Source organism: Manihot esculenta, chromosome 7 (genome assembly GCF_001659605.2).
Source record: "Manihot esculenta cultivar AM560-2 chromosome 7, M.esculenta_v8, whole genome shotgun sequence".
In the NCBI taxonomy this organism is placed as follows: domain Eukaryota; kingdom Viridiplantae; phylum Streptophyta; class Magnoliopsida; order Malpighiales; family Euphorbiaceae; genus Manihot; species Manihot esculenta.
In genome coordinates, this window is record NC_035167.2 from 34,542,335 (window position 1) to 34,614,423 (window position 72,089).

The 72,089-nt window shown below is 40.6% G+C and overlaps 2 protein-coding genes across 3 annotated transcripts; both read left to right on the forward strand.

The window, feature by feature from the left end:
- Window positions 1–7,298: 7,298 nt before the first annotated feature.
- LOC110618712 (methylesterase 17) lies at window positions 7,299–9,581 on the forward strand. Its single transcript, XM_021761927.2, has 4 exons — window positions 7,299–7,740; window positions 7,827–7,967; window positions 8,634–8,768; window positions 9,182–9,581. Exons 1-4 carry the CDS (start codon window positions 7,474–7,476, stop codon window positions 9,464–9,466), a joined length of 828 nt encoding a protein of 275 aa, XP_021617619.1. The 5' UTR covers window positions 7,299–7,473; the 3' UTR covers window positions 9,467–9,581.
- A 9,940-nt stretch (window positions 9,582–19,521) lies between these two features.
- Window positions 19,522–29,747, forward strand: LOC110619204 (hydroxyacylglutathione hydrolase cytoplasmic). 2 transcript variants are annotated; one of them, XM_021762485.2, is made up of 7 exons: window positions 19,522–19,684; window positions 19,755–19,877; window positions 19,955–20,116; window positions 20,650–20,728; window positions 21,232–21,345; window positions 29,070–29,246; window positions 29,465–29,747. In XM_021762485.2, the coding sequence occupies exons 1-7, from the start codon at window positions 19,638–19,640 to the stop codon at window positions 29,537–29,539; spliced, it is 777 nt and encodes a 258-aa protein (XP_021618177.1). In that variant the 5' UTR covers window positions 19,522–19,637; the 3' UTR covers window positions 29,540–29,747. The 2 variants fall into 2 exon arrangements, with proteins under 2 accessions (XP_021618177.1, XP_021618179.1); XM_021762487.2 differs by having other exon boundaries at window positions 19,755–19,850.
- Window positions 29,748–72,089: the final 42,342 nt, after the last annotated feature.

Here is a 72,089-nt window from a genome sequence, read left to right on the forward strand (position 1 = left end):
TTGGTTATTTTGTTACTTGGTCGAGTATTGAACATAAAAAACACAAACAAATAGATAACAACAATGAACTTTTTATTATGAAAAGGAAATTACAAAGAAGGAGGAACATCTTCAGTCTCCTCCTTTCGAGCCTCTATTACATTTATATTGTCTACGTCTATTGTATTTTCAGTAGAGACCTGGTCGGTGGTGTTGTCTTTAGTCTGCTCCTCCTTTTGCTCATCTTCCTCCTCCTCTAGAAAGTTGTCATCAATCCAAGCAAAATTCTCAATAGGAAAGTGCTTTACCAACTCTTTTTTTATCGAGTCTTGGCCTTCAATGAACATTGCCCCTCCCCGGGCCACCGTCTCTTGAAGTTCGGCTTCCAACTCAGCAATCCTGTCGGAGGTGGCCTGATTCTCCTGTGCTTGAGCCTGAAGCTCCTGGACTTGGCGCTAAAGTATGACCACTTGGTTTTTAACGATTTTGGCTCAATTTTCAAGGGCGAACTTTGAAGTACTAGCCTTGTCCAGGTTCGCTTGGAGTTTATCGATGGACTCTAGCGTCTCCTTCATGGTGTTCTCTATCTCTTCAACCCGAGCACTCAACCTTGAGCACTCCTCTTGTAGGAGATTTTTGTTTGTCTCTTATGCCTCGAACTCTCATCTCAAGGTTTTGTTATGCTCATTGGCCATGAAAGCATAGAGGGCACTCTTCATCGTGGAATGGATGATGTTGTTGTAGAGGTCGTCTATCTTGATCTCATTCAAGAGGTGGCGGTCCTTGGGGCTCAAAGCGTTCTTTGTGACAAGAACCGACAGACGGGGCTCCTCAAGAAGGGAGGTCATCCGAGTCAGCGCCAATGCCATACATTGAATGCTCCAAGGCCATGCGGCTCTAGCACCAACCTCTTCTTGTGAAGGATCAGCTTGAATAGGAACTACTGCAGGAGTGCCCCTAAAAAAAGACTCAGGCTGAGTAGGATTGTTTCCTCGGTAATAGGTGGAGGAGAAGGAGGAAGCACAATGATCTCCTCTGCCCAGCGAGCCCGTTTAGTAATAGGGTCGGTTGTTTCAGCAGTAGCTTTGCTTTTACAGTAGTGTGAGCCGCCTCAGCGAACTTGTTCTTCTTTCTTGCCATATCTACACAGAATAAAACGTGAGTAAGTGAGGCAGCTCTAAAAACAGAAAAAAGTTGGAAAGAAAAATATTATGCTCTATGCTTTCCCTAGGGTTTTGAGGACAAAGGTGAGAAGATCGAGCCTGTTCTGCCTGGTAATTGCTCTACTAGGACAAAATGGTGCTCCTCACCGCCACGTTCATGTCTACCCTCTGAGTTGAGATCATCCTCTAGAGGAAGTCTAGAGACCCTTCCTTGTCCCGCCGTGGCTGGACCCCATCCTTGCTTAGCTCTATATATAGGTTTCAGTTAGTTTGGAGTCGCCTAAAACCCCCAGATACCCTGTGGCACAATAAAAAGAACTTGTTCTTTTAGCGCTTCAGGGAAGAGGGTATTTGGTCGAAGAGAGTCTGGCGCTTCTTCCTATTGAAGAACCAAAATTCTTCATTCTTTCTAGTACCCAGTTGGTACGTTTGGGAGAAAAGCGCTACACTCGGCTTAATATTATTGTTGAAGTAGAGAAACTGGAAGGCCACCAGGATTCTCCAACTATTCGGATGTAGTTGGGTGACTGCAAGCCTGTGAAACCGCAAGACTTCAGTGAAGAATGGATTTATAGAAAATCGAAGCCCCGCCTTTAGTTGTTTTTCATAGACCATGATTTTTTCCTCAGCAGGAGTTTGTTCGTCCATATGAATGTTTAAGTTGGAGCATAAACCCCAAAAAGGTCTCTAGGGATTTGGTAGAGGTTGTACAGGCGATCCACATCCTTTTCAGTCAGCACGGACGAGATGTCATTCATTAGAAGACCCTCATTTTCATGAACCGCCCTTAATGGGGCGATGGGAGCAGGAGCATGGATGGGGCCACCAGAGGAAGAACTCGAGGTGGAACTTCTACTGGAAGAAGACGACGAAGGAGACATATTCATTTTTCTTTCAGAAAAGTGAAAAAGGAAACAAAATTTACCTTTAGAAAAGGGGGAGCTTTGAGACTGATAGGTCAAGTATTTTTAGAGAATTAGAAAGCAGATGTGAGTAAAAGTGAAAATCGGAGAAGAAGAAAGGTTTATATACAGCGGTTGGCATGAATGCGGTTTGAGAAGTAAGGCAATTAACATTTATTCGCAGAGCAAGCAAAAGGATATGAGTATGGAGAGCCAATGCATGCGTGCCACGTATATCGGAACATAGAAACAACTGTAAACTTCAAATCTAAAAAATAAAAAATCAGCGGGAGACCTCTAATGCGACATAATACTTGCTCAAATTAAGCCATGAGCTGTCACCACAAGATAGGATCACGTAATAAGGGTCTAATAAGTTGATACATGGTGCTACCCATAAAAAAAAAAATCTGAATACCGTAGCGCTTGGTTCTTCACCATGACTCGCCCTCTCCTAAACAGGTCAAGTGTTTATAGAAAGTTACCATTAGTGGATGTAATCTAGCAACTCTCTAGTATACCTACAAATGCAGTATCTCTTATCTATTAGTCGGTATTACTTGGATTTCCAGGAGATTCGATAACTAACTCCATCTTATTACAGTATAAAAGTAAATGTGCACAGAGATCAAAGTACACATTCTTACACACTTATTTTGAGCTCAAAACAATTCATTACATTTGCACATTCTATCAGTTTATTGACTTGATTATCGCTGTGGCTGTCTATAGACGTCAACCACCTCACATATTCTCTCTTGCGGATTAACTAATCGCAGTTTAACTACCCTATCACATATATTTGACGTCACTTGTTCGATATATTTTAATAAAATAATATCTATCTTATATGTAATTAAACTATATATAGATATAAGACTTAATTTGTCTTTCAATATGCAATTTAACATTATTTTTTATTTTTCTACTTTTAAATAATTTCAGTTGTAAATATATTAAATTACCTACTATGCTTGATTATATGATTGAATTACATTTAGTTATGAAATATACATTTTAAAAGTTAAATATGCATGTATTTTTTAAGTAAAAATATGTAGAAGATATAATAATATTTTTAGTGAAAATCATATATAACATATTTTTATATTGATATTATTACTTTAGTATTAATTTTATTAATTCTATTATTAATTTAATGTTATAAATTTAAAATAATTTGTTACTTCAAAATGAATATAAGAATGTTATAATTTTATATTTTAAAAACTAAAATTAAGGACAAAAATATAAACTCGTGAGATTTGGTAGACACAACAAGATGTGTATGCGTGGATCAAATGTTTGATTCATGGGAGAAGTTAATAGATCTAATTGAATGGTTGAGAGTTAATAAGGCTGAATTTTAGTTCGTGGATATTGAGATTTGGAGAGGAATCAGTGTGCTTAGTGTATTGATGAGGCCGAAGAATTTGTCCTTTGATGTGGTTTATTCAAGGGTATTTATACTCGATCATATTGGTATGTTTCTGGCTGACTTATATTGGACTTTAACATGTCGTGACAGATGTGTCAGGCGGCTCATTAATGGTGGGCAATCGGCTAATAAATATTGAATCGCTTGACCTATACCCTATCCATCACTCGCGTCATATCTGTCAGTTCCACTACACGCGTAATAATGACCTTAACGCGGTTCCGTGTGCCAAAAAGAAGTCTGCTCGTTGATTTCGGACTTTGGAGAGATCAGTCTGCTCATTTCGAACATTGGTAAACTCAGCGGTGTTCGAGGACAGATTTTCACATCTTATTATTTTTATGTTAACATAAACAAAATAAGAATTGGAATTGCGTGGAAATTGTTTACAAAGCAAGGTTGAAACAAAATCTAGGTATGGTTTGAAGTAGTATGTTTCTTAAAAGTGAAAAAACCAAATTTTGGTTTGATTCCGATATTATCTAGAATCACATTCAATGTCCTCATAATGTAATTCTTGAAAAAAATTAGCATAGCGATCAGCCAATGTATATCAATCTATAGTTATTTTAACTTTAAAAAATAAGTTTATTAACGTTTTTTAATATAAAAACTAAAAGTTTGATTTGACTAAATATTTAGACATTTTAATGAAATGATTTAAAAATAAAAATTAAATAGTTAAAGTTTAATAAATTATATATAGGATTAATAATAGTAATTCACTCTTTTTTCAAAATTACTACGTACTTCTCAAAATGCAAGCACTTTATGTTGCATTTGCTCTTTGTTTTTTTTTTTTTTAGCGGGTATTAGTATACATATAGATGCCAATAATACCATTCAGAGACGAGCATGGTAACATGTTCATATAAAACAAATTACATATTTACTTATGTTTCGTACATATCTTTAATTTTAAAAATTGTTTATTCTTATAAAACCAATTTTAAGACTTGAATATTAAGATATGATAACGAATAGGGAAATTAAAAATATGAACTTTTTATGTGTTTAGTGCCTTTTCTAAGTAATTTAATTTGTTAAAAAAAAAAAAGTGTTATGTAAAACTACACCTTTAGTGATATTAGACTTTCACATTTAACTCCAGTAGATTGAAAGCTCCAACGCTCCCTACTTTTTGACTTAATTTATAAGTAAATTTTATATCTTTTAATATGAATAAGTTTTTTATTATTGAAATAATTTGTAAAAATATATTTTATAAATTTAAAGCTAATCTATCATTAAATATTTCTCATATTATTATCTCTTTCTTTAAATATGTCGTTACTATATTTATTTATTTTTTAGATACTATTGTTTTCTCTGGGAAAAAACTTTACAGTTATTGCTTGGTGAGATTTGATTATATAGTCCTAACTATTAACAGGTTAAATATATTATTAAATTTGGGACATTTATGACCTATTTATTTGAATGGGTCAAACAGATTATATCATATAAAGATGTGTGTTTTAGGACAGGATTAATACTTTGATACAATTTGTTTATGACCCACAAACATGAATTGTATCAGCTGGCTCTAATTACTTGAAAAAAGGCACTGAATTATGGACTACCCTTAACTTAATTAGTTTGATTTATAACTAAATGCACTTTATATTTTACTTGTATATCATAATATACAGTGAGCGAGAATGGGTGATTAATTAGATAACTATATATGTGATCACAACTTAATACTTTTAGAAAATGATTTTCTGGAGCATGTATATATATGCTTGATCATTATTTAAAGCTAACATAAATAAAGGCTTCTTTTATATATGGTCTGAAGATTTTTTTTTATTTATTTTTTTTTTTTGAACATGAAAGGTGACAAGTAATGTCTGAATTTTACACGAGCATCAAGATGATCCACATATATATCCTTTTTGGGGTATTGCTTGTTAGTGGCCAAAGTTAGCAAAAAGTTGGCCAACTAGGGACTATATTGGATTAACCACTTTAAAGGATATCCACAAACACACACATGTATACATTTAAAAAGCAACTTAAATAATTCTGTAAATCACTATGATCTCTCCCTCTTGACTTGTTGTGAATGGAAGCCTTCCATTTAACCTTTTGTGCAAGGTTGGCTTCCATTTATGTGTGGCCTACCAATACGTACCTAGCTTCTCTTATTCATACCAACTTCAACTATACAGCCCATTTTTCTTGCTTTTCCTGAAAAATTTATCACTACTCAAATCTTTCTAAATTAAAATAATACATGTATATTGTGTTTGACCTGGAAAACCCAAATCAGTATATAATAATGGAAGTTACATTGCTGGAGAGCATTGGACATTCTACTATTGATTAAGGAATTGACTATGCCCTTTCAAATGTATCCCTCCACTTTTATTATATGTGAGTGGATTAACCAAATATAACCATTAATTTAGCATAAACTAACAAGTCATTTACCCATTATTGAGTTTGAAAATCAAAATGTCTATAATTGCTTTGGCTTTTAGTGCTTATTAGTTTCTTAATTGAAAGAGACATTTCCCAGACAAACATAACCCTACTTGAAATGGACATATATATATATATATTCACATCTAAATTTAAATTCATATCTACAACCAATAATAAGAATGGAGATTATTCATCTTCCACATATAATAAAACACCAATCTTTTATGATATAAATATTGATGAAAATCAGATGTAATACGGTAAATGTGATAAATTAAATTTAAATTATTGTATTGATGATTTGTTAGATAATGTATTTTAAAATTTTAAGTTGATATTATTTAAATACGATTACGTTTCTTCTTAATTTTTCCCCCTCTAAAACAAACCCTAACATGCACATAGTTGACAAGTATATTATTAAAATGAAGAATATATAAAACCCAGCTCAGTTGAGTGGAATGCTTAAAGTCTTCACAAAGTGAAAAACAACACACCTCACCGCACTTTTGGTGGCCTTAATGCATATATACACATACCCTGATTTATTTAATTACCACAGCTTGCTATTGTCAATTACTCATCCTTCAAGATTTTGACATATTCAAGGGCTCATTTTTATAGTTACTACCAGTGCCACTTGTTCTTTTTTTTTTTAAGTTCCAATTGACTCTGACCACAACTTAAACTCATTAATAATGCCAGTTATATTTTTACTATCAACTGTACCCGCGCAGAAGTTTTATCTTTAGGGGAGTCTATATATGCATCACAAGTACATAGGTTTTTGTAGCTGTTTCTCAATCATGTCCAGAGCAAAATGTTAACAACCTATGTTCTTGGAGGCTTAAACAAGCAATTTTGAATACCCATTATGTTAATTTTAACTACAACTGGATGAATTTTATGCCTTATGACGTATGACCTTTTTAATAATTAATAAAATGAGGATACTGTCGGCCTGCAATGCAATGAAATTGTGAAATACCCGACAAATGCACTCGTCATATCATTATCTTTTCTAACCCACCAAAATAAAATAAAATAAAATGACCAAGTAATTGTGTTGAATGACAAATCCCTATTTCCAAAGATACGCACACGTACATGATCTCTTTTTAATTAATTAACAGCAGGTGTGAATGCTATAGGATATATACAAATAGAGTACATCACATGCAATGCTCCCTCAAATTGAGATCATGTAAAGATGACGGAAACATGTGAACCATTGATATTAATAGTAACATATACAAGTACATATCATGTGAAAAAAAGGAAACATCTCCGCGATTGTACTGTATGTACCTTAATATTCTTAAGGTGGAGTTTAGCCTATACAGACATAACTCAATCTCTCCTTCCTTTAAACTTCCAATAATGATTACATAAAGGCAATCATCATTACTCTCTTTGATCACTATAAATACAAATACACAAACTCTCTCCATTAACTGTGTCTATCTATATATATTCCAACTTGAATTTCCAAGAGCACAGTGATTGATTTTCAGTAGCAAAAAATAAAGATCAATTGATCAATCAGAACTCAGAAGGGCAGATGGGCGAGGAGGCAATTCACATGAGGGAAGACACAACCTTTTCATCAAACCCAAAGCCACACTTTGTACTGGTGCATGGAGTCAGTGGAGGGGGTTGGTGCTGGTACAAAATCCGGTGTCTCATGGAGAACTCAGGCTATAAAGTCTCTTGTGTTGACCTCAAAGGTGCAGGAATCGATCAAGCAGATGCCAATTCTGTCCTCTCTTTTGATGAATATAATAAGCCTCTCATGGACTTCTTATCTTCCTTGCCTGATCATGAGCAGGTCCTTGTCCTTCAATTATTGATGTATTAAAGTGTCTACTCTTTTGGAATAGATGATTATTAATCGATCCCTCTTCATCTTTACAGGTGATATTGGTGGGGCATAGCGCTGGGGGGCTAAGCATAACACAGGCGACTCACAAGTTGGCAAAGAAGATCCGTTTAGCTGTGTATGTAGCTGCCACCATGCTCAAGTTGGGTTTTTGGACGGATCAAGATATACAAGATGTAATTTTCTTGTAGCTCTTTCGATGGAATTTTCCTTTCTCATGAGTTAATTTTGTTTTTAATCTTGTTTAATTATTGAACTACTCATATATATGCTGATACATATATATTAACTCTATCCTTTCTCTTATAGTGCTAGAGAAACAGAGGGTCTTTCTTTTCTCGGGGCATTTTTGTTGTGAGCTGGGGATGAGAGAGAGTTATATGGCATCCAACTGTCTTCATTAAGTATTTTGAAGGGTTGTTAGGCATTAACCATTGGAGTTGACTGTGTATATACGTTACCTTTCCACATTAAAACAAAATCAGAATAGTTAGTGGGTGGTTTGATGTAATGACAAAGTAACTCGTCTAGATCCCAGGTTACGGATTTGAGCCCCACATCAATCTCCCGTGTGTGTGTGTATATATATATATATATATGCTTGTTAGATGTAAAATATACATCAACACCACCATTTGGTTTGATTCCATGCCAAGATTAGATAGCAGATGAAGCTAAAAATTTATTTATTGATCGCAACTTCATTATTTGAATTCATATCATGCATATCCATTATACTCCCTATGATTGATCGAGAGCAGCAAAGGAAATGACGTATCAAGGTCAATTAATGTATAAGATAAAGTTGATGCTTAATTAGGCCTGTATGTGGAAATTGACAGGGAGTTCCTGACCTATCCTCATTTGGTGACGTGTATGAGCTGGGATTTGGATTGGGATGCGATCAGCCTCCTACCAGTGCCATCATCAAGAAAGAATTCCAACGCCAAATCATCTATCAAATGAGCCCACAAGAGGTTTGCCTACATATATGCATTTATATATATAAAATCTTAGGCTCATTATGGATTCAAGATATATATATATATATATATATATATATATATATATATATATATATATATATAGGTGAGATTTATATATTAATTTGTTTGTTTATTTATTTTTTGTATTTGAACTTGTAGAGAATCAGGACTATATATATATGTCATGCTTAATAATTGTAGCTGGCTAGTGTACAATGATATGATGTGTATGCTTCCCCACAAGCCTCCGCTCCCTTTTTTATGGGGAAAAAAAGATTTGCCACTGTCGACTTTATGCCTTTGCTGGGAATCAGACAGTAACTCTTTAATTATATAGTCCTTCTTCCATTCCTTTAGTTGCTGCTGCTTTTATTGTTGATGGCTCCTTCATCTTTATTATATAGGATTCGACCCTAGCTTCGATGCTTTTGAGGCCAGGACCAATCCTAGCATTACAATCAGCCCAGTTCAAAGAAGAGGATGATAATGGGATAGATAAGGTGAAGCGTGTGTACATAAAGACAATGCACGATCATGTCATCAAACCTCAGCAACAAGAGGCAATGATAAACAGGTGGCCACCATCTCAAGTTTATGTTTTGGATACTGATCACAGTCCATTTTTTTCATCCCCATTTGTGCTCTTTGGGTTGCTTGTAAAGGCATCAGCTTCTGTCGGATACGTATAGGATATAACAGAACCAGAATCCGGTTCTTCTCTTTAATATAATTTATTTGAGTTTGAATAAAACTATATATACTTCTGCCTATGTAACATTATCAAATATTTACTCTTTCTACCAATTTTACTCTATATGTTTTTATTTTTAATTGGGCTTGTTGATCCTGCATTTCATGTTAAATTAACTAATGAACACTTTTTTTTATCATTTTTAATTAGAAAAAGCCAAGTCATGTTATCTTAACTGATCATGCCTCAAGTAAGCCTCATGCACGCTAACTCCCAATCTCTCAACAATTTTTTAATGCTGATGCAATCAATTGTTAGACCATACTCGGCCTCTTCCCCTGCCACAAGCAACAGGTTCTTGTGGTACCGAATATTCCATAAAATAGTGGACATCTTTCCCATCATCTCTGCATCTGCAGAAAGGAAGGGGCTATGGGACCAGTCCCTTAACGCAGAACAATTTTGAGAGCTTGGGACCGAAAACAAAGCAACTCCACCAATCCAGGGCAAATGGACAATTGAAAAAACACGTGTAGCTAATCTTAATCACACAACTTGAATGGCTTCGCAAAAAAACCTCTCTCTGCTTGGGTCCGTTTTTCTTTGATGGAGTCCGTACTCTTTCAGTATTGTTTAGCGGCTTCCCCACCTCTCTTGATTGCCCTTTCCCTGTGACACAGGAAGAGATAGGAGTGCAGGGTGCACGACTACACCGATTTCAGTAATACATATACATATATACTTAATAAAAATTAAATTTTTGCAATTATGTTTTGGCTACGGTCTAAAAATTTTTTTCATACACTTAAGTTCTTCATAGCTTGCAATAGTTAGCATTTTTTTTTATAAAATTTCCGCACACTTAATTCTCCTCCTAATTGGTAGTGGCATATTTATTTTTTATTTTAAACCATTTTTATTTTATATTGTTCATCCAACTTTTTTTATAACAATTTATTATTATCACTAAGGATATATATTTTTATTTTTTTAGTTACAAGTTCACTGCTCTTTGGGTGGGGGGTTTGTAGTTTGTTTTCTTTGTTTTGTTTTCTTGTGTTTTCTTTTTGCTTTTTTTTTTCTTTCTTTTTTTTTTTTTTAGTTCTGATTGCAAGTGAGCTTCAAGATAAGGGCTGCTTTTGTTGTTCCTCTAATGTTTTCTCTAATACAATAATAGATCGGTGAGGAGATTAGTTTTTAGTAGTGGCTACATATAGTCAATACCGACATGCTTACCATAGGTGAATCTTAACACAATTAGTGGTAGAAGCTTTAGTTACCGTCCCCTTAGGTGGCAGAATAATGATTTTTATCCATGGCTGACTCGATCTTCTCTGTAATGCCCGGCTAGACTCCGGCATCGGAATTTCTGCCTTTCGGCGGAATCTCGGATATTGGAACTCTCTAAAAGGGTAAAATAGGTTTTTCTAAAATATGTTTTATAAAATGTTTTTACATGTTTTCATGGTTTTAACAAAGAAAGAAATTGAGTTTTTGAAAGAGAAGCACCAAGGAAGGAAAGGCAGGTTCGGCCGCCGAACCTCATGTTCGGCCGCCGAACCTCATGTTCGGCCGCCGAACCTCATGTTCGGCCGCCGAACCTCATGTTCGGCCACCGAACATGGTAAAGTTTAGGGAGCACATTTGGCCTCCGAAGGTGGTCTGGCCAGCCACCTATAAAAGGCCCCATGTCCGAAAATGGGAGAGTTTTCTTCTCCATTTTCGGGCAAAGGTGAGTCCATGCCCTTCCATGGTTAGTTTTGATGTTTTCCTTCAAATCTCTTCAAGTTTTGACAAGCTTTCATCTTGTTTTGAAGTTTTTAAGCTCAAAACTGAAGTTTTGAAGCTTGGAGATCCCATAGCTCGATTTCCCCCCATCTCCGAGTTTGGATCGCCTCCCCTCTCGATTTTCAAGAGGTAATAGTAGATCCTACCCTTCTTATATGTTTTTAGTAAGTTTTGAGGGGTTTGAAGGATATTGGATGCATGATTAGAGTAGTTGTAAAATGTTAGGGTTTAGGTGAGTTAAATGATGAAATGTGTGCTAAATGTGTTGCTATGTTGATGTTGTTGGGGTATAGGTTAGTTTTAAGCCCCTAAATGCTTAAGAATGTGTGTATGCATGTTTTTGCATGTTTTGGTTTGAGTTGAGAGGTTTGGTTGGCTGAATGTGTGAGAGAGGCTTGAGTTCTGCCATTCTGGAATAACTCAGGTTCGGCTGCCGAAGCCATGTTCGGCCGCGAACCCGCCTATGGTGGTGGTTTGGCCGCCTAAACTTGCCCCCGAAAGTTGGACTTTCGGCTCTGGAGGAAAGTTTCGGCCGCCGAAGGTTGGTGACTTTCGGCTCTGGATAGACTTTCGGCCGCCAAACCCTGCCCCCGAAAGTGCCCTGTTCAGCCTTCCTTTGCATATTTTCTATGAATTTTTTATGATGTTTTAGGGAGTTTTTGGAGAGATGTTTAGAGTCATGTTAGTGTATGTTTGGTTCCTCATTTGAGTCCACCCGTGTAGGTTCGGATCCGAGGAACCGAGGACCCCAGCAGTGAGATAGCTGCTTCAGAGTCTTTTCAGAGCCAGCCTGAGGTGAGTAGAATGGATCTTTATGTTTCAAAGTAAATAAATTTTGAGCATGTTCATGCATCACGAATGCCATGTGATATATGTATACTAGGTTGTTTGCATTAGAATTCACGAATATGATGCATTGCATTAATTATTGTTGATGTGGATGGTTATTGGATGATCCATTAGCCCTCGATATGATATGATATGATATGGTATGGTACGAAAGTCCAGGTCGAGGCCCATTCTACGCCCCTGGCACATTGGAATGTTATGTTATGGTTATGTTATGTTAAGAGAAAGTCCAGGTCGAGGCCCATTCTACGCCCCTGGCACTAATGGATACGTAGAGGGTTATTGGTGACAAGTCCATCCTTGATGTGATTTGTTTGTGATGTGATGCATTTCATGGAAGCATGGATTTTAATATATTGTTTTCCTATTCTGCTCACTGGGCTCTAGTAGCTCACCCTTTTCCCTTAACCCCAGGTTTGCAGGTTCGGGATAGACCAGGAAGTCAGCAAGAGTAAAAGTTTGTGTATGTAATAGTTAGTTGTGAACATGAAAGAATAATGTAATGTAAGATATTGTACAGAATTGTATTGAGGATTAGTATTGTGCTTGACCCTAGAGTTTATGGTTAATCCCTTTTGTTCATGATCATTATGAAATATTTTTATTAATGTGTTGAGATGTAAACCAAGCTTGATTAATGTAATGTTGACCCAACTAGAGCATTTGATGAGGGCTCTAGTGTGGGGTTTTCTATTTATAGTTATGGTGCATGCACAAGTCAAGTTTGGTAGATGGAAAGTTTAAAATTTTTTATGTAAATGTATGATCATGTATGAGATTTATCAAGTATGACAGGTTGTATGTTAGGCTTGCTACGGGTCCCGGCGACCTTAAGTCGATCTGGATCCTAGCGCCGGTGGCGGTCCGAATTCGAGTCGTTACAGATTGGTATCAAAGCTTAATTTACACTTAAGAAGAGATTGGTTATGAGGAGCATCTTCCATAACTATAACTAATTTATTGTAATGAACAAAAGTATTTTTGTTTCTATGATTAATTTCCAAAACTGAATGGGATCCTAATCTTCAACTAGAATTTACTTGCATTAATTTTATTCTCTTTTGATCATCACTTTCTTTATTTGCTTTGATTTTTATTCTAACTCATCATCAAAAACCTCCCTTTTTTACTTTTATTGTTTATTTTCCTAGTTCATTGTTTAGAAATTCTTAGTGTCAATTCCCTATAGATTCGACCATATTCACTCTATACACAATTCATATTTATTGGTTTTTTAATAGGTTATTTTTGTGATTTCGACACCCATTAAAATCATATTTGCTCCCTGACAAAATTGCATTGGACTATCTTTTCTTTTGGTATTTGACTAGATATTTATAGGTTGGCACCAATTCATGTGGCACCTACAACGTTATTTGGAACCAAAGTTGGGATAACAATGATAGTCACTATAAATTTTCCTAACATGTAATGATTTTACATTACTAAGAGGATCATCTTTGATGGGAGATTAATTAATAAGCTCTTGGGAACTGTTAAAATAAAGATTTTTATCTATTATTTCTTCTAGAAGGTTTGAGTATTTAATGTTTATTAAATATCTAAAATTCTTATTGGATATATGAAAGTTATTTTTATTTCCTAAGTATGTTATTCATTTTTTGTGTTTGTTATTAATGTTATACTTTTTCATGAAGTTTCCTAGATATATAAATAGGGAAATTTACTTTTTAGTCCCTGAGGTTTAACGTAATTAACACTTCTGTCCCTCTATTTTAGCGACCCAACACTTAAGTCCCTCACTTTCTCTTCCGTCCAAATTCGTAGTCCTTCCGTCCATTTAAACCGTTTGGTCAAAGAGTCAAAGGTGAGATGTGATAATTTTTTCCAAAAATACCCTTCTTTCAATGTGAAATTCCAGAAGAAGAAGAAGAAGAAGAAGAAGAAGAAGAAGAAGCTGCTGCAGAAAGAGTAGGAAGAAGAAGAAGAAGAAGAAGAAAGAAGAAGAAAGAAGAAGAAGAAGAAGAAGAAGAAAGAAGAAGAAAGAAGAAGAAGAAGAAGAAGAAGAAGAAGAAGAAGAAGAAGAAAGAAGAAGAAAGAAGAAGAAGAAGAAGAAGAAGTTGCAGAAAAGGGAAGAAGAAGAAGAAGAAGAAGAAGAAGAAGAAGAAGAAGAAGAAGAAGAAGAAGAAGAGGGTTAATTTTGTCAATTCACGTGTCCCAAATGGCTATTTTGGACGGAAGAACTACGAAGTTGGATAGAAAAGAAAGTGAGGGACTTAAGTGTTGGGTTGCCAAAATAGAGGGACAGAAGTGTTAATTACATTAAACCTCAGGGACTACAAAGTAATTTTCCCTATATAAATATGATTTCTATCAATGAAAGTTTATGAGATTTTCTAGCAAATTTTATTATTCTCTTCATCTTTTATCTATTCCCTATCTATTTTTTTTATCTATTAAACTCTATCAATTAGTAGCGGAGCTTTATTCTTAAGGGATCTGTGAAGATTATTCAATTAAGGATTAAAAGTTTTGAAGGTTAAAAGAATACAAGATATCTTCAAGAAATATACTCGGTTCAGGTCCTCCACAATTTCCTAGGGAAAATTTCTTAGTGTATATATCCTAAATCATTATCTTGTACCTTTTTGTATGTCGTTTTGGTTATTAATAAAAGAGGTTTTTATCATTATTATTTGTTTGCATGTTACATAATAATGATTATCATCCCTGGTTACTTATTATTATATTGATAATAATAAAATATAACTGATATGATTATTGATTGATAATCATGAGATGATTATGTATATGTTGATATAATTCAATAATCATAAATACTTGTTAGAGAACAAAGTATTGGATGGACCCGTATTGAGATCACTACATGGGTCATTGTCATAAGTGAATCTCAAAGTAGTTATGTCTTAATCCTTTGACTTGAGATTGTCATAGTTTCAAACATAAGGACTATTATGTTTTGACATAACCAAACGTTGTCTTTAATCGGACAATCATAAAGGTTATGATTGAGCATAATAGAAATTATGTAGAGGATAATGAACAATCAAGATAGGATTTGTTCCTCTCTATGAGAGAGATATCTTCTGGGCCCCTCGATAAGTGAGACTGAGAAATGCATAACCGTGCTCAAATGAATTGATAATGTGATCAATATCATTTGAATTTATCAGTCTACTTAGAGATCGAGAAATCATCAGTTTGAACTTTATAAGTTTGACATTGACCATGACTTATGTTCAAACTAGATATCGTGTGACAAAGGGATTAATTCATGTTCTATTAGGTTTTATCGGACTATTGATCCTCATAATTAGTTGGGTAGTCATAATGTCTTACTAGAGGCCACTTATGACTTATGGGCCTTGTGGGACTGGATCACACACAAAAGAACGTTGTTGATGTGCTATGTCATATTAATGGGCTTAGCCCAAAGCCCATTAATATAATTAATAATAATAAATGTTATTATTATTAATCATTAATATATTTAATAATAATAATAAAGTGTTATTATTATTAATATTTAATAATAATAAAGTGTTATTATTATTAATCATTTATTATTATGAGATAATAATATTTAAAAGATCTGTAGTCTATCTATAACTGTTACAGATAAAGGATTCTATCACATAATATATTTAAGTATCTGCAAGATTGTGATAGTGGGTTATGAACACAACTACTGAAACATATAAATACCCCTTTTACGAATTGTGGAAGGTACGTGTTTTTGAAAAAACTCAGTCTAGAACTGCAGATTGTGGAGCACATAATCTATCCATCTTTGAGAGAGCTAGCACTCTAAAAGGATAGAAGACGTTCGTGTGGATACCATTGAGAGTGTTCGTTTGAAAAGACACCACCATCAGTCCGGCATTGTTTCTTCTTGATGAGATTAACATGTTAGTCTCATATCCATCTTTTGAATTAAACGAAGCACTCGGATTCTGGGAAAGGAAATCAACAGAGATTTTATTTTCCGCTACGCAACTGGGTTGCAATAATCTCAGGATTTCCCAACAGTAGCGAGTCCAAGCCCCCTCCAAATCTGCCTTCAGCGACTCATGCTGATGCTGGACCTCATCCCTTTGGCTCATGGCCTCATCCCTCTCCTTCTGAACTTCTTCTAAGGAGGACAGCTGCTCCAAGGCCTCATCACGGCGGACCTCCGCAGCAGCTGCCCTCTTATCAGCCCTCTCCACAGCTTCCCAAGTGTAAGCTAGCTCTTCCCAGAGGGTCTTCAAGTGCTCCTAGGCTGCAGCCAGGTGACCCCGGGCATCGCTGGTCGCAGCCAAATTCTTCTCAAGGCGCGCCTCCTCAATCCGGCGGTCCACTGTGCTCCGGGTGGACTCGTCGCGGGCGTCTACTTCCATGAAGAGGCCCATCAATTGGCATAAAGAGGGAAATATCAATGCATAAGGTAATGTAAATGAAGAAGAAATTTCCCAAGTTAAGAAGAACAACTTACCATCAGAAGCATCTACTTGATTGTGTCTCCAAGCTCCCCTCGAGTTTGAGACCGGAATGTTGCTTGCTCTCGAGTAGAGCTAGCCAAAAGGCCAATAAGAGCAAGCAGACGAGGGTCTGAAGCCTCTGTAGCCCCGCCAAACATCCGCTCCCGTAGGATCTCCGCAACAATGCTTGCTGGAGATTGGTGAGTGATGTCCTCTGCGTTTAGAATCTCGTTGTTAGCAGCAGAGAGTAGAGGCACCACCGGAGTTTTTTCTTTTTCTAGAGGAGGCAGGGCTGGAGCTGGTCTTCTAGAGGCCCGAGACCTCTTGGGGACAGGAGCCGGGGCAGGCGCTTCAGAAAGGGGAGGACGCTTGTTCGTGGCCCCCTCGACAGGACCCTCAGGGACAACTGAGGACTCCTCTCGGGGAGGAATGCTATCTTTTAGCTCGGACTCGACCCCCTCCATAGGAACATCCTCAGCAGCGGGGGCAATCTCTACGGAAGCTCCTAAAACCTCCATTTCACCACCTGAAGCTCTCCCATCAACCGGAGCGACTTGGGCTCTTTCTTCAGGGACATCCTCTAAAGATGAGGCAACATCCGTCCTCACATGCCCAGGATCTTCAACCGACCTGTCGGTAACACTGGGAACCCTCTCCGTCCTCACAACAGAGACCTGTTGGGACTTCGGGGCCTGGGAAGACTGAGGAATCGAGCTCGACCTGTTGCGGCTGGAGGGCCTAGAGGTCTTGACACCTTGGGAGCTCGGCTTGGGAGCTCGGGAAGAAGCTGAAATAGGATGAGAAGACCGACCTGCCGATCTGGAAGAGATGACCTGGGCCACCTCCTGAGTGGCTTCCGACACAAACCGCCCTGCTCGGAGGGCATCTAAAGCAGCATTCATGCTCTCTCGAGACAAGGTGAAGTTCTTCGGGGGCTTAATCTGGTCCATCTTAACGTCGGAAGCTGCAAAGATCCAAAACCAAAATAAATTAGAACAACCCTTAGTAAAAATCACAAAGAAAAGGCAAAACTATTAAATGAAATAAAGTACCAGCAGCCCTGCAACCCTGAAGGCTAGATACGAACATACATTTTTCGACATCATACTTCCTTTCAACAGAAGTCAGTCGAAGGAACCCGACCTGCTCGGTAAGACTTAGCTGGGGCAAGTCGTTGCAGCCTAGAGGGACATCCTCCCATGAGAGCTCCACTTCCCAAGACAACCCGGAGTCCTTCTTCAGCTCAACCACAGCGAACGCCTCCACCCAGCTCTTTATCGAGTCCTTATGACCCGAGAAGATAGATAGCCCTCCACGAGGGGCAAAATAATAAAAGCTTTGGCTTGCCCTAACCAGCCTAAAAAAGGTAACAAAGAGATGCGCGTGGGTGTGAACTCCTAGCTCAGACAGACAGATTCGAAAGAACACATGAAAAGAATGGAATTAGGAGCCAGCATTCGAGGGGTTATCTCGAAGTACCGGAAGACCTCAATGAAGAAAGGAGAAAAGGGGAAGGTTAGACCGTATTCTCATTGTTTGACAAAAAAGACTAAACTAAAACCTTTCTGGGGGTCTACTAAGCTGTGAGGAGGAGGATCGGGAAGAATGATCCTCTCGTTCCGGTAAGGAGCTCGAATATGATAAAGGGGAGTGTCCAAATACTCCCGAGAAATGAAATTTTTTAAAGTAGAAGGGGTGACGCTAGACTCAAGATCAAAGACATCGGGAAGCTTAGGGCTATCCATGGTGAAATAAGAAGCGTACCTTGAAAGTGGTTAGAGCAAAAGGACAGAGCAAGCAAAGCGCATAGGGAAGCACAAGGGTTCTGGAAAAGTAGAGAAATTTCGAATTTTGAAACAGTACAAGGAAAGAGAAATGTTTTAAGGGGGAAAGTTCTCGGGTCGCGCGGTCATAATAGGTCCTCGACGTTTACCCTCCCATCATTCATGTAATAACTGATGAGAAGGTAAAAGGGCAATTGATGACCTCTGGGTTTCACCATCCTGGGAAGAGGCCGAGCCCACAGTGACAGGGCCGGTCCAGGACCTGCGGAGTCCCACGAGTGAGAAGGCCCAGCCCATTCATCCTTGAGGTTGGGCTTTTCTCAAGACCCAGCCTACTCTTCCCGAGCCCGGCATGGAAGCTTAACAACATGAGGATCACAGGCCTAGTCCCGAACCGCTCGGTTAACCCGTGTGATAAAAGGGAGAATTAAATGGCCGTTACGCATGGAGCAGATATATGATATTTTCGTACGACCGTATCCGTATGGCAGAGACAGGTAGCCCAATGGCAGTGAGGCCATTACACGTCACTGACAGATCAAGAAAAAGGATAAAAGGAGATGAGCCCCCTCCGCTAAGACCAAGCTTACAAACCCTTTATAAAACCCTATTTTCTGAATCTCACATCATCAATTAGTAATAGAAAAAGTAATCGAATCACCTTTTTAAAATGCCTTGAAATTTAATTTTTATAAATTTATAAATCTATCTGAAATAATTAAATTAACAAAATTTAATTTTCAAATCAAAGTAACAAATTAAAAATTTTAAATTCAATTTTTATAAATAAATAAAAATTTCAATAAATTCAAAATTTAAACTCAATAAATATAATAAAAATTAAGAAAAAAAATATTTTTTATTTTAAAATATAATATAATTAATAAATTTATTTTTCTATTTTTAAAATTTAATACTTTAATTTTTAAAATTTAATACTTTAATTTTTAAAATTTAATTTTATTAAAATCTAACAAAAAATTCAATCTTAATCTTCACAAATAAATAAAAACTTTAACGGTATTTGGTATGGAATCTGATTAGTGTCCATTACAACCGAAATTTTATATTCGTACATATTCTAAGTTAAAGATTTTAGCTGATAAATAAGATTGAATTAATTTCTTCAAAAAAAAAAAAAAAAGATTGAATTAAGTTTATTTTAAGATTGACGGAAAGTTCAGGACTCATTTGGCTTATAGGTAGCACTTGGCCCACGTTTATTCGCTGCTACGACTTTGCAAACTATCCCATTTCTACTTTCTGAATCCTCGCTGTGTAAGTGGGAAGTCCTGGAGTAAAAAGGATGAAGATTTTTCATGTCCCTTGCTTGGAGGATAACTTTGCCTATCTGTAAGTGATTTTTATTTGTTAGATCATGATTGTCTGATTTCGATTTTTGACTTATAGTAAATTTACGCAGGATTATCGATGAGAACACTCAAGAAGCGGCAGTGGTAGATCCCGTCGAGCCGGATAAGATTTTTGAAGCTGCTAATCAGCACCAAGTCCATCTCAAGTTTGTTCTCACCACTCATCATCACTGGTACTGCTCAGATTAATTAATTTCTAATTTTTCTCGACTGCCCAGGAAGTGATCATTTCGATTTTTGTGTTTGGTAGGGATCATGCAGGGGGGAATGAGAAGATGAAGCAGCTGGTGCCTGGGCTTCAGGTTTATGGTGGTTCCTTTGACAACGTGAAGGGTTGTACCCATCAATTGGATAACGGTGATAAATTGCAACTTGGGTCTCACGTTAATATTTTGGCCCTTCACACTCCTTGGTATGCTTTTATACCCTTACCGTTGCAAGTTTTGCCTTTCCTCCATCATCATCTTGGTATGCATTTATTCACATGACACTCCTCCTCTGCTAATTAGTTCTATTCCAAGATTAAATTTTTATGCTTTTTTACGCAATTTCTCTTCTACTTCTTTGCATAAAGTGAGGGCCTGTTAGTGGGAAATTTGTGTAGAAAAAAGTTGGATTTCCATAAGTTCTTCTCTAGTGATTTAGCTTGAGGGAGAAAAAACGGTAGTTGGAGCTTTTCACTTGCATAATACACATCGAAAGGTTATCATATTCTAGGGACCCATTTCATGAATTTGAACTTTTACTTGATCAGTGGAGGAATACAAACATGGGCTGAGTTCTCTTGCACATGAATTTTTCTCAAACTACCGAGGCTTCTGAAAATTCTTGCTTATTTGGTTATAATTTCAATCTTTTTCAGAGTATCCTTTTCATCCATAGAAGTAACAAATTGATTGTTTAATCTTCTTCCTTATTAACCAACTTTCCTTTGGTATTTGGTAGTCACACCAAAGGACACATCAGTTATTATGTGACGGGCAAGGATGGAGAGGATCCAGCAGTTTTCACTGGTGACACTCTAGTAAGTTCAGAGGAAGATCTTATGTCTTTTATCTGAAACATTTTTTTTAACTAGATATATAAATTAAGCTTATTATTTTTTTTATAGTTAGTTGAGGTAGGGAAGGGGAATGGAACCCTGGTCAACAGGGAATTTCCATATATACCTTGTCAATCCATCTAGTGAGTGGTAGGCTAAAGTAAGCTTATTTTAATCAGCAATATGAATGCTTTTGCAAGGAAAAATTCTTCTCCTCTTGTCATCTGGTATAATCATATGACCAACAAATGGTAATCAGCTTTGTGCGAGCATCTCTAAGAAATTGTTTGGTATTCAGAGCTTTCCAAATTTAGGGAAGATAAAGTATGGAAAATATGTAGAATATAAACTTGCTAGGTACAACTGCTCGTGGCAAGTTCTCACGCCACTTGTTTAATTAGCCTAAATTCCCTTTAAAGATAATATTTCAGTTCTGATAATACAGTTTAAAGAAAATTGGCATTTCTAATTTAGTTGATTTGCAGTTTATTGCTGGTTGTGGGAAATTTTTTGAAGGCACAGCAGAACAGATGTATCAATCGCTGTGTCAAACATTGGGTTCATTGCCAAAGCCTACTCAAGTCTATTGTGGTCATGAGGTAACTATTTTCTGAATTTGGTTTGTTAGTAAAGGTAAAGTTGATAATTGGTATTGTTTTCCTTTCTCTCTGGATAGGGAGACAATTTGTCCCCCCTACTCTCAACATTTGAGCCATTATTATGGTTTATGGTAAGTTTGAAGATGAAGATACTAGTAGAGATGTTTCTTATATTCTATAGTGAGAGTGCATATCATGGTTTTAGATCACGGTCACAGTCTAACAGAAATAGACCTGTAACAGCTGTAACGTAACGGTAACGGCCTGACTCTACTCAAATTTTTTAAATCAATTTGCAAAGGTTATAAAATGAAATGATGTTGATTAGATTTAATTCAGAATAATGTAATATAAATGCATAACAAACATAAATATATTAAATATAGACTATTTAACTTAAATTAAGCATCATATAGTTTAAAATAAGAAAAACCAAAGCAATCTTTATAGATCAAGTAAACTAATAGCTTAAAGTATATTTTTAATTCAAAACTAACACTTTAATTCATAAAAAATTAAAATAAAGACAAAAAATAACAGCTAAAAAATAAAATACAGAAAATTTAACTAATCTTTTAAAAGAAACAAGCTTGGAAATGCAGTGGTTTATGATTGATCTAAGCTTGTATGAGAAATATACAGGGAATATTGGAATTTGAAAGAGAAAGGAAAGAGAAAACTTGAAAAATATTGCCTTTAAAGTTGCTGGAAAATGTGAAAACTAAAAAAGATGAGAATAGGGGCAAAAGAGAAAGGATATAAAAGAATTTTATCATTGGTAACAACTGTTACCGTTACTTCGCGGTCAGTAACTGTCCATTACGTAACGACCGTTACACTTGCAACTCATGTGGGGCCGTTGTGTAACAGAGTAATGGGCAGTGGGTCTCTAAAACCCGTTATATAATGTCCGTTACGTTTGGGTAATGTAACGGCTGTTTTTTAAAACCATGGTGCATATAAGAATAGGTCTAAATTGATTGGCGGGATTGTTAATAAGGATAATTTACCAAACTTATTCTTGAGCATTTCTTATGATAGTGGATGATTTATGAGTAGTGGCATTTGCTGCTAATACTGAGGGGTGTGAGTTTATGCATTCTGTCAATATGTGGTATAATGGCAACAACTGGAAGTGCTATATGCCAGAAACAATGAGAAAAATCATCAAAGTGATACAGTACGCAATCTGGTCATGGGATTGTGCTACTGGTTGGTTTAAGCCGTTTTCCATGAAACGACATAGTTAATACTTTCATATTTGTCATTCTAGTTATTGGAAGATGATAGCAAGAGTGCTGTAAGTCTAGGCCCAAGGCAGCTGAATGTTTACCTCAGGAAGAAATTCGGAAACAAAGAAGGCTCAAGGACATATTGGAGTACAGGACAACTGGAATTATTGAGAAGAAAAAGACAAATGGGAAGGAATATTGTTAGTTAGGCTGTTAGAGGATTTCTCGGGGATAGGTTTGTCCTTCAGAGAATGCTCTTGTATTTAAATAACAGTAGACTGAAACTTGGAGGCATGAGTATTTTCTTTTTTTTTTTTTTAGCATACTTGCTGGCTAGCATGAGCTAGAACAGGAGTCTCTCTTGGTTTATTTTCCCTGTTTGTATTAACATAGAGAGAAGGAATCTATACTGAGAAACTCTTGCTTGGTGTTAATACAAGACCAGTCCTTCTCCACTTCTTGTGTTTAAATCATTTCCAGTTTCTAACTTTATCAAATTGGTTTGTTTGACTTGTCGGATGCCTCCCCATCCATGATGAAAACTAAAATGGAAGGAAGAGTTGATGTGATAGAGAGGAACTTGGGCAGCATTGAGGAGCTACTAGCCACCATGAAAATGGATCAAGAAAAGAAGTTAGCATTGATGGAAGCAGAACAAGATCAAAAGTTTGCAAGGTTGGAATCATTGTCGACTTCCTTGGTTCGTGGAAAAGGGGTTACAAAGGAAGGTGACACTTTGAATATAACGCCTTAGTTTGGAACAGCTCCACCGTTCAGCCCATCACTTCTGTAAGTTCTACCTTGGTGGATGACTCCACTTTACCATTAAAAAGGTTGGAGCTACCCAACTTCGACGATCAAGAAGTTATTCTCAATAAGATTCTTTGACTTGAGAGCATCTACACCATTTAACTATTGTATTACAACTCTTAACACAGTTGCAATTTCGGGTCAAACAGAAAAAGAGTTGACTAGGGATGACAATGTTCGAATATCTCGATCACATTGTTTCAGCACAAGGTATGCCTATGAATTCTTCAATAACTGCAAGTGTGCTCAATTGGCCTCGACCAATATCCCTTAAGTGTGTTTGAGGGTTTTTAGAACTGATGGGCTACTACCGACGATTCATAAAGCATTATGGGCACATAGCATAACCGCTTACACATCTGCTTAAGGAGCACTAAGGGAAACTTATTTGGACCAAAAAGGCTGACGCAGCATTCAAAACACTGAAGCAGGCTCTGGTGACTTCTCCAGTGTTGGCTACTTCGGACTTTAGTAAAGTTTTTGTGGTGGAATGTGATGCCTCAGGAAGCGGTGTTGATGCAGGATAAGAGACCAATCGCTTTTTACAGTAAGGCATTAACTTCCTCCAATCTATCTAAGTCTGTATATGAGAAAGAGATGATGGCTTTAGTTTTGTCTATTCATCATTAGAGGCTCATTTTCAAGGCTGAAAATTTATAGTACAGAGTCTATAGAATGCTCATAGTAGCTTGAAGCACTTGTTACAGCAACAGATCCACACTTTGACACAATAAGAATGGGAAGCTAAATTGTTGGGTTATGACTTCGTGATTAGATATAAACCTAGTCAAACTAATAATGCTGTTGATGCCTTATCTCAACTCCATGAGGATCGGGAACTCACCACTATTATTTCTATTTATTGGTTGGATTGGGAACAAATTGAAGTTGAGATGAATGCCTATAGCAAATTATTGAAGTTCTGCAATCAAATCCCTCTTCAAATGCTAATTATATCCTGATTCATGGCAGACTATTTTATAGAGGGAGAGTGGTTCTACTAGCTTATCTGGTTGGATTCCTAAGCTCCTAGCAGAATTCCATTCCTCTCCTACTGGTGGGCATTATGGGGCTTTTCGTACATACAAACGATTAGCTTCTAACTTATATTGGCGAGGAATGATAAAGGATGTTTAACAATATGTGTCAGAATGTTTAATCTGCCACCGCAGTAAATATGAAGCTGCTTCACTTGCATGTTTACTTTAACCATTGCCCATTCCATCTAGAATTTGGGAAGATATTTCCATACACTTTATCACCGGCTTGCCACCCTCCCAAGGGATTGATGCTATTTTGGTAGTGGTTGATAGGCTGTCAAAGTATGCCCACTTCTTGGGTTTATGCCACCCTTGCTCAGCTAAAATGCTACCTGAAGTGTTTGTGAAAGACATCGTGAAGCTCCATGGAATGCCTAGAACGATTTTCAGTGATCGTGGTCCATTATTCCTAAGTCATTCCTAGTTAGAGTTATTCGGATTGCAAGGTACTAATTTACAAATGAGCACGACTTACCACCTGGAGACAGATGGGTAGATTGAGGTCTTAAACAGAGGATTGAAAATATACTTGCGTTGCTTTACTTTCGAACAACTCAACCATTGGAGCAAATGGCTTCTTTGGGTTGAGTATGGGTATAATTCAAGCTATCACAGTTTAGCTGGTTTAACTCCTTTCAAAAGCTCAGACAAAAAAAAAAAAAAAATTCCTTTCGAAAGTGTTTATGGTAAACCTCCTCTCATGTTACAACAATATCTAGCAAGAGAAACCAAGGTGGAAGCAGTGGCTTAGGAACTAGTTACCAGGGATGAATTGCTTAGGCAATTACAATTTAAGAAGAGCTTAGCAGAGAATGGTGAAAGAGGCTAACAAACATCGACGAGATGTCGAATTTAAAGAAGGTGATTTGATCTTCCTCAAATTGTGCCCTTGTAGACAGACCAACCTGTCACACTCTCTCTCTCCCAAATTGGCAGCCAGGTACTATAGCTCTTTTTCGGTTGATGTCTGAGATCCAACAAGGGGTCAGGGTTAAGAGTATATTTTAATAGCTTGGCTTGTTCCTCCTTTTTGTTTTCTTTTATTCACTTTTTTTGTCTTCTAGTGATGTGTAACTTAGACATGATTATGGGCATTACAGGGTTTATTTTCCCATGGGGCTAATGGATATTCAAGGCCAGGGCCTCCATGTGCAGGTTCGTGCACAGTCCGGCTTGTTGGGGCAAGTCCTGGACTTGTATAAGGAGTAGGCCCATGCATTGGGCCCTAATAAAACTAAGGCCCAGTCTTTCTAGTCCGGGCTTTGCCAAGGCCTTGGCGTCCAGAGCTTGGTCGTCAACAAGTGCCCCTTTACCCGCTCATTAATTATTTCATGATGTATGAGAGGTGAAGAATTTTGAGAGGAATTTTTTATTCTATTCTATTCCAATTGAATTAATCTTTACAAGGTTTGAGTACTTATACATAAAGATTCAACCTAAATTAGGAATATTTACAATAAGAATAAAATTCCTTAAATCAAGCCTAATTAGGATTCCAAAGATTTGAATCCTCCTAATTAGGAACCTTCTATGTTGGTCAACACTCCCCTCAAGTTGGTGCATAGACATTACACGTGCCCAACTTGCAAACCAAAATATGATAGGTCTTGTTGCTGAGCCCTTTGGTAAATACATCAGCTAGCTGTTGATTGAAAGTCACATGATCTAACCTCAATACACCATTTATTAACTTCTCTTTAATGAAGTGTCGATCAATCTCTATGTGCTTCGTTCGATCATATTGAATTGTATTGTGAGCTATACTGATGACAACTTTGTTGTCACAGTATAAGAGGAGTTTCTCCCTTTCCAATAGTTTCAATTCCTCCAACAATCTGCAACCATAGGAGTTCACAAACACGTTGCGTCATCGCTCTATATTCCGTCTCAGCACTTGATTGAGCAACAATACTTTATTTTTTGCTTCTCCAAGTGACAAAGTTTTCTTCTATAACTGTACAGTACCCATTAGTCGACCTTCTATCATCAAGGGATCTGACCCAATCTGCATCTGTGAATAAATGTATGCGAAGATGGCCGTGTTTAGAGAATAGGAGATCTTTTCCAGGAGCAGACTTCAACTATTGCAAAATGTAAAAAACAGCTTGCATGTGAGACTTATAGGGATCATGCATAAACTGACTAACTAAGCTGATTGCATATGCTATGTTTGATTGAGTATGCAAAAGTTAAATCAGTCTGCCTACCAACTTCTTATATCTGCCCATATCCACTGATTCACCAATCCCTGCTTGTAGCTTGTGATTGCTTTCATGGGAGTTTCTGCTTGAGTAGGTTCCCAAATGTCAGAATGGACGGTCATAGAAGGGATCATACTTCTACTCTTACTAGAGGGATAAGAGGTTCTTGTATACTTAGCATGCTCACAAGTATCACAAACTAAAGAACCACATTGAGCCTTGGAAAATAGATCAAGATAAAGTTTCTCTAATACAAAGAAGGATGGGTGTTCTAACCGTTGATGTCACTGTATAATTTCCTGGTTGATATCCTGATTTCTTCCAAAAAGAGCTCATGGTGAATTCAAACCCAGATTCCCTTCCAACATATATAAGCCATCATGCGGTCTATCGTTACCAATCCTCTTCTCAATTTGAAGATCCTGAATAACACAATGGTCAGGAAAAAAATTTAATTTTATAGTTAAGTGCTTTGGTGAGAACACTAACAGATAAAAGATCAACAGGGGAACAAGGAACATGAAGAACAGAGGATAGCTTGATATTTGGAGTACAAACAGTAGAATCGGTTTCAGATATAGGAGTGGAAGAACTATTTGCGATTCTAACAGTGTCTTTTTGTAGACCTGGAAGATAATTGTGAAAGCATTCAGAGGAGCCTGTTATATGTCTATTTGTACCAGAATCAATAATCTATGGAGCAGAATTAAGAGATGAAACAAAAGCATTATTAGAAGTCCTTACACTGCCCACACAATTCAATGCAATTTCAAGAAAAAACCACCTTTTTTGTCAAAAACATTGGAAAAATTGTTATTGAAGAAAGAATTACTGTTCATGGCGAAAAAGGCACGGGTCCAGCTGATCAGAAACACGAATTGAAGGCGAGTTTGCCGGAAAGGATTATTGTCGAATAAACCACCAGAAAATGTCTCCTACGCTGGAAAAAGGTGAACCAAGTCACGAATCCACACAGGTTAGTGGTGCGACTTGAAGGTGAGTTTGCCAGAAAGGATCGCCGTTGAAAAAGACCATCGGAAAATGTCACACGCACCAGCGCATGGGAAAGACGCAGAATCTTCCAAGGGCGCGTGAGCCTCACGCGACGCTGGACAGCTAATCAGCGATGGTCCGGCGACTTTGTTGGTGGTGAGATAAAAAAAGATTCCTCACCAAAAAGGTAGATCTAAGATTTTAGAAATCCTAAGAGAAAGATTGAATTTAAACCCTAAAATTAAGAAAAAAGTTCTAGTATCATGAAAAATTTTGAGAGAAATTTTCGATTCTATTATAATTGAATTGATATTTATAAGGTTTGAGTATTTATACACAAAGAATTAACTTAAATTAGGAATGCTTACAATAAAAATAAAATATCTTAAATCAAGCCTAATTAGGATTCCAAAAATTTGAATCCTCCTAATTAGAAACCTTCTATGTTGGTCAACAACGTTCAGAGCCCGGCCGTCATCACTAGTAATTCAATAGCTTATAAATTACAGCTGCCTGAAGATTTACAGATATTTCCTGTTTTTCACGTATCCCAGCTGAAGAAATTGGTAGGGAATCATCAAGCTACTGAGAAACTATCTAAGGGCATGGAAATTGAAGAAGAAATGGTGGAGCCAGAAGCAATACTACAAAAGAGGACTAAGGAAATAGCTGGGGAATCAATTCCACAAATTTTGATTAAATGGAAGGGCAAGACGAAGGTAGAAGCTACCTGGATGAATACTACTGATGCTTTGAACCAATTCCCGGACATCAGCCTTGAGGACAAGGCTGCTCTTGAAGAAGTAGGTAATGATAGCAAGAGTGCTGTAAGTCTAGGCCCAATGCAGCTGAAGGTTTACCTAAAGAAGAAATTCAGAAACAAAGAAGGCCCAAGGACAGATTTGGGTACAGGACAGCTGGAATTTACTGAGAAGAAATAGACAAATGGGAAGGAAATGGAATATTGTTAGTTAGGCTGTTAGGATTTCTCGAGGAGAGGTTTGTCCTTCAGAGAAATGCTCTTGTATTTAAATAACAATAGTCTGAAACTTGGAGATATGAGTATTAATAACAATAGTCTGAAACTTGGAGATATGAGTATTTTCTTATTTTTTTGTGAGGTTACTTGCTGGCTAGCTTGAGCTAGAACGGGAGAGTCTCGCCTGGTTTATTTTCCCTGTTTGTATTGATATACAGAAAAGGAATCTGTATTGAGAAACTCTTGCTTGGTCTTAATACAAGACCAGTCCTTCTCCACTTCTTGTGTTTAAATCATTTCCAGTTTCTAACTCTATCAGAAGATCTGTGCTCCAAAGAAGTAAATTTCTGTTCTTAACTGAAAAAGTGCAAGTGTGCTGATTTTATTCACTTTGTATCGAGATCATTCTTGTTAAGGATTTTTCTTTTATTTTTAAGTCATTGTTACATCTGATAATATGTTTCTGCAGTATACAGTCAAGAACTTGCATTTTGCTCTGACAGTTGAACCAGACAATGTAAAGACACAGCACAAACTGTCATGGGCTCAGCAACAGCGGGAAGCAGGGCTTCCCACCATCCCATCTACTATTGAGGACGAGTGGGAGACAAATCCATTCATGCGTGTGGATCTTCCGGATCTTCAGGTTTTGCTTTTGATTGACGAGATTTGCTTTCAATTATTGTGTTTTACCATGTGATTTTCTTGTGGAAATTGGCATGCAAATTGAACTGGAATTCTGGCCATTTTTGGCTTGTTATATTTATTTGTTTGTGCTTTTCATCGGCTCCTATGTGCGTATGCTTTTTAGAGCTTGTCTTTTGCATACTACCTTTCCTATACCAACATTTGCTTTATTTACAGGCAAGGGTAGGTTGCAAGTCTCCTGTAGAAACTATTCAGAAGATGAGGCAGTTGAAGGACAACTGGAGAGGATAGATTGATATACTTCATTTTCTTTTTTTTCACTGAATGCCTGCAGAAATAAAGATTGTAGCTGCATAAAGTTTAGGTTATGGCAAATATGTTGCTTGGATTACAGTCTTAAATGAATGTATTCTGCCGGTACTGCTTCAATAGGACACCGTGGCTACCTGCAGTTTCTTTCATGTTCTTCACATGAAATCACTTGAATAATTTTCTCGCAGCCAGCCAAACCCCCCCTTTCCCCTCCTTTTCTTCTTTCTCCACTTTTGAGAGGGCAACATATCATGTGGAGAGCGATACTCTTGTGTTGTGAGTTAAATTTTCAAGCCCAATCGGAACCAAATAGCAGTAAAATATTGTTGAAACTGTATCGAGTATGTGCTGGAGACTGCATGGTGCAAGTCTTTCGATTATCAGTCATTAACTTCGTCTAGCTGGCGTTTGTCAAGGGCGGCTTGGTGGTAGGCCCTATTAAGGAGTACACCGGTCGGGTGTACGAAGACTTCGGTCTTTGTCGAACATATGGTAATAACGTTATCTGCTTTGTGATGGCTACGTTCTTACTGCTGGATTTGAATGGCAAGAAGATGGCTTTTGGTATGCAAATAGTAAAAACCGATAATTTCCTGGTCATCTGGGACAAAAATTCATTCCCAATTATTATTTTGCCCTCTTTCTGCAATGAAGAAAAAGATAAAGGCAAGAGAACATTTAACATTTGCTGGGATGTATGATCTCAAGTCTTAATAAAGGGCTCCAAAATCCTCGTCTGCGCTAGTGGATTGAGTATGACCAAAGCGCGGCCCTACATGTTTGACCTCTAAACTACTTGTTGGATCTCTCAAAAGCGTTATAGCCTTTTTTTTTTCAGAGACTTCTTGGATCTCTCCATCCTTTGTCAGATGGGGACTTTTTCCTGTGGAACATGTAGTCATTATTGGAGTGACGCGTCCTGAAGTTGGTAGAATTCATGAATGTCATGCATATCTTGTAATACGATAATAGTAACACCCTTGTCAGATTTTTTTTTTTTCGCTGAAGCTAAATTTGGACCATTTCAAGATTTGTGTCGTGTCATCCTTCATTTTAGGTTGTTTGGGGTTTCTCATGGCTCGGATGACATATAATTGTTCTAAGCATCGTCCAGAGGGAGGTATCAGGTTATAAATGCAGAATGGCGTTATGGCAAGGGAAAACATAAATTTGAATGCTTAGGGGGTCGCTATCTTCGAATATTACCACTCATTCTCTGTTTTGATCGAGAAGGCTGTCCATTGATGGCTATGCTATCCATTATCTCATGTTACCACTGTTTGATTTTGTATAGAAGCATCTGAAATACTAAATTGGCAAGTATATGCGGGAGTCGATGCTTTTATTAGTATATTTTGCTTCACGTCAAGTTGTTTTTTGAACCTACAAGTTATTCAATGCAGGTATGCAGCAGTTCATCTTTGTGCCATTTGCCAGGAAAAGATGCGTGCAGCAAACTTTTTTTCTTGTAAACACATCTTTTTGTGACTCTGAAGGTTGTGTTTCTGCATGGTGAATTTGTAGATATTGTTTTGTATTTAATGCTCAAAAATGCCGTAAGAGAATATTGAAAAGCTTGAATCTGGTTTAATGTGGAATTTGTGTCTTATTTATGTATCTGAAACTTTTAAAACTTTGACAAGAAGTAAACGGCTTACAAATCACAACTATCAACTGTCGCAATTGGCAATTACAATTATCATGTAATTGGTACTAAATGATCATATCTAAAGAATTTTTTTACATAAAATTATTTGGCTCGGGGAATATTACAGCAAATATAATTTCAATGTAGTCTGTATGCAGCATCTAATCAACTCTCCTGACTCTTGGCTACTACTAGTAAAAGTTCTGCATCCAAGGTCTTTTTGGACTGGAGTGAATTTTCAACAAGAATTTGGCATGTAAGGTTATAAAATCTGTATATATTTTAAATATTTTGTGATGAGCAAAAATGATTCATAATGTTTCCGTTGAGAATTGGAGTAAAAAATAGATAAATAAATACTAAAATTAGATATTTAAAATTGAAAATAGATATTTAAAATTAGTAACAGAGAAAACAGAGTATTCTCAGAATTTTTCTAACTCTTCTCTTTTCTCTTCATGAGAGATGACGATTCATTAGACAAAACAAGACTGATTACATATATTATAAACTCTTACAAGTAAATACATGATTAAGGTATAGTGAATTATACTATAATCAGCTATATAACCATTACATTCGTAAAAAGAAAATTTTAAACAAAATATCAACTAAGATTTAGCAATTAAGTATCTAGAAAAAGTCTCATTAGTCAACATTCATTGGCATTTTTCCTTGATACTCCAAACTTCTTCCTTAGCTCTTCAAACTTGTCATTCGACAAGGTTTTTATAAGTATATCAGCAAGTTGTTCATCAAACTTACAATTTAGTAGTTTAATCTCTAAATTCTTTTATGTTTCCCTTAAGAAATGAAATTTCATCTTGTTGTGCTTAATTCTTCAATGCTGAACAAAATTATTTGCAATAACAATAATTGATTTTATTATCACATCATATAACAATAGGTTAACATTGTTCAGTTCTTAAATCCTTCAGTAGCTTCCTAATCCAAATTAATTGATTTGCAACACCAATAGCTAAAATATATTCAGCCTTAGTAGTAGATTGAGTAATCACCTCTTTCTTGAATTTCGAAAGAAAGGGCTTGAACTAAGAGAAAAAAACATAGCCTGAAGTGCTCTTTGAATCATCAACACTTCTAAACCGATCAGTGTTCACATAACCTTTAAGCTTGACAGCTTTTCCTCTTTGAAACTACAAGACGAATTCGGCCGTACCCTTCAAATATCTCAACACTTTCTTATCTGCAGCAAAATGCAATTGACTAGGAGAATGCATAAATCTAAATAACAAGCTTACTGAATACATTAAATCAGGTTTGGAAGCAGTCAAATATAGCAAATTACCAACCAAACTTCTATATAATGAAGCATTTGTTGGTTCAGTTCTATTGTCTTTGTTAAGTTTTCTTTGTTAAGTTTTCCATTCACAACAAAAGGAACAACCACATACTTGCATTTTCCCAAATTAAAACTTTTCAGAATTTCAAGAGCATATTTCTTTTGAGATACAAGGATACCATCAGCAACTTACTCAATTTCCTGCCCAATAAAATAGCTCATAATTTCTAAATTTAATATTTCAAATTTAGATTGCATTCTCAGCTAAAATCATTCAATAATCGAGAATTTCTACCAGTTACCAATGTATCATCAGCATAAAGTGACACAATTAACTGAGATTCATTTTCAACATTGCTTACATACAAGGCACTCCTCCTGAATTCATTTTGGATTAGATGTGAGTCAATTCTTGCATACCAAGCTCTTCGAGCTTGCTTCAAGCCATAAAGAGCATTTTCAAGGTTGTATCTTTGTCTTCTTAGCCCTCTACTTCAAACCTTTTAGGTTGCTACGCATAAATCTCCTCATTCAACAAACTATTTAAGAATGCAGATTTAACATCCAAGTGAAACATTTGCCATCTATTTTGAGTTGCTAAAGGCAACAATAATATGATAGTGTCATGCTTAGCAACTGGAGCAAAAGTATCTCCATAATTTATCATTGGTTGCTGAGCATAGTCCTTCACGACAAGCCCGACTTTATGCTTGAAATAAAGCAATCAGGATTTACTTTAATTCTGTAAATCCACTTCACACCAATTGCATTTCTACCTTTGATTTGAAAGACAATTCCTAGGTTCCATTCTTTTCAATTGCTGCAATTTGTTTTTTCAGGGCATGCTACTATTTTTTAACTTGAGATGCTTCTTCATAACTGCTCGGTTCTGCCATAGCCATATTATACATCTTTCATAAATCTCAGAAAGAGACTTGAATTAAGGAGCATGTGCTTCATTATCAGAACTAGACTCTTTTTAGATTCTATATCAGAATTACACTCCTCTTTAGATTCTGTATTTTCATTGCTAGAGCTTCTAAAAGCAACTCTTGGCTGTAAAGAGTTTGTTACTCTAACAACTTGCTCTTTCTCAAAGTCCCAGTAGGGCTCCTTTATCAAACTTCACATTTTTACTAACAACCACTTTCTTGGTTTGCACATTGTAGATCTTGTAACCTTTTGATGAAGTCGCATAACCTAGAAAAATATCCAAATTAGCTTTATCATCCAGCTTCACCCTCTTGACATAAGAAACAAGCATGTAATAAATTGATCCAAAGACCTTCAAGTGACTTGTAGAAGGCTTTAACCTAAACTATGCTTCAACTGGAGTTTTCCCTTCCACTGCTCTAGTATAATGTCTATTCAACAAATACATAGTTGTATAAATTGCCTCAGCCTAAAACATCTTTGGTAGCTCTTTCTTTTTCAACATATATCTGGCTATCTCAACAACTATTCTATTCTTCCTCTTAGAAACTCTATTCCGTTGAAGTGAATAAGGGAATGAAAGTTAATGTTGAATACCAACATCTTCATAGAATTTGTCAAATTTCTTTGAGGTGTACTCTTTACCATTATCATACTTCAAAGTTTTAAGGACACAACCACTCTACTTCTCAATTAAAGCTTTAAATTTTCTAAATATATCGAAAACTTGATTTTTGCTGCTCAGAAAATATATCCAAGTCATTCTTGTCAAGTCATCTATAAACAAGATAAAATACCTACTTTGGCTCAAGAATGGCACACTCATAGGTCCACACACATTAGTACGTACAATCTCCAATTTTTCAGTAGCCTCCTAACTTGATCCTTAGAAAATGAGTATTTATACAATTTACTAAATTGACAACTAGAACACATCTCATCACAAACAAAAACAGCAAGCATGTCTTTAATCATATTATGAGATTGCATAAACTTTAAAGAATTCAAGTTATAGTGCCCATATCTTTTATGGCACAATCAAGACTCATCCATAATAACTTTACAGGCAGATTCAACAGTATCATAAGACATTAGAGGAAACCTAGTACCAGTCATTCTAACCTTGCCCATAGGGCTCCACAACTGCAGAATTATTTGAGTCATAAATATGGCATGAAGAGTCTTTGAAAGACAAGGAATATCCTTTTTTCATAACTTAAGCAACACTCAAATAATTTTGTTCTAGATTAGAGCATAGCAATTATAACGATCTGGGATTCGGACCGCTACCCGCGCTAGGGTTCAGATCAACTTAAGATTGTCGGAACCCGTAACAAGCCTATTATACATCCTACTACACCTGATAAAATCCCATACATGATCACACGAAAATATAAACATAAACATTCCACGAACCAAGGCTCAACCTGTGCATGTATCCAAACTGAAAAACATAAAACCCATACTAGAGCCCTCATCAAATGCTCCAGTATAGTAAACATCACATGCCTCAAGCTTAGTTCGAACATGACTCATAATTAAAAACTTTTACATAAGGATCATGTTAATAGGGATTACAAGAATAAATACTAGGGCAAAGCACAATTCTACAACCATAAAACAATACATGTCCACAACTATGCTATTACAAAAGCTATACTAGCAACTCAGCCGACTCTCCCGAGCTAACTCTGATCCTGCAAACCTGGGGTTAGGGGAAAGGGATAAGCTACGAGAGCCTAGTGAGCAGAACATAAAATTATTCAATAAACATATGATCGAATGAAATGCGCCACAACACAAACAATTCACATCAAGATGAACTTGTCACTAGTAACCCTCTACAAATTCCAATAGTGCCCGACCCACGACGAGTGCTCCTCAGGACTTCCTCTTAAACATAACATAACATAATAAATCCATAGTGTCAAGGGCATAGAATGGGTCTCGACCTAGACTTTCTCTTACATATTGCCAGGGGCATAGAATGGGCCTCAATCTGGACTTCCGTATACATCATAACATATCATACTCGAGGGCTAGTGGGTCATCCAATATCCATCCACAACAACAGTAAATTATGCAATGCATCATATTCGTGAATTCTAATGCAAACGACCTAATACATACACATGGCATTCGTGATGCATGAATATGCTTAAAAAGCTTGATTACTTTAAAACAAAAGATTAGTTCAGTTCTACTCACCTCTGGCTGACGTTCGTCTAGAACTGACGTAGTTATCTCACTGCAGGCCTCTACGGTCTCCCAAGTTTGATTCTACACAGATGGACTCAAATGAGGGACTAAACATAACTTTTACAAGACTCTAAAAAACTCCCCAAGAAACCCCTAAAACATACCAAAACATGCATATAAAATAAACAGGGGAAGGCTGGGCAGGGGACTTTCGGGGGCAGGTTCGGTGGCCTAAACGCCTTCACAGATCCGAAAGTCACTAACTTTTAAGGGCAGGTTCGGCGGCCTAAACCCCTTCACAGATTTGAAAGTCACTAACTTTCAGGGGCAGGTTCGGCGGCCTAAAGGCTGCCTCCACAAGCAGGTTCAGCTGCCGAACCTAGGTTCTCCAGCAAGCCAGAACCCGATTCTGCCCTAACATTCAGCCTCCTAAAAGCCTCCAAGCAGGCACAAAATGCACATGTGATCAGACAAAATTTAGACCATTTTATTACGTTGTTATTAATGTTAATTTACACTTTTTCTACTTAATTTTGTGGTTTTGATCTTATTTTGCAGAAAAAGGTGTAAAGAGGTAATTTGGAGAAAATGCTCTTAAAACTGCCTAAAATAGGATGAAGGAAAACAAGCTTGTTGCCCAAGTCAAGTTGCAACTGAAGTGAAGATAAATAAGGAAAGTGACAAGTAAGGAAAGTACATTCAGCAGAGTAATTTGAAATTCAAATTTCAAATCTTCAAGAAGTCTTTCCCTTATTAAGGAAGCCAAATCTCAAGAAGATGCACATTCAAAATTTAAAATTCAAAATTCAGCTTGTTTAGGAAGCCAAATCTCAAGAAGACATACTTGCCTCCCAAGTAATCAAGATTCAAAATTCAAAATTCAAAAGAAGGCTCCACCTCATCTAGGGCAACACTCCCACACTATAAAAGCATAAGGAGTGCCGCCCATCATGTAACGACCCGAAAACCGGACCGCTACCGGCGTTAGGATCCAGATTGACTTAAAGTCGCCGGGACCCGTAGCAAGCTTGCTATACTCTCTGTGTACCTGCAAAATCCCATACATGATTACATGTCCACACTATGCTATTACACCACTCTTTACTCTTTTTGTACCCTGCTGAACTCCCTCTGAACTCTGCACCTGCAAGACTGGAGTTAAGGGAGAGGGGTGAGCTACTACAGCCCAGTGAGTAGAACAGTAAAACATGTGAATAAACATGCTCAAATGAAATACATCATATCACAGACAATTCACAGCAAGGATGAATGTGTCACCAATAGTCCCGACACACTATGTAACGATCCGAAATTCGGATCGCTACCGGCGTTAGGATCCAGATCGGCTTAAGGCCGCCGAGACCCGTAGTAAGCCTAACATACCTCCTGTATACCTGTTAAATCCCATACATGATCAAACATATATATAAAAATTTGAACTTTTTCCTTCCTTTACCAAGCTTAACCTGTGCATGCACATAACCATAAACATAAACCACACACTGGAGCCCTCATCAAATGCTCCAATGGGGTATCATAACAAACATTAAGCTTGGTTAAACATGAACATCATAAAAACATTTTATAGATCATGTATCAAAGGGGATAACCATACACATAGGGTCAAGCACAACTCTAAACCTCAATACTCATCATTACATTACATTACTGTACTATACTTTACATTTCATCATGTCCACATCTAACTATTACATAAACATAACTTTACTCTTCTTGACCTCCTGGCCTATCCTGTACCTGCATACCTGAGGGATTAGGGAAATGGGGTGAGCTACTAGAGCTCAGTGAGCAGAATAATAAAACATTTAAAACATATGCTATAATGGAATGCATCACACCACAGACAAATCACATCAAGGATGGACTTGTCACCAGTAGTCCTCTACATAGTCCAATTGTGCCAAGGGCGTAGAATGGGCCTCACTGGTCTTTCTCTTACATAACATAACATTCCAACTGATCCAGGGGCATAGAATGAGCCTCACTGGTCTTTCTCTTACATTGTGCCAAGGGCATAGAATGGGCCTCACTGGTCTTCCATACCGTATCATCATCATATCATATCATACGAGGACTAAAGGATCATCCAACATCCATCCACATCAACATCAAATAATGCAATGCAACATATTTGTGAATTCTAATGCAAACAACCTAGAATATCACATGGCATTCGTGATGCATGAGTCATGCTAGAACTTTCATTAATTTAAAACATAAAGGTTTATTCTACTCACCTCTGGCTGACTCTGAAGCAGCTAGCTCACTGCTGGGGTCCTCGGTTCCTCGGGTCCGAACCTACACAGGTGGACTCTAATGAGGGACCAAACATACATGAACATGACTCTAAAATACTCCCCAAAAACCCCCTAGAACACCTTAAAACAATCATAGAAATCATGCAAAGGAAGGCTGAACAGGGCACTTTCGGCGGCAGGTTCGGCGGCTGAAAGTCCCTCCAGAGCCGAAAGTCATGCACCTTCGGCGGCACTTTCGGCGGCCGAAGGTTCCTTCCAGAGACGAAACTCATGCATGTTCAGCGGCACCTTCGGCGGCCGAAACTCCCTTCCAGAGCCGAAAGTCCACTTTCGGGGGCAGGGCTCGGCAGCCAAAGGCTTGCCTCTACAGGCAGGTTCGGTGGCCGAAAGTCCCTTCGGCTGCCGAACCTGAGTTCTTCCAAAGGGCAGAACTCAGCCTCCACAATGCACATTTGCCTCCCAAACCATCCAACTCAAAACCAACACTTCCACAACATGCATACATACTTCCATAAGCAAATAGGGGTCTCAAACTAACCTAAACCCCAACAAAAACACATCAAACAAACATATACAACACACATTGCTCAAAAACTCAACATTAACCTAAACATGAATTTCTACCCCACAAATCTTATAAAACTTGTTTAAAACATGGAATGAGCTAAAGATCTACTCTTACCTCTTGAAGATCGAGAGGAGAGGCGATCCAACTCGGAGATGGGGGAGATCGAGCTCCTAGGGTCTCCAAGTTACCAACTTCACTCTTTTGCTCAAATATCTTCAAACCAAGATAAAACTTGTTAAAACTCGAAATATTTGAGGAAAGACATCAAAAATCAACCATGGGAGAGCATGGACTCACCGTTGGCCGAAAATGGGGAGAAAGCTCGCCCATTTCGGCCATGGAGCCCTTATATAGGGGCTGGCCATACCACCTTCGGCAGCCTAAAGTGCCTCCAAAACTCATGCAAGTTCGGCGGCCGAACATGAGGTTCGATGGCCGAACCTGAACCACTTTCGGAAGCCTAACTTGCCCCCCTAAACTATCCCATGTTCAGCGGCTGAACTTGAGGTTCGACGGCCGAACCTGGAAATGCCTCCATGGTCTTTTTCATTCAAAACTCAACTTCTTTCTTACTTAAAATCATAAAATACATTAAAACATTTTATAAAAACATGATTTTACCCTTCTAGAGGTTTCCGACATCCGAGATTCCACCGGACGATGGGAATTCCGATACTGGAGTCTAGCCGGGTATTACACACTATACTCATGCCAGGGCGTAGAATGGGCACCTGGTCTTCCTCATACCTCATGCCAGGGCGTAGAATGGGCACCTGGTCTTTCTCAGAGACTAATGGATCATCCACTATCCATCCACATCAACAATATAGAATGCAATGCAACATATTCGTGAATTCTAATGCAATCAACCTATTGCATATTCATGGTGCATGAAACATGCTAAAAGCATTTGATTTCTCAATTTAAATAGGTTAAGTTTAGTTCCACTCACCTCTGGCTGACTCTGAGGCAATGCTCACTGCTGATCTCTTCGGTTCCTCTAGTCCGTTCCTACACATATGGACTCAAATGAGGGACCGAACTAGCTCAAGAACATCTCTAGAAACCTCCCCAAAACCCCCTAAAACATCCTAAAACAATCAAGGAAAACATGCAAAAAAAGGCTGGACAGGGCATTTTCGGCGGCAGGTTCGGCGGCCGAAAGTCCCCCCAGAGCCGAAACTCAGACACTTTCGGTGGCACCTTCGGCTGCTGAAAGTCCTTCCAGAGACGAAACTCATGCATGTTCGGCGGCACTTTTGGCGGCCGAACCCCCCTCCAGAGCCGAAAGTCCAAACTTTTGGGGGTGAGCTTAGGCAGCCGAAACCACCTCCTTAGCATGTTCGGCGGCCGAACCCTCCTTTGGCGGCCAAAACTGGGTTCTCCCGTAAGGCAGAACCCTGTTCTGCTTCATGCAAAACTCTCCCAACTTCACTCAAACATGCAACCAACAACTCAACAACAAGCATATACTCAAGTACATGCACAAAGGGGTCCAAAACTACCTTAAAACCCCAACAAACATCACAACTCAACACATAAACATGTTATCACCAACTAGCATACAAAAACCCTACTTAACCCAATCATGCATTTCAACCCATAAATGTCCATAAAACCTTCATAAAACATCAAAGAAGCTAAGGATCTACACTTACCTCTTGAAGATCTAGAGGATAGGTGATCCTAACGTGGAGATATGGAAAAACTCGCTCTCAAAGTCTCCAAGCTTCAAAACTTTGGTTTTTAGCTCAAAAGTTTGAAAACAACATGAACACTTATCAAAACTTTGAAAGATTTGAGAAAACATGAAGATCACCCAAGGAAGATCATGGTCTCACCTCTGTCCGTGGAAATGGAAAGAAAAATCTTATCCATTCACCAACTTATGGCCTTTTATAGGTGGCTGGCCAGACCACCTTCGGCGGCCAAACGTGATGCCAAAAGCCATGCATGTTCGGCGGCCGAACATCACCTTCGACGGCCGAACCTGGCTTTTCTTCCTTGGTGCTTTTCTTTCAAAAACTCATTTTCTTTATACTTAAAACTTTAAAACATATTAAAATCACTTTAGAAAACATATCTATTACCCTTCTAGAGGGTTCCGACATCCGAGATTCCACTGGACTGTAGAATTCCGATGTCGGACTCTAGCTGGGTATTACATTCTCCACCCCTTAAGAACATTCGTCCCCAAATGTTCCTCAAACAACTAAACCTCAAACAACTAAACACACAAAAAGGAGGAAAAACTAACCTCAAAACAGATATGGATATTGCTGGAGCATAAACTCCCGTGTCTCCCAGGTGCACTCCTCTATATTGTGGTGGTTCCAAAGGACTTTCACCATCGGAATTTCCTTGTTCCTCAGCTTTCTGATCTGCATGTCTAGGATCCGCACTGGCTGCTCTACATAGGTGAGATCTCCAAAAATCTCTACATCAGGCTCACTAAGAACCTTACTCGAATCTGACATGAACTTTCGTAACATAGAAACATGGAACACCGAGTGAATTCTCTCCATAGAAGCAGGTAAATCCAGCTTATACGACACATTCCCGATCTTCTGCAAGATCTCAAAGGGTCCAATGTACTGTGGAGCTAGCTTACCCTTTTTCCCAAACCGAACCACTCCTTTCATTGGAGACACCTTCAGCAATACCATATCACCCTCCTGAAACTCTATCTGCTTCCTGCGGATATCTGCATAACTTTTCTGCCTGCTCACAGCAGTTCTAATTCTCTCTCTGATAATGGGCACCACTCTGCTGGTGATTTCCACTAACTCGGTCCCTGCAAGAGCCTTTTCTCCCATTTCTTCCCAGCACACAGGTGATCTGCACTTCCTCCCATACAAAGCTTCATAAGGAGCCATCCCGATGCTAGTATGATGGCTGTTATTGTAGGCAAACTCCACCAAAGGTAGATGCTGCCTCCAAGAACCGCCAAAATCTAACACACACATTCGGAGCATATCCTCTATGGTCTGGATGGTCCTCTCTGACTGTCCATCAGTCTGCGGATGGAAAGCAATGCTAAAATCCAATCTTGTGCCCATAGCACTCTGCAGACTCCGCCAAAACCTGGAGGTGAACTGGGATCCTCTATCTGACACAATAGACACTGGAAACCCATGCAACCTTACTATCTCTTCCACATAAACCTGTGCTAACTTGTCCATAGAATAGCCACTTCTGACAGGAATGAAGTGAGTAGATTTGGTCAGTCTGTCCTTATTAAAAAAAAAAATGTCCGAAAGAACTATCACCCATATGGAGTCTAGTCTGTTGGACACTGCCGGTAATCCCACCACGAAATCCATAGCTATATTCTCCTATTTCCACTATGGAATCGGCAGTTGGTTAAGCATTCCAGCCGGCTTCTGATGTTCCAGTTTCACCCTCTGACAAACCTCATAGGCGGACACAAACTGTGTCATTTCTCTCTTTATAGCTGGCCACCAATACACTCTTTTCAGATCCTGATATATCTTGGTGGCTCTAGGGTGAACACTGTACTTGGCATAATGAGCCTCCCTCATAATGTCTCCTTTCAGGCTTATGTCATCTGGTACACATAACCTGTTCCCATAGCAGAGGATCCCTTGGTTGTCGAATCTGAACTCTGCACTGTTGCCTGACTGAACAGTCCTGGCAATTTTCACTAACTCAGGGTCCTCATGCTGTTTCTGAGCCACCTGCTCCAGAAACACAGGTGTCACTCTCATCTGTGCGATCAAAGCTTCTGTACCAGACAACTCTAGCTGTAGATTTTCATCAATGAGCTTATAAAACTCCATCACCACTGGTCTTCTCTCTGCTGCTATATGGGACAAACTGCCAAGTGATTTCCGGCTTAGGGCGTCTGCCACAACATTTGCCTTTCCCGGATGATACTGAATCTTGCAATCATAGTCACTGAGCAGTTCTACCCATCTTCTCTGCCTCAAATTCAGCTCTCTCTGACTCAAGATGTACTGTAAACTCTTATGATCTGTGAAGATCTCGCATTTAACCCTATACAGGTAATGCCTCCACATCTTGAGGGCAAAAATAACTACTGCCATCTCTAGGTCATGTGATAGAGTATATTTTAGTCCATATTATCATGATCTTATTGATGTTTATTTGCACCTATTCTACCTAATTTTGTGGTTTTAATCATGTTTTACAGATATTAGGTGTAAAGGAATAATTTGGAGAAAATGCTCTTCAAAATGCCAAAAAGTGTCGAAAACTCAACCACCTTCGGAAGCACCTTCGGAAGCCGAAACTCAACCACCTTCGGAAGCACCTTTGGAAGCACTTTCGGAAGCACTTTCGGAAGCCGAAAGTCCAGTCCAGAGGCGAAAGTCACCCACCTTCGGCGGCACCTTCGGTCGCTGAACCTTGTATCCAGAGCCGAAAGTCCAACCTCTGAAACTCATCTTAGGCGGTCGAAAGTGCCCCCGAACAACCTCCTCCTTATTCAAGAAGCCAAATCTTAAAGATCACATGTTTCCCACTTAGTGCCATGCGCATTCAAGATTCAAAACAAGGCTCCACCTTCCTCTTTAGTGCATAAATCTTCTTGGACACACCTTGGACAGCAATTAAAAGACCAAAAAGCCCCTCCCTTGCCTTCACATGCACATCTTGGACCAAGGGTACTTTGGGCAACCTCCAAAAGATGGATGGACATCCAAGAAACCCTAGGCAGCCTCTCAACTCCTATTTAAAGGCCTCAAGAACACAAGAAGAGGCAACATTCATCATCCACACAAGGCTCTCCAAGGCTCCTCCACTTTGGTTCTTCTTCTTGCTTTCTTTTCTTTTATTTTCTGTTTTGGTTCAGCCATGAGTGGCTGAAACCCTTATTCTAGTTGAAGTTTGGTTGAAACTAAGGTTGTTTAAAAGGTTGTGAGATCTGAACATAAAGTGTTTGTTTTTGGTTTATTCAATATTCATGCAATTGTGCTTAATTTCAAGATTGCTTTGTTGTTTTGATCAAATTGGCCACTTGATTCTTGATTGCAAAGTTAATTGATTGTTAGTTAGGATATTTGTTAGTCCGTAATTGCTGGAAATATTCTGACCTAAGAACACTTGGTGTAAAAACTAGGGAATTACATGATCTAGTAACATCTCATGCTTTTGAGTAGCTAGGGTTAGATCTCTCTCATTCTTTATGCAATTAGCAATTGTTTTGATGCCTAAGGCCCAAGGACATTCCTTGGCAATTTGTTAATTAGTAATTGATTAGAGGATGTTCCCTAATTAATTTAATCATAAGGAGAGACATGGTGGTGAGAAGCGTTTTCCATCTCCATAACTAATCTGTTGAATCAATCAAGAAAACCTAAGTTTCAATGATCAACCCAAACAACCAAAGTGGATCCATATCTTCAACTAGACTTTTCTCATATTGATTTTCTCTTTTATTCTAATTACTTGCTGTTTTAATTACTTTCAATAGTTGTTAGACAAATCAATCTCAAAACCCCCTTTTTTACTTTTGTACTCTACTTTCATTCAACTTTTGATCTACTTGCTTCCAATTGTGCTTTCAATTAGTTCTCTTGGTCTTGATTGAGAAAAATAAATAGGTAATCAATTCTCTGTGGATTCGATCCTTCACCACTATCTGCAATTGTAAATTGTTGATAACCAAGAAGGTTATTTTTGACCGGCCTTGACAACCGCACTGTCAAAAATTGGCGCCGTTGCCGGGGAATTGATTTACTTGTTTATTTATTTTTCTTTCATGACTAGATCTGAACACAGGGACACATTTCCCTTTGATCCAGAAATCGAACGCACACTCAGAAGGCTAGGAAAACAAGCCTCTGCACATTCTGCAGAACCTTCGGCCGCCGAACCATCCCAACCTTTGGCCGCCGAACCCCATCCACCTTCGGCCGCCGAACTTGCTTCACTCCAGCAACCGAATCTTGCACCAATGGCCGAACATCTCTGAATCATGGATGAAGTAAGTACATATAATCTCACTTCTCAAATTCCTAACCTAACCTCTATTGTGGAAAGCTATGTCATAGCTCTACAGGCTCGACAACTCTAGCAATCTCAACCATGTAAGATCTGTGGATATGTAGGACATCTAACTTCTCAATGTCCTACACTTTATAAGGATGACCAACAAGTAGATGCATTTGGAGGATACTACGAACAGCCAGAATATGATCCCTACCTTAACACATGCGATCCATATTGGGGAGACCAGCCGAACTATGACTATGCTAAGGCTAATGACTACCAGGACTATCAAGGATATCAAACCCAAATAGCACCTTCAAGTTCCAATCAGCACCTTGAAAGAATGATGGAAACACTTATGACCTCTGTGCAGACTCTCCAACAACAGGTGGGACAGCTAATGAGATATGAGGAAGAATTTCAAGGTGATGAGGAAGATGATGAAAGTCCACAAGTACAAGAACAAGCTGCTGAAGAAACACAACCAGAAAACTGTTTGTCCAAACAAACTGATCAAACAGAACCTATTGACAATTTAGATATCATTGATTGTTTGAGTGAAAATGTTTTTTTATGTAAATCAAGATGATATACTAGATGATGATCTTTGCAGGGAAGAGACTCAGAAAGAGCCAGAATTGAAAGAAACTGACTGTTGCATCCATCAGGTGAACTGCAGCCAAGCACAGACTGAAGAGAGCTCTGTCGCACCACTTCAGGAAGGACTTGTGCAAACTGAAGCATGACTTTTCGGCCGCCGAACTCCACCATCTTTCGGCCGCCGGACCCTGCACCTCAACTCCCATCGCAAACTCAAACCATCCTTCGGCAGCCAAACTCAGCCATCTTTCGGCCGCCTAATCTGACCACTCTTCAGCTCCCCTTTCAGTCAGATCTTGCGCAGAAGGAGCAATCTGAAACTCCTTTCAGCCTTCCAATGCAAATAGCCCATGCTCACAAGAAACAAATGGTGTTCCAAGCACCTAAACCAAAGGAGCATGCAGATCAATGCCTTCCCAAACCTCCGGATAAGGTAGAGTTTGTTTTGCCTGAATTCAGTACCAAATTACAGCTAGCCATAGAGAAACATGAATTGGAGTTCAAAATGTTACCCAATGACTCGCGGTTGTCGAAGCCGGTAAAAAATAACCTTCTTGGTTATCAATAATTTACAACTGCAGATAGTGGTGAAGGATCGAATCCACAGAAAATTGATTACCTATTTATTTTTCTCAACAAGACCAATAAAATAAACTAAAACAATGAGATAAACAAAAAATGAGATAAACTGAAAGCGGAATAAAAATAAATTGCAGTAAAAGTAAAATGAGGGGGTTTGAGATTGATTTGATTAATAAACTACTAAAAGCAATTAAAATAAGTGAATAATAAAATAAAAGAGAAATAAATAATAAGAAAGCTCTAGTTGAAGTATTGGATCCACTTTAGTCATTAGGATTGATCACAGACACTTTGTTCTTTTGGGTTAATTCAATAGATTAGTTATGGAGATGGAAGACGCTTCTCACCACCATTATCTCTCCTTATGATTAAACCAATTAGGGAACGTCCTCTAATTAATTACTAATTAACAAATTGCAAAGGAACGTCCTTGGGCCTTAGGCATCAAAACAATTGTCAATTGCATTAAGAAATAGAGAGATCCAATCCTAGCTACCCAAACGTATGGAGTTAACGCTAGATCATGCAATTTTCTTGGGTTTTATCCCAAGTGTTCTCATGTAAGAATAATCTAAGCAATTACGGACTTAAATTATTCAGACTAACAAATAATTATTTTGCAATAAAAAATCAATGTAGATTTTAATAACAAAATAATATAAAAATTAAGTATGAAATTGCATAAATATTGAACTCCCAAAAATTAAATAATATTTGATCAAGTCTCACAACCCATTAAACAACTAAAGTTTCAACCAATATTCAACTAGATGAAGAAAATCAGCCACTCATTGGCTGCATAAAAAAATAGAAAAATAAAAATAAAAGGGAAAAGAAGAAAAGAACCGAAGGCGGTGGAGCTTGCGGAACTGCCGAATGAAGTGAAATTGTGAATTGTCTGGCCACTTGAGGTCCCTTAAATAGAGTGCAGAGGGACGCACTAATTAGGAAATTGCGGTCCCGCGTGTGAGAATTGATGAATGTGCGGTCCCTGGTCCATGTGAAGAAGCGCGGTCCGTGCGCTGTCCGTGTGCATAGGAATGCGCTGCCAAGTGTGCGAAGGTTACGTGAAGGTGGGGCCCATGTGATGTTGAAGTGCGGTCCACGGTCCATGTGTTTTGGCGGGTCCGTGCGCTGTGTGCAGGAGTTGGGAGTGTGGGCCATTGCGTGAATTGATGAAGCGCCTAGGCGGGCCCACGTGCGTGAAGTGCAAGGTGGAAATGGGCCATCGTGAAGGAATGCGCGGGTCCGTGTGAAGTGGGCTGTCCGCGTGTCTGAATGTGCGTGAGTGGATGAAGCGGTCCACGTGCAGAGAGCTTTGGCCCGCGTGAATTGATTGTGGTGCAGTGGCTTTGTGCGGATCCCATGTGCGTGGCCCATTTGCGTGAGGTGCTTGGTCCATGTACTTGGCCCAAGTGCTTCAATATTTAGGCTTCAAAATATTTTCCTCGTTTAGCTTGACTTGAATCCAACTTGGCGGGCTTACTCTCTTTTGCTCCAAATAAGGCGGTTTTAGGGGGATTTTCTCCAAATTGTCCTTTTACACCATTTTCTGCAAAATAATGTTAAAAGCAATAAATTAAGCAGAAATCATGTAAATATTTATTAATAATATTAATATAAAATGGACTAATTTATGCTATATCAAATACCCCCACACTTAGCCTTTTACTTGTCCTCAAGCAAATAAACATAGTCAAATAAGCTTTCTTACTCTAGATCCTTATTACCACTTTAAACTCTTACTCAAGACACCTATTTTGAATAATTGCAGTGAAGAATATATGCATGAAGATTACTCACCTTCTTTACTCGTTTCTCTTTGCTTACCATGGCTATGATTTATTTTCCTCAAGAGAGATCATACATGCACATTTTTGTTCAAATAAGACTTTTCTAGCTTTCAGAGTGACTTGCCATTACCTTGAAGCACTTTATTCAGGCTTTTACACTTTAGATCTTACTTGGAAAGGTCACCAACCTATTTTTGATTGAAGGTTTATATTTTTCAGTTGGTCACCTGTCCAAGTGGCTACTGGCTCTGTTCATAGTCTTTTGACCATTGGAACAATTTTTAATTTGTGCTTTTGAGGTCTTTGCCTTTGCTGAATTTTCTTTCTCTCAATGATTTGGGCAAATCAACACCAATTGCTAAATCAAGTCATATTAAGTTCATTCACACAATTTTCAATTTATTCTCATCAATTGAGGGTCATCAATATATTTTTCACCATAGCAAACTCAAAGATTCAATTCGAAAGGCAATTCTCAAACATGAATATAACTCACTGCAATTGATTCAACATAAGTTTAAAGAGTTATCACATCAATGGGGTCATGGAAAGAAAAGCTCATTCAACATAGTTTATATGATGAGTAAAGCAAATCAAAAAGACGGAGAAGGTTGTGATTGTGTGTGTATTATTGAAAACAAAAATAAACTAAAGGAAAACTGAAAGCATAAATTGCATGATTGAAAAATATATATATTTTTTTTGTATGAAAGGAGAAATCGCAAAAAAGAGAAGAAGAAAATAGGAAGAAAGAAGAAGAAAAGGAGAAGAAGAGATATGCACCCCACACTTAAATCATGCATTGTCTTCAATGTAAAAGAAGAGAACAAATGAATCTGAATACTCCCTTGGGGTGTAGGTGCATGGCATGATCCTCTTAGGCAGAATGTTGTTGTAGTGGAATTTCTTCCACCACTTGTACTGCGAATCCTTCAAAGTATGGCTTCAGGCGATGCCCATTTACCTTGAATATTTTTCCAGTCTCTATGCTGCGGATGTCTACAGCTCCATGTGGGTAGGCATGTTCTACAATGAATGGTCCAATCCACCTAGATCGTAGCTTTCCTGGAAACAATTTTAAATAAGAGTCAAAGAGTAAGACTTTATCACCAACCTCAAATTGTTTTCTTGAAAGATGACTGTCATGGGTGGCCTTGGTTTTTGCTTTGTAGTTCCAAGAGTTCTCATATGCGTCTCATCTTATTTCCTCTAGCTCTTGCAGTTGCAATTTGCGGTGGTGTCCAGCTTCCTTGAGGTCCATGTTGCAATTCTTTACAACCCAATATGCCTTGTGTTCAAGCTCGACTGGAAGGTGACAAGCTTTCCCACAGGCCAATCGGTAAGGGGACATGCCTATGGGAGTCTTGTAAGCTATTCGGTAGGCCTATAAAGCATCTTCTAGTTTGGCACTCCAATCTTTTCGGTTAGGGGAGACTGTCTTCTCAAGGATGGCCTTGATTTCTCTATTGGATACTTCAGCTTGCCCATTTGTCTGAGGGTGGTAGGCTGTGGATGTTCTATGGATCACATTGTGTTTCCTGAGGAGGCTTTCCACTACCTTGTTGCAAAAATGGGTCCCTCTATCACTTATGATTGCCTTTGGTACTCCATGTCTGGCAAAGATGTGGGTCTTCATAAAGTCTACTACGGCTTTGGCATCATCAGTCTTTGTTGCTCTAGCTTCCACCCATTTGGATACATAATCCACTGCAAGGATGATGTAGGTGTATCCAAAGGATGGTGGGAATGGGCCCATGAAGTCTATGCTCCACACATCAAATACCTCACAGACCATGATGGGGTTCTGTGGCATTTGATTTCTTTTACTCAGATTTCCAGTTTGTTGACACCTAGCACATGAGCTAGCTTGAGGTGAGTAGAATGAATTTTTATGTTTCAAAGATAAATTAATTTTGAGCATGTTCATGCATCATAAATGTCATGTGATATGTATTAGGTTGTTCGCATTAGAATCCACGAATATGTTGCATTGCATATCTTGATGTTGATGTGGATGGATGTTGGATGACCCATTAGTCCTCAGTATGATGAAATATGATATGATATGATATAGAAGTCTAGATGTGGCTTGCCCGACGCCCCTGGCACAATGTGAGAGAAAGTCCGGGTGTGGCCTGCACTACGCCCCCGGCACGATTGGATATGTATGATATGATATGTGTAAGAGAAAGACCAGATGTGGCCTGCACTACGCCCCTGGCATGATTGGATTATGTAGAGGACTATTGGTGACAAGTCCATTCTTAATGTGATTTGTTGTGATGTGATGCATTCCATGAAAGCATAAATTTTAATATAATGTTTTATTATTCTGCTCACTGGGCTCTAGTAGCTCACCCCATTCCCTTAATCCCCCAGGTTGCAGGTACGTGATAGAATCAGGAGGTCAGCAAGAATAAGAAGTCATGTTTTATGTAATAGCTAGATGTGGACATGAAAATGATGTAATGTAAAGTATAGTACAGTAATGTAATGTAATGATGTTTATGGAAGTTTAGAGTTGTGCTTGACCCTAGTATGTTGGTTAATCCCTTTGTACATGGTCTATAAAATGTTTTATCACTGTTTATGTAAACCAAACTTAATATATGACAGGTTACCCCATTGGAGCATTGATTAGGACTCTAGTGTGGGGTTTGATGTTTATACTTATGAGTTGTGCATGCACAGGTTAAGTTTGGTAAATGAATGAGAAAGTTCAAAATTTTATGTATATGTTTGATCATGTATGGGATTCATCAGGTATACAGGATGTATGTTAGGCTTGCTATGAGTCCCGGCGGTCTTATGCCGATCTGGATCCTTGTAATACCCGGCTAGACTCCGGTATCGGAATTCCTACCGTCCGGTGGAATCTCGGATGTCGGAAGCCTCTAGTAGGGTAGAAACATGTTTTCATGAAATGTTTTAATGTTTTTGACGATTTTAAGTAAAGAGGAAATGAGTTTTTGAATAAAAACAACCTTGGAGGAAAGCTTAGGTTCGGCCGCCGAAACTCAAAGTTCGGCCGCCGAACATGCATGCATTTCGGGTGTGCTTTAGGCCCCCGAAGGCATAAGTGAGGGAAGTCCAGGTTCGGCCGCCGAACCTCAAGTTCAGCCGCGGAACATGGCATGCATGCGGAGGCACATTCGGCCCCCGAACGTGGCCTGGCCAGCCACTATAAAAGGGTCCCTTAGCCGAAAACGGGCGAGCTTTTTTCCCATTTTCGGCCAAGGTGAGCTCTCCGCCGTCCCTCACCAATCTTTGATGTTTTTCCTCTAGATCTTTCAAGATTTTCATCTGTTTTAACTTTGTTTTGAAGATTTGAGCTTTTGAGCAAAGTTTTGGAGCTTGGAGGTTCAAGAACCCACTCTCTCCCACCTCCGAGTTTTAGGTCATCTCTCTCTCAATCTTCAAGAGGTAAGAGCCGATCTTAAGCTCATTGCATGTTTAAAGTTAGTTTTATGAAGATCTTTGGGGTAGAATGCATGTTTAGCTTATAGTTAGGTTTTTGAGTTTATGTTATGTTTTGAGCAATGTATGTTGGATTTGTGTTGCTTGATGTGTTGTAGTTGGGGTTTAAGGTAGTTTGAGACCCCTAGGAGCTTGTATGCATGTTTTGGTTGAGCAAAATGCATGATGGCATGAGTTTGAGGCATTTGTGCATGTTTGAACCAAGTTTCTGCCCTTCGGGAGAAACCAGGTTCGGCAGCCAAAAGGACTTTCGGCCGCCGAACCCTCTTGTAGAGGCAGCCTTCGGCTGCCGAAGCTTGCCCCCGAAAGGAGACTTTCGTCTCTGTTTGGGAGTTTCGGCCGCCGAAAGTGCCGCCGAACCTGCCTGACTTTCGGCTCTGGAGGGACTTTCGGCCGCCGAACCTGCCGCCGAAAGTGCCCTGTCCAGCCTTCTTTTACATGTTTTGCATGATTGTTTCATGATGTTTTAGGGGGTTTTTGGGGAGTAGTTTAGAGTTATGTTCATGTTTGGTTGGTCCCTCATTTGAGTCCACCTGTGTAGGTTTGGACCCGAGGAACCGAGGACCCCAGCAGTGAGTTCAGCTGCTTCTGAGTCAGTAGAGCTTCAGCTAGAGGTGAGTAGAATAACTCTTATGCTTTTAAATAAATAAACCCGTTTTAGCATGATTCACGCATCATGAATGCCATGAGATATTTTAGGTTGTTTGCATTAGAAATCACGAATATGTTGCATTGCATAATATGTTGATGATGTGTATGAATGTTGAATGATCCTTTAGTCCTCGTATGTTATGATATGATGATGATACGGTACGAAAGACCAGTGAGGCCCATTCTACGCCCCTGGCATTATGGAATGTTATGTCATGCTATGTTATGATTATGTAAGAGAAAGACCAGTGAGGCCCATTCTACGCCCCTGGCACAGTTGGACCATGTAGAGGACTATTGGTGACAAATTCATCCTTGATGTGATTAGCTGTGATGTGATGCATTTCATGTTAGCAAATGTTTCGAATGTTTTATTATTCTGCTCACTGGGCTCTTGTAGCTCACCCCTCTCCCTTAACCCTCAGGCTTGCAGGAACAGGGTAGACCAGGAGGTCAGCAAGAGTAATGAAGTCTTATGCATGTAATAGCTAGAATGTGGACATGACAAATTGTAGAATGATGTAATATAAAAATACAGTATAGATATGTAATGTAATGATGTTTGAGGATGTTAGAAGTGTGCTTGACCATAGTATATTGTAATCCCTTTTTAATACATGATCTTAGATGTTTTATACTGCTTATGTAAACCAACTCAACACATGTTATGCCACCCATTGGGGGCATTGATGAGATCCCACAGAGGGGTTAAGTTTATGATTATGGCTATGTTCAGTGCATGCACAGGTTGAGTTTGGTGTATGAGAAAATGAATGAAAGAAAAGTTTTAATTTTTATGTATGTTGTTGATCATGTATGGGATTAAGTAGGTTCATAAGATGTATGTTAGGCTTGCTACGGTCCCGGCGGCCTTAAGTCGACCCGGATCCTAGCGCCGGTAGCGGTCCGATTTTTGGGTCGTTACAGAATGGTATCAGAGCCCTAGGTTCATATGGTCGGACCTAGAGTGTCGGGCTCATAGATGTTATAGAAGGTCAAGCACAATAGGAAGGTCATGTCCACTAGGATAGGATGTGGAGTCCTGTCTTACATGATGATGTGAAATGTCATGATTTCATGCATGTGCATTAATGATATGCTATGATGTGTGATGCGGGTTCATGTGTGCCCACATGAACCATATGATGCTAATGTTTATGTGATGTATACTATTTTTTCAGAAAACAGGATGAGAGGAACTCGTCGATCAGCAAGATTGACTGGAGTACCACCTGAGGATGAGGGCACGAGCGCCCGTCCTCCAGCATTGCCTAGGGCAATGTCTAGTAGGTCTAGCAGAGAAAGAGCAGTAAGAGACTTTAGAAGGTCTTTGGATCTGGGTAGAAGCAGATCAGTCAGAGGAACAGTTCAGGGAGGAGCGTCAGACGACATGGGGGATGATATGGATGTAGAGCAGAGGAGGGATGGCAGTTTGGGAGTTAGCATGTCAGAAGAGGGAATGGGAGAATCCCAAGGAGGCACTCAGGCCTCGGGATTTGTTCAGCCACCTTACTACCCACCCTTCTTACAAAATCCCGGGTATTCGATGGGAGGTACATCGGATTACCCTAGCTTCACTCCTTATCCCACACAGATGCCATACCCACCCTACTACCCACCATATTCACAATACCCAATGTATCCACTCCCATCTTACTATCCAAATCCAGCAAACCCTACTTCAGAAAATGTTGCACCACCTCCTCCTCCAGCAGAACTAGCAGCCCCAGCTACTCAACCTCCTAGACCTAGCTCAGCTAGTGGGAGCAAGGTCAAGATGACAGACTACATGAAGTTGGGTGCTCCCCAGTATGAAAAAGGGGATGACCCATTTGTGTATCTTGAAAGGGTTAAGGTGATCACAGATGAGATTGGGGCTGATGATAGTAGAGCCATACAGATGGCTGGGTTCACACTCAAGTGCAAGAAGGCACGAGAGTGGTTCAAGAATTATGTGAACCCGAGAGTGGACAGCATGTCTTGGGAAGAGTTTGCAAACGAGTTTGCAGGATGGGCTTTCCCAGATAGTTCAAGGGAGTTGAAGATGATAGAGTTTAAGCAGTTGAGGCAGACTGAAGAGATGAGTGTAGAGGAGTTCACAGACAGATTCTTAGAGCTGTTGCCTTTTGCAGGGCAAAATCTTGACTCGGATCAGAAAAGGTCAAGGAGGTATATCATGAAACTCCACTCCAGATATTCCTCCTTGATCCAGTCAGCAGATAGGGAGAGCTTCCATGCCATAGTGGATATGGCCCTGAAAATGGAGGCCAGTGCCATCGTTTAGGGGACAGTTAAGCAGTCAGTGGTACAACCTTCTGGTTCTAAGACCCCAGGCTCTTCTTCTTTTAGTGCAGCAGCTTCAGGCAGCAAGAGGTGGAGCAGTACCACCAAGAAGTCGAGGAAGAATAAGTTTTGGAACAAGGTCAAGTCCAGTCTGGGACTGGGGAGTGGCGCGAGTTCTGGTGCGGATAATGCAGTATGCAAGAAGTGTGGGAGACCGCACAAGGGAGTATGTCTGGTTGGGACGACAGCTTGCTTCAGATGTGGGCAGGAGGGACACATGGCTCGGGAGTGTCCTAGGGCAGCTTTTGGAGCACAGTCTCAGCAGACGACTTCAGGTAGTGTAGCACAGCCAGCAGCTCCAGCCATGACTCAGGCCAGTGGCAGAGGCAGAGGCAGAGGGAGAGGGTCAGCCTCTTCTTCAGCGGGTTTCAGAGGAGAAGGTCCATCCGCTCCAGCACGGATCTTCACCATGACTCAACAGGAGGCAGATGCATCTAACACCGTGGTGGCAGGTAACTTAGTCATTGGTTGTTCAGATATGTATGCCTTGATGGACCCTGGTGCATCTCATTCTTTTATTGCTCCGAGAGCCGTTCAGAGGTTGGGGTTGATGATCTCTGAGTTAGAGTGTCCTCTCTGGGTCAGTGGACCCAAGTGTGACCCATCAGTGGCAGAGTCAGTCTGCCAATGCAGTCCAGTCTTTGTTGAGGGAAGATGCCTTTCCGCCGACCTTGTGGTTCTAGACTTGAAAGATTTTGACGTCATTCTAGGGATGGACTGGTTATCTACCCATGGTGCTACCTTGGACTGCAGGGACAAAGTAGTCAAGTTCAGAGGTCAGGATGGGTCAGAGGTTGTCTTTAGGGGAGACAGGAGCGGTACACCTAGAGGTCTGATATCAGCTCTTCAGGCTCGTAGGTTGGTTAGGAAGGGATGTCAGGGGTATTTGGCTCATGTGAGAGAGCTTAGCAGTCAGGTTAGAGAACCCACCTCGGTGCCAGTGGTTAGAGAGTTTCTAGACGTCTTCCCAGACGAGCTGCCAGGTTTACCACCTGCTAGGGAGATAGAGTTCGAGATAGAATTGATGCCTGGAACCCGACCGATCTCTATCCCTCCCTACAGGATGGCTCCAGTTGAGTTGAAGGAATTGAAAGAACAGTTGCAAGAGCTGGTAGAAAAGGGCTTCATCCGACCGAGCACTTCACCTTGGGGTGCACCAGTTTTGTTTGTGAGAAAGAAGGATGGATCCCTTAGACTTTGTATCGACTACAGGCAGTTGAACAAAGTCACTACCAAGAATAAGTACCCATTGCCAAGGATCGACGATCTATTTGACCAGCTAGCTGGAGCAGGTTGTTTCTCCAAAATAGATCTGAGATCAGGGTACCATCAGTTGAGGATCAGAGAAGATGATGTGCCAAAGACAGCTTTCAGGACCAGATATGGACATTTTGAGTTCCTTGTAATGCCGTTCGGGTTAACCAACGCCCCTGCAGCATTCATGGATCTCATGAACAGAGTGTTTAGCCAGTACCTGGATCACTTCGTTATTGTCTTGATAGACGATATCTTGGTGTATTCCAGGAATGCAGAGGAACATCCCCATCATCTGCGATTGGTTTTGCAGACTTTGAGGGAACATGGCTTGTATGCCAAGTTCTCTAAGTGTGAGTTCTGGCTGAGGAGCATTTCGTTCTTGGGGCATGTAGTGTCAGAAAATGGAATAGATGTAATACCCGGTTAGACTCCGGTATCGGAATTCCTACCGTCCGGTGGAATTTGGGTGTCGGAAACCTCTAGAAGGGTAAAAGCATGTTTTTATAAAATGTTTTCATGTATTTTAATGTTTTAAGTATGATTTTAAATAAGTTTTTGCATGAAAATTCTTTAAGGAAAAACCCAGGTTCGGCCGCCGAAACTCATTTTCGGCCGCCGAACATGCATGGACTTTGGGAGGCACGTTAGGCCCCCGAAAGTCTAAGTGAGGGAAGTGCAGGTTCGGCCGCCGAACCTTATGTTCGGCCGCCGAACATTTCATGGATGCGGAGGCACATTCGGCCCCCGAACGTGGCCTGGCCAGCCACTATAAAAGGGTCCCCTTGGTCCGCACGGGCGAGCTTTTTCTCTCCCATTGTCGGCCAAGGTGAGTCTCCACCGTTCCTCCCTCGATCTCGAGTGTTTCCTCTAGATCTTTCATGGTTTTAACAAGTTTATAACTTTGTTTTGAAGATTTGTGAGCTTTGAGCAAGTTTTGAGTGCTTGGAGGTTCAAAGAGCTTAATCTCTCCATCTCCAAGCTAGGATCGCTTTCCTCTCGTTTCTTCAAGAGGTAAGGGTCGATCTTGAACCCTTTTTATGTTTTAAACAAGTTTTAAGTAAGATCTATGGGTAGAAATGCATGTTAGGACATATGTTGAGTTTATGGGTTTTGATGATGTTTGAGCAATGTAGCTTGATTGTGTGTGAATGAAGTGTTATAGATGGGGTATATGCATGTTTGAGACCCCTAGGAACTTGTATGTGTGTTTTGGTTGAGAAATATGCATGATTTATGGTTTTGGGAGGCAGGAGGTTCATTTGAACCAAGTTTCTGCCGTTTGGCAGAAACCAGGTTCGGCAGCCGAAGGAAGTTTCGGCCGCCGAACCCCTCTTGTGAAGGCAGCTTTCGGCTGCCGAAGGTGCCCCCGAAAAGAGACTTTCGTCTCTGTCTGGCACTTTCGGCCGCCGAAGGTGCCGCCGAACCTAGCTGAGTTTCGTCTCTGTCCAGGACTTTCGGCCGCCGAAAGTGCCGCCGAAGGTGCCCTGTTCAGCCGTTTCATGCATATTTTCTGTGATGTTTTCATGATGTTTTAGGGGGTTTTTTGGGGGATATATTAGAGTTGTGTTTATATATGTTTGGTCCCTCATTGGAGTCCACCTGTGTAGGTTCGGACCCGAGGAACCGAGGACCCCAGCAGTGAGTGAGCTGCTTCAGTGTCTGGTCGGAGCTAGCCAGAGGTGAGTGGAAACAAGCTTAATGTTTTAAATCAAGCAATTAAATGTTTTGAGCATGTTTCATGCATCATGATGACATGTAATAGGCTGATTGCATTAGTTCACGAATATGTCGCATTGCATTTTTATTTTGTGGTTGTGGGTGAATGCTGTATGATCCAATTAGTCCACGAGACTTAATATATGATATAACAGGAAGACCAGGACCCCATGCTACGGCCTGGCACGAGACTTTATGTATGTATGACAGGAAGACCAGGACCCCATGCTACGGCCTGGCACGAGGCTATATATATGTTATGACAGGAAGACCAGGACCCCATGCTACGGCCTGGCACGAGACTTTATGTATGTATGACAGGAAGACCAGGACCCCATGCTACGGCCTGGCACGAGACTATGTTGGGACTAATTGGTGACAGGTCCACCCTTGATGTGAATTGTCTGTGATATGATGCATTTCATGAAAGCATGAATTTTAATATAATGTTTTTAGTTTCTGCTCACTGGGCTTTTAGCTCACCCCTCTCCCCTAACCCCAGGTTTGCAGGTACGGGATTGATAGAGAAGAAAAGAGGAGAAAAGTCATATGTATGTAATAGTTAGAGTATGTGGACATGACAAATGATAAGAATGTAATGTAAAGTTTTTAACAGTTATGTTTATGTAATTATGTTATTGAGGATAGAGTTGTGCTTGACCATAGTATATGTTAATCCCTTGGTATGTACATGATCTTATTTTATGATGTATATGTGAACCAACTCAACACAGGATATATATTGCCCATTGAGGCTTTGATGAAATCCCACAGAGGGATTAATGTTTATGTATATGATGAATATAGTGCATGCACAGGTTGAGTTTGGTAAATGAAGAAAAAGAAAAGTTTTTAATTCTTATGTATGTTTGTTGATCATGTATGGGATTAAACAGGAAAACAGGATGTATGTAGGCTTGCTACGGGTTCCGGCGGCCTTAAGCCGACCTGAATCCTAGCGCCGGTAGCGGTCCGGATTTCCGGGGCGTTACAGAGTGGTATCAGAGCCCTAGGTTCATATGGTCGGACCTAGAGTGTCGGGCTCATAGAAGTTATAGAAGGTCAAGCACAATAGGCAAAAATCATGTCCACTAGGATAGGATGTAGAGTCCTGTCTTGCTATGATTGGATGATATGCCATGATGATATGCTATGTGTGTAATGTAGCTGATAGGTTCATGTTTGCCGACATGAACCATTTAATGCTGATGTTTATGTGATGTTTACTGTTTCTCAGAAAACAGGATGAGAGGAACCCGTCGATCTGCACGATTGACTGGAATACCACCTCAGGACGAGGGCATTGATGCCCGTCCTTCAACATTGCCTAGGGCAATGTCAAGTAGGTCCAACAGGGACCGAGCAGTGAGAGACCCTAGAAGGTCTTTAGATCTGGGAAGAAGCAGATCAGTCAGAGGAACAGTGCAGGGAGGTATGTCAGAAGATATGGGGGATCAGATGGATGTTGATCAAAGGAGGGATGGCAGTTTGGGCGTCAGTATGTCAGAAGAGGGTATGGGGGAATCCCAAGGAGGCACTCAGGCTTCGGGATTTGTTCAGCCACCTCACTATCCGCCCTACACCCAAAATCCCGGGTATTCGATGGGAGGTACATCGGATTACCCTAGTTTTAACCCCTACCCCACACAGATGCCATACCCACCATACTACCCACCATATCCACAGTACCCAGTGTACCCACCTCCACCATACTATCCAAATCCAGCAAACCCTACCTCAGGGGATGCTGTACCTCCACCACCACCAGCACCTACATGCCCAGATACCCAGATACCTCAGCCTAGCTCATCTGGGGGAAGCAAGGCTAAAATGACAGATTACATGAAGTTGGGTGCTCCCCAGTTTGAGTCAGGTGATGACCCGTTTGTATATTTGGAGAAGGTCAAGATGATCACAGAGGAGATTGGGGCCGATGATAGTAGAGCCATTCAGATGGCTGGTTTCACCTTGAAATGCAAAAAGGCCCGTGAGTGGTTCAAAAACTATGTGAAGCCGAGGGTGGATAGCCTATCATGGGAGGAGTTCGCTAATGAATTTGCAGGATGGGCTTTCCCTGATAGTTCAAGGGAATTGAAGATGATAGAATTCGAGCAGTTGAGGCAAACCGATGACATGAGTGTAGACGAATATACTGACAGGTTTATGGAGTTGCTGCCTTTTGCTGGACAAGACCTTAGCACAGACCAGAAGAAGTCGAGGAGGTATATCATGAAGCTCCATCCCAGGTATTCCTCCTTGGTACAGTCAGCAGATAGAGAGAGTTTTCACGCCATAGTAGACATGGCTAGGAGAATGGAGGCTAGTGCCATCGTTCAGGGGACAGTCAAACAGACAGTGGCACAAGCTTCTGGTTCTAAAACTCCGGGAGGGGGAAGGTTAGATCCCTCTACCTTGAGCGCAGCAGCTTCCGGCAGTAAGAGATGGGGTAAGCCCAAGGGTAAGAAGAATAAGTTCTGGAACAAGGTCAAGTCTAGTCTGGGGTTTGGCAGTGGTTCTAGTTCTGGGGCAGATAATGCAGCTTGTGCGAAGTGTGGTAGGCCACACAGGGGTTTATGCCGGTATGGGACGACGACCTGCTACAGATGTGGGCAAGAGGGGCATATGTCATGGCAATGTCCTAAAGCAGTTCCTACGGCACAGACACAGCAGACAGCTTCAGGAAGTGTGGCACAGCCAGTAGCTCCAGCTGCTACACAGGCCAGTGGCAGAGGCAGAGGGAGAGGGTCAGCCTCTTCTTCAGCAGGGTTCAGAGGTGAGGGTCCGTCAGCTCCAGCCAGGATCTTCACCATGACGCAGCAGGAGGCTAACACATCCAACACCGTGGTGTCAGGTAATCTCATCATTGGGTGTTCTGATGTGTATGCATTAATGGACCCGGGTGCATCTCACTCTTTTATTGCACCGAGAGCCGTTCAGAGGTTAGGATTGATGGTCTCTGAGTTAGAGTGTCCCCTATGGGTCAGTGGACCCAAGTGTGACCCGTCAGTTGCAGAGTCAGTCTGCCAGTGTAGTCCAGTTTTTATAGAGGGAAGATGCTTGTCCGCCGACCTTGTGGTTCTAGATTTGACAGACTTTGACGTCATTCTAGGGATGGATTGGCTATCTACCCATGGTGCTACCTTGGACTGCAGGGACAAAGTAGTTAAGTTCAGATGTCAGGATGGGTCAGAGGTCGTCTTCAGAGGAGACAAGAGGGGTACACCTAGAGGTCTAATTTCAGCTCTTCAGGCTCGTAGGTTGCTTAGGAGGGGATGTCAGGGATTTCTAGCTCATGTGAGGGAGTTGGATAGTCATGTTAGAGAGCCCGCCTCAGTGCCTGTGGTGAGTGAGTTCTTAGATGTTTTCCCAGACGAGCTTCCAGGACTACCACCTGCAAGGGAGATAGAGTTTGAAATAGAGCTGATGCCTGGAACTAGGCCTATCTCTATCCCTCCCTACAGGATGGCACCAGCTGAGATGAAAGAGTTGAAAGAACAGTTGCAGGAACTGGTAGACAAGGGTTTCATCCGACCGAGTACCTCACCTTGGGGTGCTCCAGTACTCTTTGTGAAGAAAAAGGATGGATCCCTCAGGCTTTGTATCGACTACAGGCAGTTGAACAAAGTCACCATCAAGAATAAGTACCCATTGCCAAGGATCGACGATCTATTCGACCAGCTAGCAGGAGCGGGTTGTTTCTCCAAAATAGATCTGAGATCCGGGTACCATCAGTTGAGAATCAGAGAGGAGGACGTGCCAAAGACGGCCTTCAGGACCAGATATGGGCACTATGAGTTCCTTGTAATGCCGTTTGGGTTAACCAACGCCCCTGCAGCATTCATGGACCTCATGAACAGAATATTCAGACCATACCTGGATCACTTCGTTATTGTCTTCATAGATGATATCCTAGTGTATTCCAGGAATGCAGAGGAGCATGCCCATCATCTGAGGATAGTTCTGCAGACCTTGAGGGAACATGGCTTGTACGCCAAGTTCTCCAAGTGTGAGTTCTGGTTGAGGAGCATCTCATTCTTGGGGCATATAGTGTCAGAAAATGGAATAGAGGTAGACCCCAAGAAAGTAGAGGCTGTGACTAACTGGCCCAGACCCACCTCAGTGACAGAGATCAGAAGTTTCTTGGGTTTGGCTGGTTATTACAGGAGGTTCGTACAGGACTTCTCCAAAATTGCAGCTCCTTTAACCAGATTGACCAGAAAGAATCAGAGGTTCGAGTGGACCGATCGATGTGAAGAAAGCTTTGAGGAGCTCAAGAAGAGGTTGACTTCAGCACCAGTGTTAGCTCTGCCAACCAGCAATGAGGACTTCACAGTATTCTGTGATGCATCCAGAGTAGGCTTGGGTTGTGTGTTGATGCAGAATGGTAGGGTGATCGCTTATGCTTCTAGACAGCTAAAGAGGCATGAGATGAATTACCCCACACATGATCTGGAGATGGCAGCAGTTATCTTTGCCCTCAAGATGTGGAGGCATTACCTCTATGGGGTAAAATGTGAGATCTTCACAGATCATAAGAGCCTGCAGCACATCTTGAGTCAGAGAGATTTGAACTTGAGGCAGAGGAGATGGGTGGAACTGCTCAGTGACTATGATTGTAAGATACAGTACCATCCGGGTAAGGCTAATGTAGTAGCTGACGCCTTAAGCCGGAAATCACTTGGCAGTCTATCCCACATCACGGCAGAGAGGAGACCGGTGGTGAAGGAATTTTATAAGCTCATTGAGGAGGGTCTACAGATGGAGTTGTCTGGTACAGGTGCTTTGATTGCACAGATGAAAGTAACCCCCGTGTTTCTGGAGCAGGTGGCTCAGAAACAGCACGAGGACCCAGAGTTAGTGAAGATTGCCAGGACTGTTCAGTCAGGCAAAGATAGTGAGTTCAGATTCGATGATAAGGGGATCCTCCGCTATGGGAACAGACTATGTGTACCAGATGACATCGGGCTTAAAGGAGACATTATGAGAGAGGCTCATAATGCAAGATACAGCATTCACCCTGGAGCCACCAAGATGTATCAAGATCTAAAGAAGGTTTATTGGTGGCCAGCTATGAAGAGGGAAGTGGCACAATTCGTGTCAGCCTGCGAAATATGTCAGAGGGTGAAGCTGGAACATCAGAAGCCGGCTGGAATGCTTAACCCGCTACCTATTCCAGAATGGAAATGGGAAAACATAGCTATGGACTTTGTAGTGGGGTTACCGGCAACATCCAACAGACTAGACTCCATATGGGTGATTGTGGACAGACTCACCAAATCTGCTCACTTCATTCCAGTTAGGAGCAACTACTCTGTGGATAAGTTAGCGCAGGTGTATGTTGAGGAGATTGTCAGACTACATGGGGTCCCGGTATCTATAGTGTCAGATAGAGGGCCCCAGTTTACCTCCAGGTTTTGGCGGAGTCTGCAGAGTGCTATGGGTACTAGGTTGGATTTTAGCACTGCCTTCCATCCACAGACAGACGGACAGTCAGAGAGGACCATCCAGACCATAGAAGATATGCTCAGAATGTGTGTGCTAGATTTTGGCGGTTCTTGGAAGCAACATCTACCTTTGGTGGAGTTTGCCTACAATAACAGCTATCATGCTAGCATAGGGATGGCTCCATATGAAGCTTTGTATGGGAGGAAGTGCAGGTCACCCGTTTGCTGGGAAGAGGTTGGAGAGAGGTCCTTGGCAGGGCCTGAGCTTGTTGAGATCACCAGCAGGGTGGTACCCATTATCAGAGAAAGGATAAAGACTGCCACCAGTAGGCAGAAAAGTTATGCAGACATCCGCAGGAAACAGGTAGAGTTTCAGGAGGGGGATCTAGTATTGCTCAAGGTGTCTCCGATGAAAGGGGTGGTTCGATTTGGTAAGAAGGGTAAGCTAGCTCCGCGGTACATTGGACCCTTTGAAGTCCTGCAAAGGATTGGGAATGTATCGTACAAGCTGGACTTGCCTGCTTCTATGGAGAGAATCCATCCGGTTTTCCATGTTTCCATGTTGAGGAAGTTCGTGTCAGATCCGGGCAAGGTTCTTAGCGAGCCTGATGTGGAGATCCAAGAGGATCTCACTTATGTTGAACAGCCAGTGCGGATTCTTGACACTCAGATCAGAAAGTTGAGGAACAAGGAAATCCCGATGGTGAAAGTCCTTTGGAACCACCACAATTTGGAAGAATGCACTTGGGAGACCCGGGAGTCCATGCTCCAGCAGTACCCCCACCTCTTCTAAGGTTAGTTGAGATGTGTTCCATGTGCTATATGTGTGTATGTTATGTTTGTTTCACTATGCATGTACTAGTTGAGGAACATTCGGGGACGAATGTTCTTAAGGGGGGAGAATGTAATACCCGGTTAGACTCCGGTATCGGAATTCCTACCGTCCGGTGGAATTTGGGTGTCGGAAACCTCTAGAAGGGTAAAAGCATGTTTTTATAAAATGTTTTCATGTATTTTAATGTTTTAAGTATGATTTTAAATAAGTTTTTGCATGAAAATTCTTTAAGGAAAAACCCAGGTTCGGCCGCCGAAACTCATTTTCGGCCGCCGAACATGCATGGACTTTGGGAGGCACGTTAGGCCCCCGAAAGTCTAAGTGAGGGAAGTGCAGGTTCGGCCGCCGAACCTTATGTTCGGCCGCCGAACATTTCATGGATGCGGAGGCACATTCGGCCCCCGAACGTGGCCTGGCCAGCCACTATAAAAGGGTCCCCTTGGTCCGCACGGGCGAGCTTTTTCTCTCCCATTGTCGGCCAAGGTGAGTCTCCACCGTTCCTCCCTCGATCTCGAGTGTTTCCTCTAGATCTTTCATGGTTTTAACAAGTTTATAACTTTGTTTTGAAGATTTGTGAGCTTTGAGCAAGTTTTGAGTGCTTGGAGGTTCAAAGAGCTTAATCTCTCCATCTCCAAGCTAGGATCGCTTTCCTCTCGTTTCTTCAAGAGGTAAGGGTCGATCTTGAACCCTTTTTATGTTTTAAACAAGTTTTAAGTAAGATCTATGGGTAGAAATGCATGTTAGGACATATGTTGAGTTTATGGGTTTTGATGATGTTTGAGCAATGTAGCTTGATTGTGTGTGAATGAAGTGTTGTAGATGGGGTATATGCATGTTTGAGACCCCTAGGAACTTGTATGTGTGTTTTGGTTGAGAAATATGCATGATTTATGGTTTTGGGAGGCAGGAGGTTCATTTGAACCAAGTTTCTGCCGTTTGGCAGAAACCAGGTTCGGCAGCCGAAGGAAGTTTCGGCCGCCGAACCCCTCTTGTGAAGGCAGCTTTCGGCTGCCGAAGGTGCCCCCGAAAAGAGACTTTCGTCTCTGTCTGGCACTTTCGGCCGCCGAAGGTGCCGCCGAACCTAGCTGAGTTTCGTCTCTGTCCAGGACTTTCGGCCGCCGAAAGTGCCGCCGAAGGTGCCCTGTTCAGCCGTTTCATGCATATTTTCTGTGATGTTTTCATGATGTTTTAGGGGGTTTTTTGGGGGATATATTAGAGTTGTGTTTATATATGTTTGGTCCCTCATTGGAGTCCACCTGTGTAGGTTCGGACTCGAGGAACCGAGGACCCCAGCAGTGAGTGAGCTGCTTCAGTGTCTGGTCGGAGCTAGCCAGAGGTGAGTGGAAACAAGCTTAATGTTTTAAATCAAGCAATTAAATGTTTTGAGCATGTTTCATGCATCATGATGACATGTAATAGGCTGATTGCATTAGTTCACGAATATGTCGCATTGCATTTTTATTTTGTGGTTGTGGGTGAATGCTGTATGATCCAATTAGTCCACGAGACTTAATATATGATATAACAGGAAGACCAGGACCCCATGCTACGGCCTGGCACGAGACTTTATGTATGTATGACAGGAAGACCAGGACCCCATGCTACGGCCTGGCACGAGGCTATATATATGTTATGACAGGAAGACCAGGACCCCATGCTACGGCCTGGCACGAGACTTTATGTATGTATGACAGGAAGACCAGGACCCCATGCTACGGCCTGGCACGAGACTATGTTGGGACTAATTGGTGACAGGTCCACCCTTGATGTGAATTGTCTGTGATATGATGCATTTCATGAAAGCATGAATTTTAATATAATGTTTTTAGTTTCTGCTCACTGGGCTTTTAGCTCACCCCTCTCCCCTAACCCCAGGTTTGCAGGTACGGGATTGATAGAGAAGAAAAGAGGAGAAAAGTCATATGTATGTAATAGTTAGAGTATGTGGACATGACAAATGATAAGAATGTAATGTAAAGTTTTTAACAGTTATGTTTATGTAATTATGTTATTGAGGATAGAGTTGTGCTTGACCATAGTATATGTTAATCCCTTGGTATGTACATGATCTTATTTTATGATGTATATGTGAACCAACTCAACACAGGATATATATTGCCCATTGAGGCTTTGATGAAATCCCACAGAGGGATTAATGTTTATGTATATGATGAATATAGTGCATGCACAGGTTGAGTTTGGTAAATGAAGAAAAAGAAAAGTTTTTAATTCTTATGTATGTTTGTTGATCATGTATGGGATTAAACAGGAAAACAGGATGTATGTAGGCTTGCTACGGGTTCCGGCGGCCTTAAGCCGACCTGAATCCTAGCGCCGGTAGCGGTCCGGATTTCCGGGGCGTTACAATAGAAGTGGACCCCAAGAAGGTAGAAGCTGTGGCTAACTGGCCTAGACCCACTTCAGTGACGGAGATCAGGAGTTTCTTGGGTTTGGCAGGTTACTACAGGAGGTTCGTTCAGGACTTCTCGAAAATAGCAGCTCCTCTGACCAGGTTGACCAGGAAGAATCAGAAGTTTGTGTGGACCGACCAGTGCGAAGAGAGTTTTGAAGAGCTTAAGAAGAGGTTGACTTCAGCACCAGTGTTAGCTCTGCCATCTAGTGGTGAGGACTTTACAGTCTTTTGTGATGCGTCCCGTGTGGGACTGGGTTGTGTACTAATGCAGAACGAGAGGGTGATTGCTTATGCTTTCAGGCAGCTGAAGAAGCACGAGTTGAATTACCCCACGCATGACCTAGAGATGGCAGCAGTAATCTTTGCACTCAAGATGTGGAGGCACTACCTCTATGGGGTAAAATGTGAGATCTTTACAGATCATAAGAGCCTGCAGTACATCCTGAGTCAAAGAGATTTGAATTTGAGACAGAGGAGATGGATAGAGCTGCTGAGTGACTACGATTACAAGATTCAGTATCATCCGGGTAAGGCGAATGTTGTGGCAGACGCCCTAAGCCGGAAGTCACTAGGCAGTTTATCCCACATATCGGCAGAGAGGAGGCCAGTGGTGAAGGAGTTTTACAAGCTCGTTGAGGAAGGTCTACAGTTGGAGTTGTCTGGTACAGGTGCCTTGGTAGCCCAGATGAGAGTGGCACCCGTGTTTCTAGAGCAGGTGGCTCAGAAACAGCATGAGGACCCAGAGTTAGTGAAGATTGCCAGGATTGTTCAGTCAGGCAAAGATAGTGAGTTCAAATTCGACAGCAAAGGGATCCTCCGCTATGGGAGCAGACTATGTGTACCAGATGACATAGGGCTAAAAGGAGACATTATGAGAGAGGCTCATAATGCAAGATACAACGTTCACCCCGGAGCCACCAAGATGTATCAAGATTTGAAGAAAGTTTATTGGTGGCCAGCGATGAAGAAAGAAGTGGCACAATTTGTGTCAGCCTGCGAAGTGTGTCATAGGGTGAAGCTGGAACATCAGAAGCAGGCTGGAATGCTTAACCCGCTACCTATTCCAGAGTGGAAATGGGAGAATATAGCTATGGACTTCGTAGTGGGGTTACCGGCGACGTCCAACAGATTGGACTCCATATGGGTGATTGTGGGCAGACTCACCAAATCTACTCACTTCATCCCTGTCAGGAGTGGCTATTCTGTGGACAAGTTGGCGCAGGTGTATGTTGATGAGATCGTCAGGCTGCATGGGGTTCCTGTTTCAATAGTGTCTGATAGAGGGCCCCAGTTCACCTCCAGGTTTTGGCGGAGTCTGCAAAATGCCATGGGTACTAGGTTGGATTTCAGTACTGCCTTCCACCCCCAGACTGATGGACAGTCAGAAAGGACCATCCAGACTATCAAGGATATGCTCAGAATGTGTGTGCTGGACTTTGGCGGTTCTTGGAGGCAACATCTACCTTTGGTGGAGTTTGCCTACAATAACAGCCATCATGCTAGCATCGGGATGGCTCCATATGAAGCCTTGTACGGAAGGAAGTGCAGGTCACCTGTTTGCTGGGAAGAAGTTGGAGAAAAGGCCTTGGCAGGGCCTGAACTAGTAGAGATCACCAGCAGGGTGGTACCCATAATCAGAGAGAGAATCAAGACTGCTGCAAGCAGACAGAAGAGTTACGCAGACGTCCGCAGAAGACAGGTAGAGTTTCAGGAGGGGGATCTGGTATTGCTCAAGGTGTCTCCAATGAAAGGAGTGGTTCGCTTTGGGAAGAAAGGTAAACTAGCCTCACGATACATCGGACCCTTCGAAGTCTTGCAAAAGATTGGAAATGTGTCGTACAAGCTGGATTTACCTGCTTCAATGGAAAGAATCCATCCGGTTTTCCATGTTTCCATGTTGAGGAAGTTTGTGTCAAATCCGAGCAAGGTTCTTAGTGAGCCTGATGTGGAGATCCAAGAGGATCTCACCTATGTTGAGCAGCCAGTACGGATCATAGACACCCAGATTAGAAAGCTAAGTAACAAGGAAATCCCGATGGTGAAAGTCCTTTGGAACCACCACAATATGGAAGAATGCACTTGGGAGACACGGGAGTCCATGCTCCAGTAATATCCTTATCTTTTCTAAGGTTAGTCCCTTGTGAGTTATATGTGCTTTGTATGTATGATATGTGTATGCCATGCTATGTGCTAGTTGAGGAACATTCGGGGACGAATGTTCTTAAGGGGGGGAGAATGTAATACCCGGCTAGACTCCGGTATCGGAATTCCTACCGTCCGGTGGAATCTCGAATGTCGGAAGCCTCTAGTAGGGTAGAAACATGTTTTCATGAAATGTTTTAATGTTTTTGACGATTTTAAGTAAAGAGGAAATGAGTTTTTGAATAAAAACAACCTTGGAGGAAAGCTTAGGTTCGGCCGCCGAACATGCATGCATTTCGGGTGTGCTTTAGGCCCCCGAAGGCATAAGTGAGGGAAGTCCAGGTTCGGCCGCCGAACCTCAAGTTCGGCGGCCGAACATGGCATGCATGCGGAGGCACATTCAGCCCCCGAACGTGGCCTGGCCAGCCACTATAAAAGGGTCCCTTAGCCGAAAACGGGCGAGCTTTTTCCCCATTTTCGGCCAAGGTGAGCTCTCCGCCGTCCCTCACCAATCTTTGATGTTTTTCCTCTAGATCTTTCAAGATTTTCATCTGTTTTAACTTTGTTTTGAAGATTTGAGCTTTTGAGCAAAGTTTTGGAGCTTGGAGGTTCAAGAACCCACTCTCTCCCACCTCCGAGTTTTAGGTCGTCTCTCTCTCGATCTTCAAGAGGTAAGAGCCGATCTTAAACTCATTGCATGTTTAAAGTTAGTTTTATGAAGATCTTTGGGGTAGAATGCATGTTTAGCTTATAGTTAGGTTTTTGAGTTTATGTTATGTTTTGAGCAATGTATGTTGGATTTGTGTTGCTTGATGTGTTGTAGTTGGGGTTTAAGGTAGTTTGAGACCCCTAGGAGCTTGTATGCATGTTTTGGTTGAGCAAAATGCATGATGGCATGAGTTTGAGGCATTTGTGTATGTTTGAACCAAGTTTCTGCCCTTCGGGAGAAACCAGGTTCGGCAGCCGAAAGGACTTTCGGCCGCCGAACCCTCTTGTGGAGGCAGCCTTCGGCTGCCGAAGCTTGCCCCCGAAAGGAGACTTTCGTCTCTGTCTGGGAGTTTCGGCCGCCGAAGGTGCCGCCGAACCTGCCTGACTTTCGGCTCTGGAGGGACTTTCGGCCGCCGAACCTGCCGCCGAAAGTGCCCTGTCCAGCCTTCTTTTACATGTTTTGCATGATTGTTTCATGATGTTTTAGGGGGTTTTTGGGGAGTAGTTTAGAGTTATGTTCATGTTTGGTTGGTCCCTCATTTGAGTCCACCTGTGTAGGTTCGGACCCGAGGAACCGAGGACCCCAGCAGTGAGTTCAGCTGCTTCTGAGTCAGTAGAGCTTCAGCTAGAGGTGAGTAGAATAACTCTTATGCTTTTAAATAAATAAACCCATTTTAGTATGATTCACGCATCATGAATGCCATGAGATATTTTAGATTGTTTGCATTAGAAATCACGAATATGTTGCATTGCATAATATGTTGATGATGTGGATGAATGTTGAATGATCCTTTAGTCCTCGTATGTTATGATATGATGATGATACGGTACGAAAGACCAGTGAGGCCCATTCTACGCCCCTGGCACTATGTAAGAGAAAGAGCAGTGAGGCCCATTCTACGCCCCTGGCATTATGGAATGTTATGTCTTGCTATGTTATGATTATGTAAGAGAAAGACCAGTGAGGCCCATTCTATGCCCCTGGCACAGTTGGACCATGTAGAGGACTATTGGTGACAAATTCATCCTTGATGTGATTAGCTGTGATGTGATGCATTTCATGTTAGCAAATGTTTCGAATGTTTTATTATTCTGCTCACTGGGCTCTTGTAGCTCACCCCTCTCCCTTAACCCTCAGGCTTGCAGGAACAGGGTAGACCAGGAGGTCAGCAAGAGTAATGAAGTCTTATGCATGTAATAGCTAGAATGTGGACATGACAAATTGTAGAATGATGTAATGTAAAAATACAGTATAGATATGTAATGTAATGATGTTTGAGGATGTGAGAAGTGTGCTTGACCATAGTATATTGTAATCCCTTTTTAATACATGATCTTAGATGTTTTATACTGCTTATGTAAACCAACTCAACACATGTTATGCCACCCATTGGGGGCATTGATGAGATCCCACAGAGGGGTTAAGTTTATGATTATGGCTATGTTCAGTGCATGCACAGGTTGAGTTTGGTGTATGAGAAAATGAATGAAAGAAAAGTTTTAATTTTTATGTATGTTGTTGATCATGTATGGGATTAAGCAGGTTCACAGGATGTATGTTAGGCTTGCTACGGGTCCCGGCGGCCTTAAGTCGACCCGGATCCTAGCGCCGGTAGCGGTCCGATTTTCGGGTCGTTACAATCCTAGCGTCGGTAGCGGTCCGATTTCCGGGTCGTTACACACATGACCTAGAGATGGTAGCTGTAATCTTTGCACTCAAGATGTGGAGGCATTACCTTTATGGGGTAAAATGTGAGATCTTCACAGATCATAAAAGCCTGCAGTACATCCTGAGTTAGAGAGAGTTGAACCTAAGACAAAGATGTAATACCCGGCTAGAGTCTGGCGTCGGAATTCTACGTTCTGGTGGAATTCAGGATGTCGGAAGTCTCTAGAAGGGTAAGAGTTATGTTTTTCGAAAGTAATGTAGTATGTTTTCATGTTTTAAAGTGAAATGGAACTAAGTGTTTGAAAGAAAAGCACCAAGAAAGAAAAGCCAGGTTCGGCCGCCGAAGGGAAAGTTCGGCCGCCGAACATGCATGGCTTGTGGTTTCACGTTAGGCCGCCGAAGGTGGTCTGGCCAGCCACCTATAAAAGGCCCTCAAGCGGTGGAAGGATAAGCATCCGCCTTTTCTTTCACTTTCCAGAGGTGAGACCATCTCTTTCTTGGCGTTTCTTCATGTTTTCATCAAATCTTGCAAAGTTTTGATTGGTTTTAATGTTATTTTGAAGGTTTTGAGCTAAAAACCCAAGATTTGGAAGTTTGGAGAGTTTGAAGGAGAGTTGCTCCATATCTCCACGTTGGGATCGTTCATCTTCTTGTTTTCAAGAGGTAAGTGAAGATCCTGAGCTTCTTTTCATGTTTTATGGAAGTTTTATGGAGGTTTTGGGTAGAGTTGCATGAATAGGGTAAAGAGTGAGTTTTGATGTTTTTATGAAAAAAGCATGTTTATGTATTATGTTTTGTTGTTATGTTGGGGTTATAGGTAGTATGTGACCCCTTTGAGCATATAATTAGGTGTATGCATGTTGAGGAATTGAGGTGTTTGAGTTTGAGGAAGATTGGTACATTTTGGCGTGAAGCAGAGCAAGGTTCTGCCTTGCTGATGAACCCAGCTTCGGCCGCCGAAGAATGGTTCGGCCGCCGAATGTGCTGAGGAGGTGGCTTCAGTTGCCTAAATTTGCCCCCGAGCCTTTGGACTTTCGGCTCTGGAGGGGAGTTTCGGCCGTCGAAGGATAGAGACTTTCGTCTCTGGAGTGCCTTTCAGCCCTCAAAACTTGCCCTCGAAAGGGTTCGGCTGCCAAAAGTAGAGAGTCGGCCGCCGAAGGTGCATGAGTTTCGGCTCTGGAGAGGACTTTCAGCCGCCGAACCTGCTGCCGAAAGTGCTCTGTCCAGCCTTCTTTTGTATGATTGTTTTAGGAAGTTTAAGGGGATTCTTGGGGAGTTTAATAGAGTTGTTCTTGAGCTAGTTTGGTCCCTCATTTGAGTCCATCTGTGTAGGCACAGACCAGAGGAACCAGAGAGGTCAGCAGTGAGTACTGCTTCAGAGTTTGCAGAGTCTGTTCAGAGATAGCCAGAGGTGAGTGGAACTAAACCTAATTCTTTAAATTGAGAAATGGAATGTTTTTAGCATATTTCATGCACCATGATTATGCAGTTGGTTGATTGCATTAGAATCCACGAATGTGTTGCATTGCATACTTACTTGTTGATGTGTGTGAATGCTGAATGATCCAATAGTCTCTGAGATAAGTCCAGGAGCCTTTGACTACGCCCTGGCAGGTATAGAAGTCCAGGAGCCTTTGACTACGCCCTGGCAGAGATAGAAAAGTCCAGGAGTGACTCGCGGTTGTCGAAGCCGGTCAAAAATAACCTTTCTGGTTATCAACAATTTACAACTGCAGATAGTGGTGAAAGGATCGAATCCACAGGGAATTGAGAACTCACCTATTTTCCTTATCAAGACCAATAAAATAAACTGAAACAAAAATAAATTGAAAAAGAGGAAAACTGAAAACGAGATAAACTAAAAACAAGATAAACTGAAAGTAAAATGTGGGGTTTTGAGATTGATTTAATTAATCTAAAACTGAAAGCAATAAAAATAAAGTGAATAATAAAATAAAAGAGAAATAAATAATAAGAAAGATATAGTTGAAGTATT

Bases quoted from the DNA above. Each gene is read 5' to 3' on its own strand.
- LOC110618712 (XM_021761927.2), top strand. From the start codon at position 7,474: ATGGGCGAGGAGGCAATTCACATGAGGGAAGACACAACCTTTTCATCA. The intron at 7,741-7,826 runs GTCCTTGTCCTT...TCATCTTTACAG, and splicing joins CCTTGCCTGATCATGAGCAG to GTGATATTGGTGGGGCATAG. The intron at 7,968-8,633 runs GTAATTTTCTTG...GGAAATTGACAG, and splicing joins CGGATCAAGATATACAAGAT to GGAGTTCCTGACCTATCCTC.
- LOC110619204 (XM_021762485.2), top strand. From the start codon at position 19,638: ATGAAGATTTTTCATGTCCCTTGCTTGGAGGATAACTTTGCCTATCT. The intron at 19,685-19,754 runs GTAAGTGATTTT...AAATTTACGCAG, and splicing joins GAGGATAACTTTGCCTATCT to GATTATCGATGAGAACACTC. The intron at 29,247-29,464 runs GTTTTGCTTTTG...CTTTATTTACAG, and splicing joins TGGATCTTCCGGATCTTCAG to GCAAGGGTAGGTTGCAAGTC.